The sequence below is a fragment of the Amphiura filiformis genome, unplaced genomic scaffold, assembly GCF_039555335.1.
Source record: "Amphiura filiformis unplaced genomic scaffold, Afil_fr2py scaffold_34, whole genome shotgun sequence".
NCBI lineage: Eukaryota > Metazoa > Echinodermata > Ophiuroidea > Amphilepidida > Amphiuridae > Amphiura > Amphiura filiformis.
Genome location: NW_027305498.1, coordinates 706709 through 778797, shown reverse-complemented (window position 1 = coordinate 778797; position 72089 = coordinate 706709). Strand labels below are relative to the sequence as shown.

The window sequence follows — 72089 nt, the reverse complement described above, 5'->3', positions numbered from 1 at the left end:
ATTGATTAAGTTGATCAACACATGTCCCAGAATTCAAGCAAGGGTTACTTGCACACTCATCTGTGTCTAAAATTTAAAAAAGAAAAATCAATGGAACATAAGTACCATTCATTTAACTGGATGACAAATAACAGACATACAAAGCTAATAGTATAAATAATTTTATGATATAAATCAGTTGGACTGCATTTAAAGTCTATATAACCAACGTGTTTGACATAGTGTACTGATGTAACACCCGGTAAAGAAAAGTTAACCAGGTTATACCCTAGTGTTTACTAACCTTGTTGACAGATGTTGCCCTCCCAACCAGGTGCACACATACATTCATATTGATTAGGTTGATCAACACAGGTCCCGGAATTCAAGCAAGGGTTACTTGCACACTCATCTGTGTCTGAAATTAAGAAAGACAAATCAATGGAACATAATTACGATTCAACTAACTGGATGACACATAACAGAATTGGAAAACCAATATTATAGATAATGATATAAACCAGTTGGACTGCAATTAAAGTCTATATATAACCAAAGTGTTTGACATAATGTACAGATAAAACAACCGGTAAAGAAAATTTAACCATCTTATACTGTAGTGTGTACTGACCTTGTTGACAGTTGTTGCCCTCCCAACCAGGAGCACACATACATTGATATAGATTAAGTTGATCATTACAGGTCCCGGAATTCAAGCAAGGGTTACTTGCACACTCATCTGTGTCTGAAATTTAAAAAAAAGTCAATGGAACATATACCATTCACCTAACTGGATGACACATAACAGATTGGCAAAACTAATATTATGATAAGGATAATGAACTGAGTGCAATGCATTCGTCAAGATAATCGCACGCGCAGTGGAGTTATTGCATTTAGCTCGAGAGCCGATAGGCTCGATAGCTAAATGCAATAACTCCATGGCAAGTGCGATTATCTTGACGAATGCATTTGCACGAGTACATTATCCGTCATATACTTTGAGTGTATTAAAACAATAGGCAATATTAATTGATGCATTCATTATAATAATTATTAGTTTGAATATTAGGTCAAATATCTTAAATTTTAAAAACACCGTCAGGTCATTGACCAGGTAGCATTTACTAGTAACTGGTCAAGAAAATCAATCACTGTATAAGTTAGCTATCAATGGTATCGATTGCGCCATACGTCATACTTTAGTAACTTATTCACGCATGGTTTGTAACCAATTGACTTTATGTTGTGATCATTTAATATCGTGGTTCTGAACACAGAGAGCACTGAAGCAGCTGACCTGGACACAATCGATTTTGACGTCCCACTACATGTAGTACTACGGTGAATGGAGATGAGAGAATAAACTTATATCAATATCAACTGGACTTTATAGTTCTACAATTTGAACTTTAAAATCTACTAATATTGTTAAAACACACGACAGTGGAATTTTTCAATTTGTTCAGTATTATACAGCATGATCATGATGTTATACGCTAGTGTGTGTTTCCCGGGCGTGTTTATGTTATCTTAGATATAGGCCTACATGTAATTCATTTGTAAAATGATGAATATTTTCTAATGGTGTCATCTTGTATAATTATGATCCACCTGTTTTTAGCCCTTTTTAATTAATAGAAGCTCGATTATTCTCATTTGATGTTTGATTTATTTGAGTTCATTAATCATAATTTATGGCAATGATAGTTGCAAAATAGAACAGGTTGTAACCTATGATTTACAAAGTGCGCATGAAAAAATACCATACCCTATAACTATTTTAACACCACAGAATGTATATTTGTACTTTTTTGGTGGTATATATATCGAACATAGTTATATAAGTTATATAGTAATGTGAAAATAGTATTTCTAGTATTTGAGCGTGCACGTATTATCTAAAATCTATTGTTTAGCGTGCGGGTTTTAGATAATGTATTGTTTAGCGTGCAGGTTTATATAAACCTGCACGCGAAGTAGTTCGCGAAAAATAATGCACGGGAGAAGAATACATAACGATGAATAGAAACGGGCACTAGAAGTATATATATAGATAATTTATGATACAAATCAGTTGGACTGCATTTTAATACAATAACCAAAGTGATTTACATAATGTACAGATAAAACACCCGGCAAAGAAATTTTAACCAATTTATACCCTGGTGTGTACTGACCTTGCTGACAGTTGTTGCCCTCCCAACCAGGAGCACACATGCATTCATATTGATTAAGTTGATCAACACAGGTCCCAGAATTCAAGCAAGGGTTACTTGCACACTCATCTATGTCTGAAATTTAAAAACAACCAAAAAACAATGGAACATAAAATACCATTCACCTAACTGAATGACACCTAACAGATATAAAAAGGCTAAAATATTATAGATAATTTCATGAAACAAATCAGTTGGACTGCATCTAAAGTCTAAACAAAGTGATTTACATAATGTACAGATAAAACACCCGGTAAAGACAATTTAACTGGGTTATACCGTAGTGTGTACTGACCTTGTTGACACTTGTCGCCCTCCCAACCAGGAGCACATGTGCATTCGTATTGATTTGGTTGATCAACACAGGTCCCGGAATTCAAGCAAGGGTTACTTGCACACTCATCTGTGTCTGAGATTTTAAAAAGTTAATATACACATAACAGAATTGGAAAACCAATATTACAGATAATTTTATGATACAAATTAGTTGGACTGCATTTTAAGTCTATAACCAAAGTGTTCGACACAATGTACATAAGTAACACCCGGTAAAGAAAAGTTAACCAGTTTACATTGTATACCCTAGTGTGTACTGACCTTGTTGACAGTTGTCGCCCTCCCAACCAGGAGCACATGTGCATTCGTATTGATTTGGTTGATCAACACAGGTCCCGGAATTCAAGCAAGGGTTACTTGCACACTCATCTGTGTCTGAAATTTATAAAAGTTAATATACACATAACAGAATTGGAAAACCAATGTTATAGATAATTTTATGATACAAATTAGTTGGACTGCATTTTAAGTCTATAACCAAAGTGTTCGACACATTGTACATAAGTAACACCCGGTAAAGAAAAGGTTACATTGTATACCCCAGTGTGTACTAACCTTGTTGACAGTTGTCGCCCTCCCATCCAGGAGCACACTGGCATTCATATTGATTAAGTTGATCAACACATGTCCCGGAATTCCAGCAAGGGTTACTTGCACACTCATCTGTGTCTGAAATTTAAACAAAATCAATGGAATATAAAACACCATTCACTTTACTGGATGACGCATAACATTTAGAAAATGCTAATAGTATAGATTATTTTATGATACAAATCATTTCGCCTGGATTTATAGACTATAACCAAAGTGTTTAACATGTAACACCCGGTAAAGAACCAGGTTATACCCTGTACCTTCTTGACAGTTGCTGCCATCCCAACCAGGAGCACACATGCATTCATATTGATTAAGTTGATCAACACATGTCCCGGAATTCCAGCAAGGGTTACTTGCACACTCATCTGTGTCTGAAATTTAAACAAAAATCAATGGAATATAAAACACCATTCACTTTACTGGATGACGCATAACATTTAGAAAATGCTAATAGTATAGATTATTTTATGATACAAATCATTTCGCCTGGATTTATAGACTATAACCAAAGTGTTTAACATGTAACACCCGGTAAAGAACCAGGTTATACCCTGTACCTTCTTGACAGTTGCTGCCATCCCAACCAGGAGCACACATGCATTCATATTGATTAAGTTGATCAACACAGGTACCTGAATTCAAGCAAGGGTTACTTGCACACTCATCTGTGTCTGAAATTAAAAAACCAATCAATGGAAAATAAAATAACATTCACCTAACTGGATGACATACAACCATGGAGGTATATAAATAAATGGAGAATGATCGCCAGAATTCTAATCTCTTAAGTGGAGATTATCCGATTACCTCTATTCAATGAGTCACCAAACTTGAATGACTAGCCACTTCAGCCAAGCTATTGATCTCCACGATGGTTATGAGACTCTACCATGGTTCATTGATCGTCACTCCCAAAATTTCCTCATAGGAATTGACCCTACATTGACCCGTACCGGAAGGCTTGTAAAAGAGACTGTATAATGACGTCAGCTAGTCAATTAGCTGTTCAAAGTCGCCAGTTTTGATAGCTTATAGTTTCAATGTATGATTGTGCGAAAACCTGATGAAATTTGGATGTTCTGTTCTCAAGTTATGAAACTGTTTTCAACACTAGTTGTGCCGTAACTTGACCAATATACTTAGTTTTCATGTTCATATATTAAGCTTTTAAGGGGGTCTGAGGGAGTTCAAATATAGTGCAAATGAAAGCAAAACGTTTTTACCTTCCGATTGTGAAAAAATTATGTTGGGCCAATTTGGGCCAATTGAGTAAAATTTACCGGAAGTACTTCGGAATTCAGCTAAAATCTTTTCATAATCATTACACTTCTCATTTTATAATAAATAATTATCAGTATTTAGGCCTAAATGATTATTAATATTATTAGGGGCCATCATTTTCTTTGGAGGGGGGTTCCAAATAGGCCTATACAGGGGGTCATAACTTTTGGAAAGAAAAATAGGGGTCATAGCCTAATTTAATTTTTCAAGAATCATGACCAAAATGTAGGGGGTCACAATATAACAGGTATAGGCCTACAGATAGGGTGTTTATTTTATTCAAAACGACCGATTTCAATGCAATTTTTTGGCGAAAATGACATTTTAATATTAAATTTTCTGAAACATGAGCACTTTCAATAAACATTATAAGTAACTGCATTTAGCACCCCATTGAAATAAATGACCAGTGAAACAGACTTAACAATGTAATCAGCTTAGCATAATCAATATCCCCTGAAATTGCCTATTAAACAATAATTGGTCATAACCAACGTAGTACAAAAGATGCTTGGCTAGATCATTCTCCATTTATTTATATACCTCCATGATACAACATATAGAAAAAGCCAGAATTATAGCAGTTGGACTGCAATTAAAGTCTATAACCGAAGTGTTTGACATAATTACAGATAAAACAACCGGTAAAGAGAATTTAACCAGGTAATACCGTAGTGTGTACTGACCTTGTTGACAGTTGTCGCCCTCCCAACCAGGAGCACACATACATTCATATTGATTAAGTTGATCAACACAGGTACCGGAATTCAAGCAAGGGTTACTTGCACACTCATCTGTGTCTGAGATTTAAAAAAAAAGTCAATGGAATATAAAATCCCATTCATATAACTGGATGACACATAACAGATAGAAAAAAGCTAATTATTATAAATAATTTTATGATACAAATCAGTTGAACTGCATTTTAAGTCTATATAACAAAAGTGATTTACATAATGTTCAGATAAATAACCCGGTAAAGAAAATTTAACTATGTTATACCGTAGTATGTACTGACCTAGTTGACAGTTGTTGCCCTCCCAACCAGGAGCACACATACATTCATATTGATTAAGGTGATCAACACAGGTCCCACTATTCAAGCATGGGTTACTTGCACACTCATCTGTGTCTGAAATTTACGGAACATAAAATAACATTCAGCTTACTGGATGACAGATAGAAAAGCTAATGTTATAAGAGTATATAATTTTGTGATAAAAATCAGTGACAAAATTACTTTGGCTCAGCTTAAGGCCATCTGATGCGCTGATTGTTGTGAACAATTACCACCTTAATACGCGATGGTGTAAGGTGGTAGCCAAAATCCTATGTGTGAAATAACATTTGTACGCTTTTTCAAGACAAAAAGTAATTTATGCCCAATTGTGCGTTGATAGCTAGAATTTACTAATTTTGAGAGGCTGCACATACGATAATAGCTATAGATTAGTACCCCATCCTCGTCAAATACAGGGTGTACCAAAATACGTCAGTAGTACAAGGGTTAATTGATCCTGCAAAACAATATTCGTTGCAATAATATGTCTAATTGGCTCCTTAGGAGTATGCGGGAACACACAATGTGAAAGATTGAATGCTTGGTTCCAACACTTCCAGCAACTAAGGAAGAATATGACGCTGCCAAGAATACATTTCCGAGGGGAAAGGCCCTGGTGATGATGGGACTCCACCTGAAGTCCAACAATGGCGCAACCTTTATGGTATAGGTTCAACCTCTGTAATGAGGCATCACTTCTCAACCTCGTACCAACCCCCAAAAGTGGAGATTTAGGAAAATTTTTTAACAGAATGTTACTTAATAGGATTCGACCTTACCTTGAACCGGTCATGAGATTCAATCAGAATGGTTTTTAACCTGGGAGATCTAGGGTGTCAGAGATACTTACTTTTATTAATAGAAGAAATCATTAACAACATTCTGAATGATGCAGTTATATTCATCAAGTTCAAGAAGAAGGCATCCACCATAGGAAAATGCTTGCCATAATAGGAGCATATGGGATGCCTTAGAGGCTAGTGGCTGCCATAGGATACATGTACCAACCGTTTCTCATGTCACATCACCTGATGGCGTCACAAAGGATTTTGTGATCCAAGTAGGAATTTTGCAGGGAGACACTCTGGCACCATTCTTCCTTATTACAGTTATTGACTATGTTCGGAGGAATGCTAGGGAAGGCAATGAAAAGCGGCTTGGCTTCATTCTTGAGTCCAGGAATAGTACGGAAGTGGTCCTCGCACAATCACATACCTGGATTTTGCAGGATTCTAGCCGATAACCTCAAAGGCGGTGAAGTTAACTGGAAATAGTGCATGACTTCAAATATCTAGGTACATGGGCTGCCAGTAGTAAGAAGGGGTTTACCATCAGAAAGGCACACTTCAAAATGAGTCTGTCAAGAGACTTAAGATCAAGTTATTTACAACCAACGTTGAATCTGTACTAACATACGGGGCAGAAGCGTGGACAATAACACCCTTAAATGAGAAGAGCAATGGATGGTTGATACACCCGTCTCTTGCGGAAAGCACTAGATATCTTATGGCAAACACACACCAACAATAAAGAACTGTATGGGGAACTATTGCCTATCGCTGAGAAACTCATGATTAGAAGGTTCAAGTTTGCAAGTCACTATGCAAGGCGTGAAGGGGAAGCAGCTTCAATTGGGTGGCAGCCCAAACATGGAAAGCGAGCAAGAGGGTCCGCCTAAGAAGGATGACATCAAATTATTTGCAGAGGATACGAGACTAACTGGACCAGCCATCAAGTTGTATTTTGAATAGAGCAGTTTGGAGAGCCAATGCGGTATCCGACTACAAGAGTCGACCAAAGCAAGTAAATACATAGGAATAAACTTATAACACCAACACGGTTGTTAATAAAGTGAAAGTGGATATTGTTCAGAAAAGCAAACGTTTTAACGTTTGTGACGGTTAATTAAACAAAACCTAACACTTACTTATGTCGCAATTAGTTCCCTGCCACCCTGGGTTACATTCACAGATATACTGGTCGACATCATTGATGCACGTGCCATTCACACACGGCCCTGAAGTGCATTCATCTATATCTACTTCACAGTGTACACCTGTCCACCCACTTGGACATTGACATGCATAGCTGTTTACTCGATCGATACAAGAGCTTCCATTTCGACAAGGGAAGCTGACACATTCATCAATGTCTACAAGAAAGAGAGAATGAGGGGAATGTTAGTTACTTAAAAGGTGGCACGCAGGGTCAATCAAAGTTGGAAATTTTAGACATTGTTTTGTATTGTATCTTCAAAAATAATGATGATAAGTATATAGTATTATACATTTTCAGAAAGGAAATTATGCAAGAAACCCAAATAGCACGGCCGATTCCTGCAAAAATGAGCAATTTCTGAGGAAAGCGCCAAATTTGATTTTCCATGACGATTTTTTCAGTCCACCATAACAACTTACTCCAAATATCCAAATTGACGAAATTTGCATATTTGTGTTCTAAAGACACAAAACTAGATTCAGATTTCTCAAATTTTTGAATTTTTTTCTTCGTTTTAAAAATTTACCTTAAAATATCCAAAATTTTGGTCAAAATTGAATAAAAGTCAAATTTTGATCTTTGTTGACCAATATTTTTAAAATGAAGAAAAAAAATTGAGAAAACCGAATCGAGTCGGTGATCACAAATGAAATACATAACTGATAGTTTCAAAATCTCCTGGACAAAGAACTTACTGCTATTTTGTCCAGTTGTAACCCGTACAAGAAGTTATATTGACTTTTCAATTTTTTTATTTAACCCCCTTCGTACATACTGTGTACAATTGTACACGTGAACTTATATTGCGCTCTGTAGGCCAGGGGAAGCCTATTACTGCAAACAAACACCATGTGCACAATTGTGTATTCATATGCTATCCTCCAGTGCAGAGCGCCATCGCCTAGATGAATATCACTTTTCACAATCTAAGAGGGCATCACCCACAACAGCACGTTGCCAAAAGACAGGTACTTTTCCTTTTTAATATTATATAAAATAACATTGTGGACAAGCTAAATTCTAGTTAGGGGGTTAGTGTAAGACCTGTAGAACACATGGAACACTATTTTTGATCAAATGCTTCAAACATATGTGGTGTCGAATTTTTTTTTTAAATGGTGTGTACAATTGTACACAGTGTGTCTCACCTTGTAAATATATTGTGTTCAGTTGTACACAGTGTGACTAATCTTATCAATATATTGGAGTTATTTAGTATAATTTGTACATCATTATAAGTAATATCATCAAAAGTAAAAACTCTTTTGTTAATATTTCCATTCAGTTTATAATTTGCTGTGGATACATTTTTGGCAATACCACTCTGTAGGCCTATTATTACAGAGATAGTTAGGAGTAACTGGTCGGTGATGGGCCCGAAAGTGGATCGTGTAGGGTGGAGTAACAAAATTAGTCTCAGAAATCAAGTTTATTAAGTGTGATGTCTTTCTCGGTCTCTCAAAAAGACAAGAACTGTTTATTAGCATTTTATACCAAATTAATGACAGTTAAGAGCCTACAGATACGTACGTATGAAGACAACAGAAAAAAGAAACAAAGGGTTAAAGTTTGTTGCTTCACACATGTTACCAAGTTTTAGTGCCATTATTTAGTCATAATGTGTACAATTGTATCCAAAAATCATTGTAAACGTCGTCACTTAGTCACAATGTGTACACTTGTACATAGGCCCTAATTTGCTTATTTGATGAGGTAGTTTTTTTTTTAATTTTTCACAAATTACTATCCAAATTCGTGTCCGAAGGGGTTAATGATGGGGACCACTAGCAATGTACAGTAGCCAGCGCCCGGGGTCAGCGACAGTGTGTAAAGTATGCAGAGACCTGGTTAATTTCGCATAGCGAGGGGAAGGAAATAAGGAAGGAAGAAAGAAAGAAGAAGAAGCGAAATTATTTTTTTTTTCGCACGTGGGATACCGGCCCTTGGATATGCTATTTAATGAGGTTTTTTGATGTTTGGTAAGTTAGGGTTAATCACTGAGGTTGTTATACTACTGCTACTAGATACTACTACCATTACTACTAGTGCTATATCGTACTACACAAATGTCATGTTACCACAATAAGCACGGTCCAAAAGTACATCAAGTATATCCTTTTCCCAGTTATGGCGCATGGTAAGTGGACGTGGGTCATCAACAAACCAAAACTCTCCAACGCCATACTCGTCATCCTTTCCTGTACATGTTTTGGTATATTTCGGTGCCACGACACCTTGACAAAAACATAGTTCTGCATGCGGTAGAGACCATCTTATGGCACCGCCTCTTGAAAGATCTGGTCTTTCTTTAAGGATACATAGTTGGCTCTGCACCACTGCCAGAACTGTGAATGAATCAGAAATTCGAAAGCATACTTATGATTTAAACTACATTTAATATACGTGCCAGTGACGGTGAAACTATTTTGGTCCATTGTGTCTCCAAACAATTTTAACAAGTTATTGGTTTTTGTCAAAACGTTCTAAAAACGTTTAAATGTCGGGTTATATAAAAAACCATGAAAACGGTTTTAAAACATGTAAAACGTTTTAAGAGTGTAGTGCGTAAAGTTAACTTTCATGATTATGGAGTTGTATTTTTGCTTTTCAGAAAAAAATAAAATGTGTCATGACGTAAATTTTATATGAAGCTGAATCTTAGCTAGCATAAAAACCTCACTTGCCTTCTTTCCTAGTTCAGGTTCAAACGCTATGTCCGATTTACTTACGTTGGCTACTTTTAGCCATGTTCGCACATATCAAGTTTGTACCGCGTAAAATTAAATCGTAGGCATATCGTCAAAACTCTCAGTATAAAAACAAAGGTTGTTGTTCTTCTTTTTTTCCCTTTAAATTAATATTAGTTATAAATAATATGACATTTCTATCAAATGTATCAATCAAAATACCACTTCAAATGCCCCATTGTTAAAAATTACCCATCTTAAGGACACCGATCAGATTGTTAATGATTCAACTCAATTCAGTTACTTTTGCTCCACACAAAAAAAACCCGAAAGTTGCCCAAGCTCTTAGGACTACTTTACTCAATTGAACATATCTTCGCTTGTAGACCATTGATTTGATTGAAATTAGGCTTTATATAGTATGCGGCCTATAAACGATTAATTTAATTGATAAATATCAAAGACCCTAGATACAAGAGTGAATACAAAATCTACTATTTCGCACTGTACACACGAACATTAATAGTTATTTTTTCTCCAACAGTCAATAAAATCAAACTAGATTAAATCGATTCAATAATATTGAAATAAATATTATTTTGTATCCAGTCCTGTATCTAGGGTCCCCAATATTGATCAATCAAATTGATGATCCGCACTAGCTTAAAGCCATAATGTGTGATTTGCACAAAGAATAGATTCCTATTCAAATGCTAGTTTTCACTGATCACATTATCTCTTTTTAATTTCGAGCCAAACAAATGAGGTAAAACAAAGACAATTGTGATTTCATTCCAGCGCCTACAATGCTCGCCGATCGTATTACATGTCATACTCATACTGCACGGGGCATCGCGCTCGACGTGTGTACACATAAGCTGACATCCGCGAGACATGTTAGCAAGCACTCGATTGGTGAACTCTGAATATAACCAGGTATCCCCGGTTTTAATATAAAAACTTAAATTTGACTGTTATTAAAGCACTTCAGGCTTAGTATTTTAAGTGGTATTTTAGTACAACATTGGGCATTAACATTATACCAAAAGTAGAAATCCTAATAAAATTGAGGGCGTTGTTGTGAAGCATTATGGCTTTAATACATTACCGTAACGACAAAGTAAAAACGCTTTGATGAATTAAGTCGCCTCGACTTTAATTATTAATTGACACCAAATTTCTACAATTCATGCTTTTAATAATATAGGATGCCGATAATGGTAAAGCAATTTAATCTTACTAATTTATCCATGCTCAAAAGACAATGCTCACTAGCTAATTATTATACACTTTAAAGGCTTAATGGATGCATAACGAAAAAAAGAAGGATAAAAAGCAAAAAAAAAAAAAAAAAAAAAACAGCGGAAAAAAAGACGAATGTAACACTTTGAAGCAAATTAAAATGTATTTTATGAAAAAAATACACTACAGTAAGCCAAAAAATTAAGGTGCCAGTTGTGTTCACCCCCTGTGTATCCTAAATAAAGACAAGTATGTCAAAAACCTAATGAAGAAATCAAAAATTGCACTTTTGTGTTCAAATCAATGAAAGCACGACGCTAGTTTTAACGTGCTAATCAATGGAAGCGCGGCGCTAGTTCTCTTGATCGCGAACGCTTTGTATACACATCAATAGGGCTTGCAATGGAGCAAACGGCAACTTTTAAATTGGCATCTTCCTTGCGTATTTGGATCGTCGTGTTTTTATTTCTAGAACAACTTCAACAAATGAGGTCTTAAATTCGAGGTAAAAGTTGCCGCTATTGGTTGCTGGTTCCAATTATGATATATTTTTCTTTGTTTAGGATATACAGGGGGTGAACATAACTGGTACCTTAATTTGTTGGCTTACTGGAAATGTTTTCTATTGTTATTGGTAACAAATCTAATAAATCGACAAAAATCGTGTTTTTCTTTATCTATTTTCAGAGAGTGTGCCTTTGATGTGGATCAGACTTACTCAAGTTCCTTTATTGCCAGTTATTATGGATAAAATCATATTTTACTTTATTTATTTTGAAGTATGTTGCTATATTCTGGAAAAACATCTGGAATCTGGAATTAGATTTGTTGTCCATAATTACAGAAATCAAATCAAACTAATTGTATTCGGCCATATTCTTACACAATTCTTTAAATATGATATCAAATTTTTTGGAAATCAGTCATTTTCGTCTAAACCGCTAATTATCACTATAAGTCGATGCCCAAAATTGCTGTTGACAAGAATGTTCCAGTGTCAGGTAATAATATATCTCATTTTTGGTACTTATACGTCTCTTCGAACTGCCATTTATTTTTAAGTGGGAACTTTGATTTTTGACATGGTGCACGTTGGCTCAATTGCTACCCTCTCACCTTTGAGTAAGTCTGGTGTAATCTTTGACATCGTCCATCTGTATTACTTCCCTGGTTTAAGGCATATCTTCCAAAAGCATTACTTTTGGAAATTGTGACTATTTCGACATTTTGTTTGTTGCAATTGGGATGGTATTAGAACGATTGCTCTATTTACAGATTGGTTGAATTTTTCAAATGAACAATCTATATGTCAAGTCATAATCCCGGGTTATAATATGCAAATAAATGTTCTGTAATTGTAGGGGGGTTATTATTTTGTACCCTTTATAACATATTGGTCTACTGATGTCCGAGACTGCTTAAATTTAACAAAATGTAGCAACTTACCTGGGATGATGATTAATATCAAGGAAACATAATAATCCATTCTAATATTTTAACATCATGGTCAGAATTGTTTTAATTTCAATGTAAAGAATTGTCAATATACAACTGCATAAGCGGAACATGCCCGGTAGTCATTCCATTTGAGACTTGTACACTGTAGAAATAATTGACAAAGTAACGACGCGTAACTGTTGCTACGTGTGTCAATTTGCCTCTCACTTTCCTCATGCGCATCACGTGATGACCATTGGGGGCTCCAGCGTCATCGTCTCTATTCGCCAGCGAAGTGGTTACATAACTCCTTCGTAACTGGATACCTTTTGGAATTGATAGTACATGGCTATGCTGTAGACTGTGCTGCGATGCAGGACTCAAAAGTGTGATGCAGTTGGCATGGCGATAATCGGATTAAACGTAACACTGGCGAATATCTTCATGTCAGAAATCGATATGAGAGTAGGGTGTATCCACTAGTTCTTCAACAGCCACGCATGGCGAGTTTGTTCTAGATAGGCCGATCGATTCAGGGTAAGCACACCACCCGCCGGTTACCATAAAAATACACACTTCTTCCCCATTACAAATGCAGCGTTGCCATTTATCAGCTGAAATGACTAATGTTTCACGATCTGCGCATGCTCATTACCCTCTTTAACGTTGTCAATTCGCGGCAATTTTCGTCAGTTTTTGTTTTCAAGACGCAGGTCGGGTTTTCAATACGCACAATAATGCTTATCATATTATTTCAACACATATATATTCAACGGCAAGTCTTACAAAAGTTTTGTACAAATAGCAAAAATATTATATTAAAGCGATTGGCTTTTAGCCACAAGTATAAGCTCATCTTACAATAGAAGCTACTCTCAGCAGCCGGCGGGCAGTTTTTAAGGCACGTGCTTATAAAATAATTGTTTACCTGGCGTGGACGATGTGTCCTATCAATTGACAGGAGGATTCTCTGACTTAGGTATTCCATGCATGAGAATTAATATTTATTTATTTATTTATTTATTTATTTATTTATTTATTTATTTATTTATTTATTTATTTATTTTTTACATTATTTTTATTTATTTATTTATTTATTTATTTATTTATTTATTTATTTATTTATTTATTTATTTATTTATTTATTAATTTATTTATTTATTAATTTATTTATTTATTTATTTTATTATTTATTTATTTATTTACTTAAGACAGCAATATTTAAAAAAATATTAATTATGAAATTAGGTTGAGCGTTACAATTGGTTTATCAATATATAACGTGTTCGGAATTGTGAGCCTGTTTGGGAAACGTACCTGAATGGTTATTTGCGGTGAGTACCCCCATTCGCATCATCAGGCTTATCCGAATTGTATATACTATATACATCTTTTTTAAGGATGTGTAGCTCCTCGGTCTGTAAGCTTTAAAAGCATTGAATGAAGGATATTTAATGGAGAGTAATGAGAATGGCGAAATTGAGCTTAAGTGCGTGTTTAATAATTAATAGCCACGCTTCATCTAAATCTAATTAATGCACCTTTACCCGTATAGTTTCAAATATATATATTGAAATGAAAAAGTACATTCACACAACAATAATTTTAATAAACGTAGTGGAATTTAATATATTTCTTTAGTATTTCGTTAAATACTGAGTTTTTCTAAATGAAATCTATGCTCTCTGAGTTATAGCTTCTAATGTCTAAGCTCTAGCTTCTGGGGGAGCTTGAAATTCACTTTGCTCCCCAATGACCCCGAAAAAAATCCCGGTGCCGCCACTGGATTTGAGTCGTTCTGGTTAACTGTAATTGGCTATATTACAGCCTGTCTCAAAAAAAGTTGTGCAAGTGAAAAGCGCCCTCTTTGACAATTAGAAAATACTGTTGCGACATTATGCTTATATCAACGTCAACAGCGCGGTCTTAGCTCTCAAATACCGTTTGTTCTGTTGAATTTGCTTATTTCAATCTCGAGATATGTTTATTTAACAACGAAAGGGTAAAATCACAAGTGTGCCACTTTTACTAGGGAAGTGAGCTGTACATGTAAAATCAATGATAAAGCTGATGTTGATGGGCTCGTGCATTAGACGCATTATTCGCATCAACATCAGCGCGCATGCATTATTTTGTCTAATTTCTCTCCCAACAAGTAATATAAACTTACAAGGTCCGTCCGTATGCACAAAAGAGTTAGACGGGGTCTAAAGTTAGACCTGATCTAAAGGGAATTTAGTACCATGAGAAAGGACATTTTCCTTTGCATTTGCTTAAGTTATTTTGTATTATTTTTGAACGTTGTATTATTTTTGAATGTTGCATTAAAATCTTTAGAATTTACTAGCTACATGTACTCTAGGAAGGAAATAAGAGTAAAGGACCATTCCTGGTGGAACTTAATTCCAGTTAGACCAGGTATATAACTCTTTTGTGCATACGGACCTTATTGTACAATATTTTTTGTCTTTTAACATGTCTAGAGTGACTAAGAGAACAGTATTTACCATGATAAAATCATTGACGTGTACATATATTTAATTTGACAGCAGAATGTGAAATATTTATTATCTTTTATGTGGAAAGAGAGAATCATTATTCCTGCATCATGATAAAATAGTAACATCAGTAAAAAAAATTCTATTGTGTAATTGATGCATTCTTTTGATTTCACGAAGGAACACTTGATAAACTTGATGCTATCGCTGATTTGCATGCAAAGCCCTCTTCCCTAGTAAAAGTGGCACAATTGTGATTTTACCCTTTCGTCGTTAATTAAGCATATCTCGAAATTAAAACAAGTAAATTGAACAGAACAAACGGCATTTGAGAGCTAAGACTACATCCTTGACGTTGATGTCACAACGGTATTTTCTAATTGCCAAAGAGGGCACTTTTCACTTGCACAACTTTTTTGAGACAGGCTGTATATTGAGATGTGACTAGTAGTGCACTATCTGCAATATGCAGTTTGATTAGAATGCAGTTTTATGATTGGAAGAATCTACAGGTGCCGCTGATTATTTTGGTAACAAAATCTCAAAACAACCAACAAGTGAGTTAAGGCTTTCTGGTTCTGTATCCTCGATATTAAAACTTGTTTTTTCTCGAAATGGCATTTCTTGAGGCTTACTGGCTCTCAATCATGCAAATGTTAATTTTGCCAATTCGTCGGCTGTATTCCATAGTGGCGTATAGTGATTTTTGGTCATTTGTTTGAAAATTGGTACATATGTTTTTAATGATGTTTTCTTTCATTTTTCTAAGTCTCATCAGTCAAAACTAGCTAATTAATTAGTAATTAATTAATTAAATGTGGCGTATAGTTACAAAGTTAAATTTTTTGTTTTCCATAGTGGCGTATCGACCATACGCCACTTTTTATACACATTTTATATTATTATGAAATATCGGCAAAAATGAAAAACATTGTATGTCATTGTGGCGTACACGTCATAGTGACGTATCAAACCTATACGTCACTATGGAATACAAACGACGAAAAGTAACGCCATAAGGATTACACGGTGACCGAGGTGGCGTAAGGTTAACGTTAGGTTAGGGTATTGCGTTTTGCTTGTTTTCCATAGTGACGTATAGCTTTGTGCTTTTTGTTTTCAGTTTGTCAGCAATAGTATGTATTTATTTCTTTTGAAAAATATATAACAATAACATGTATTTAGTTTACTACAGAAATTTCACATCATTTACAAAATATAATGAATGTCTGATTTACACAACTCGATTTTAAATTGGCATTTCTTCAAACCCGATTTCTCGAAAAGTTTTTATTCGCGGCGCCCCACTATACGCCACTATGGAATACAGACGACGAATTGCTAATTATTTCATAAAAACATCATTTTGTGTCTTTGTAGTTCTCTACACTATACAAAGTAATGTAACATAAATAAAAACAATTTTAAATATAATATCATCAAACTACTATTTAGTTTATGTTCAAATATTATGATATCTACATGTACAAGTTCTCATTTTCATAACACGACATCCATAGAGGGCGAGAGACTGTTTTGATTCTTGCTATACCGGACGTGCAAACGATTTCCACCGTAAAATGTACATTTTTACACGGCCAGTCGTTCCACAGCATACTTTTTATGGACCCCTCTTTCCAAGTTGTCCGATATAAAATACACACAGATAACAAACATTGCTTAGCTGATCGTATCAAATAATATTGGCAGAAGCAACGTCGGTTTTTTTTTGTCTGTTTGGTTTTGTTGGTCTGCTATGTGCATAGTGATTTTCATCACTTCCAGTGTACTTTTGTACTGTTTTCCTGATACTTTTGTGGACTCTGGAATTCATGGAATTGGCCATTTGTGGTCATCGAACTTTGCCTGTTTTTGTTCCTACATTGATTGATTGGTTTATCGTGTCCGTTTATATGCACAGTGATTTTCATTGTTATAGTGCACTTTAGTATATCCATTGATCCTTGTTGTTTTAGCAGGTTTAGCACTTATGTGGGCCTTGGAAGTGGTGATGTTTGGCTGTCGAACTTTGCCTACTTCTTATGCCTGCTGCTTTTGTCCCCCTTGCATACTGTTTAGTCTGTATTTTACTTGTTTCCTAACATCAAGTTGGTGTACCTTGCTCTTTTTCTTTGCTGTTGTTTATGTTCAAGGTATCCTCTTGTATCATTTATTGATCCTTGATGTATTTTGTGTCCTCGTCCGTTGGATTCATCATTACCCACTTGATCTATGCACAATTTCCACCTCGATACACCAGCACACGTTTACGTCCAAGAGCTTCTAAGCAAGCAGTGAATTGTCTCTACACTCTTTGATTACATTACACGACACGGGTGCATAGCATACTATGAATGGCCAAGTGGTCCAAAAAACGCGTAAGATAAACGTGTAAGGTTACACGTGTAAGATTGCATCTTACACGTGTAAGATTGCATTTTATACGCGTAAGATTGCATTTTGTACGTGTAAGAATGAAGCGGGATTTTTAAATTGACGAATCACAGAGTAAGAAATCACAAACAACCAATCATCTCACGCGTAACAAACTTCAACCAATAATATGTAAAGTCGTTTTATGATTTGTAACACCCACGACTTCTTATACGTGTAAGATTTGGATTTTAGTGATGGACGATACGTGACATTATTGGCGGCGTACCGAGGATAAGGAGAGCTCGTCACCAAAATCGTAAACGAGGCATTTGCTTAATTTGTATGAGTGCTACAATGTCCTGTATTTTATGACGAATCTCTGCCAGGAATTTTTCCGACTGTTGGTCCGTCATGGTCACCGTCCCGATTTATCTCACTTTTTGGTTACTTTTTTTCAGTTATCTGCAGTCAATTAATACTCATATCAATTTAATTTCAAGATGATGGTAAAATAATCACGTTTGCGAAAACTACCGCAGTGCAGATCGATATCAAGGCTGCGATATTTCATCAGTCGTCGTACCAGTCAAATCGGAATACCGTCCATCCCTAATAGGCAACTCTTACGCGTGTAAGAATTGCTATGGCGAGATATCATTGGTCGAAGATGAATACGCGTAAGATGATAGGTTGTTTGGGTTTAAATATGGGTTCTTTATATATGATTCGTCAATTTACGCATCCCGCTAGATTCTAAGACGTATAAGATGCGATCTTATACGCATAAGATGCAATCTTACACGTGTAAGATGCAATCTTACGAGTGTAAGGTTACACGTATAATCGTACATGTTAATTGGTCCACTTTTCCATTCATACATAGCATCGTAAGAGCTGTGTGAGCTTCTATCTGGAAAATAGGCCGCTGTGATTGATTTTTGTCACAACTTCAAGTGTTCCCTTCATCCAATTAGAATTTCTTCATATCGAACGAAAGCTAACACTTCCCCCTAAAAACAGTTTTTCAAATTAGGTCAACAAATAACGCAATTCAATTTCGTGGTCTGCCGATTTCAGCGATTTGGCGCTGTTTACACTGTAAGTGGATTCTGATTGGCTGAATCACGTCATCATTACATCTGCACCTCATTCGCCGAACATCATCATGATGACAATTGTGCATTTCCGTAGGTCCTTGCCGAATACTAAAGTTTTTTATTACTTCCGTGGTCCGGGCACGCGCTGGTGAATTGCATCGCGTATAAGTGACAAGGTCGCCTATTACGCGCCGCGCCGACGACCAATGGGTCAACCGGCTTGTTGTCAAGTGCATTGATCAACCAATCAGCGTGATTTGTACATGTCTTCTGTGTGTACGCTCGTCTACGCTTGGCGCACAACTCGGACAACGGAAGTAATAAAAAATGAACTTCATGGTTTTTCTTTGCATAATGCGTGACCAGCGCGAGCTGATAGGATGTCCATTTACGGGAGCGTATGTTGTGAGTTTATTGTCGCGCGCAGTAAAAAAAATGCATATATTGTTGCTTCTTGTAAGTCGAACAAAGTATTGTCGCTTTTGCCGCATCATTGTTAGCTAAGAAATAATAAACGCTTTCGAATACATTAGTAATAGGGAAATGACGTCCAACGCACTTATAATATTGCGAAAATTTAATAAATGTGTCGTCTACGCCATACTCGTTTGTCGAGCAAGCATCTAACGTAAATACTATAACACCGTATAAACTTACAATTCTGTTAATTCTCCAGAAACGTGTAACGAGGAAAACTGGTGTGCAGCAAATTGCTGCAACACAAACACATATAGCGCCATCTGTTGGTCAGTATATACTATTAGATTATATTGCCGACATAACAACTTACTTACTGGTGGTGCTGCATGTCAAATGTTGATCCTATTATAAATAATGGTTAGTCTTTTTTTTTAACTCAACAAGAGAAAAGTCAAATGAATGTTAAAAACAATTCATATAAATATTGACATCATAATATATATAATCAACTTGAATGTTTATTCACTTGGCAAGATACATTTTAAGCAGTAATTTTTAAACAGTTTTAGATCTTAAAGTATTCATAGTTTTTGACATTTGTGCCAAACAGTCTTTGCCTAAAATATGGCCAGTTTGTCCAAATTATGGCCATTTCGTGTGATTTATTCATAGGGGGGAGGGGGAGCAGGGGTATAAATTGGGGGAGGAGGTATGCATCACTTGCCACCGTTGCCTACTTGTCTCAAAAGTGATTTCCGCCTGAGGTATTTTGTCATCCAATCTTGACGATTGGTGTCAGTGTGAGAAGCATAGTGAATATCGCACAGTGTCATCGCCCCGATATTTTCATGGCATAAATCGCCATGGTAGGTTGAATCCACCGCCACGCATGACCATTTTGTTCCGACCTGTTTAATAGTTTTGAGGCACATAATGAGCCGAAGGACATCCGACTAAGGCTACTGACAATAGCCCGGTGACTGACCTCGCTGTGTGCAGTGAGCATGGTACACCATAGGTCACTGCTTTTAGACTACCTCCACGATTGCCCTATACACTGCGCTATAGTCCCGCACATATAAAATCAGAATTATTGTCAGTTTTTGAGTTCAAGACGCAAGCTCCTTTTTCAAGACGCAAGCTAACGACTATCATATCTGTTCAACACGTATATTCAAGTGCAAGGAACCACATCTGGCTTCTTTAGACGAAATCATTTACGGGAGATATTCATAATTTTCTACCCCGGTATCCAAAGATTTTAGTCTGAATATCAAAATCGTGCATAGCACATTCACGTGTATCGATCCCGGGTATTTATTTTAGTATCTCTGCTGTACCAAGTAATTATTAGCCAGGCGATGTCGGTGTGTAGCGGTCACAGTAGGGTTGAATGGGTCAATACCTTTTTAGCTAAACGGTTGTAAAATAAGATTGGTAGTAGGGATCTGAAACGTGATGATCTGAAAACCATAAGCTGGTCCTGGCGGGACCAACGGGTAAGTTTACAAACAGTTAAAAAAACAGGGATGATATTTACAGAACACCTTTAACATTCATCAAAATTCTGATATTGTAATAATTAGAACGATCATAGTCGTGTAAATAAATTGTGCAAGTTGCAAACGTGATTCAAGCAATGTGAAGAATAAGATCTAGCATTGTTTATAGCAAAGGTAGGAGAACAGTAACGTCAATAGTCTTTGCTTACGCAAGTGAAGCTGTCGAATTTGGAACTAAAGTTAACATACATACGCGAGCATTCGATGCAACTAAAGCATAAGATTTACAGCAGAACAAGTTATTTCACATGCTTTTAGTATGGAATAGGCATTAGCTATTATGTTCGAAACCACGTTTATGTTAAATCGACATATATACATTAACAATTAAATAAATTAAAATTATTACTTTATTCCCTCAATTCGTCTCACCACGTATTCAACAGCACCCAAATTAATATTACTACTTTTAAAAGCCACAAAGAAATGACACCAACAAACACTCCATATAAATGTGACATTAAAGGTGGGTGATCTAATTATTTGTCATTTATGATGGTGCTTTCTATAAAAGAGGCCTATGACTAAAACAATCTAAATCCAAGTTAAGTAACATTTCTACAAATATTGGAATATTGGAAACAAAAACGTGGTCATTAGAATAGTGAGATAGGCATATCACGAGAGGGGAATGAGCCTTAAAAATAATAGGAACATTATCTGTTGCCTTACAATTTATTCACTATATAGGCATGCGAGGTTTAATGCTCTATTTACAAAATAATTACACTAATTGTGTAAGATACCCAACCTTCGATAAGTGTATTACTCTTGTAACTGATCAATTAGAAAATACACCTGCAAACTAAAGTTTACCACTAGCCCTTTCTGCAAATGATAAGGGTTAAATTTATATACACTCTTAAAATAAACGTGTTATTTTTGCATAACTATAACTGTGCAATATGTACACAAATGTTTAAGTTCATATAAATTCATGTAGCAGATTAAAGCCGTTTTAGTCTGTCTCGTCTCAAGTTGAGAGTAACGCCATTTTGGATTTCGCAGTGGCAGATTCGAATCATTGCCTATGCACGTACACGGTTGGGTCGCCAACGCACGGACAAATCGCGCTCCTCTGCGTGTATATACGTCCCGTGGGATGAGATTATCGCATGATGCAATTATGTCTACAGTAGAATTTACCACGACCTTTGCAGGACTTAAACCCCATTTAAAGCTATTAAACCAAGATAACACTCATTAAAAACAGCCCAACTATGTTAAATCAGATCTTCTATGGTTAAATCCACACTACACATGTTTCTGTTTTATCTGTGCGATATTGCAATGAGCTGGTATTATAGTTTCAGTTGGGTGAACGATTATAAAGCAAACTCTGTGGGCCTTTGTTTCCCAAATGAGACAATAGTCTGCATATTGTTGACCAGCATTCTTGAAAATGAGAACATGATGGTTGTAGACTTAACACAGTTTGGAAATAATTTCGTTTTTTGTGTTATCTGTCATTAGCATATCAGGGATGTATGAACATTTGCAGATGCCCAACCTTCTCAGTTTTAAACATACATTCAATATTCTTGATTGACAGAGTTTAAAAAAATATCCGTCAAGTGCTTTAGCTTAAATGCCCTTCGCAAGAGAGCGGTACACAAGTAAGTGATAGTCAGTAAAATATAGGAAATTGAACAGTAACTGCAGTATGGCGAAAAATCTAACATGACGTTACCCTTAACTTGAAACAAAACAGACTATAGTATGACTGACTAGTTTTTAGCATTAATCAGTCTTGGATTGATAATTATAGGAGCCCTACATTTCTCTCAAGTTTGGTAGTGACGTAAGTGCATATTTCTCTGGTCTCAGTATTTGGAATCACACGCGCCAACCTAATTCCACAGATCGTATGTAGAAAAGCGGAAAAGCGTCACTATCAAATACGAGGTGAAACGAAGTGTCTGGACTTTATTCTGATTTAATAGCCTTGATGCGTATTGGAAAAAAACGCGTACAAATAAAAAAATTATAATCACGTTTTAAACCCCTGAGCACTACCTGCCGATCTAACATTGCCTCTGATTCGTCAATTACACGGTATCTTCATTTTAATCACCAATCACAATGGAGCGTTGCAAATAATTCACCCCATTTTTTTTTGCGTGGCGAAATTAGTCTAACAATGTTGCTGATTGGTCCAATTGATAATGAAAACTTCTTTTTGACCAATAGGCAAGTAGTTCTCAGGGGTTAATTATGCTTTGAATTGTAAAGGCACTAGTTTTTACAAACAAATATAATATCTAAAGTACAGCCGCAGTCATTCCAGGTGCCGGAACTCCAAATTTGAACGCAATTTTCAGCAAGACTACTTGGTTCGCCAGAGTGCCAGTTTATGTAGTTCACTTGAGTGTCATCACTCCACTTGAATGTACCAACAGTGGCCTGGTCATTCAATCCGATCCACATCTTCAAAAATAAAGTGCAAAACTGGACTCAGTTACCAATACATACTTTACTAGGGGAACAATTAAGCCAATGATGCTCTGGAACAGATTAAACCATACCCAAGATCCATTGAAAGTTAATTAAGTATGTTACTTGTGTTAGGTCAAGTCGAGGGTGCCGAGTTCGAATCATTTTAAAGTGACATTTCCGGGTACGGAGATGATATTCCAATAGTTCCTCCTAGTTGAAAACTGCTCTAAAGCATTTCTCTGGCTATAAGGAGTTAGACAAAAATATGGTTTGACCTATCTGTGACACACAATTCTTATAAGCGAAAGGGTAATATATGTGTCATTTAAAAAAACTCTACTCTCATATCTCAGCTTCTGCAAGTAGCATTTCATTTTTATTTTGCATGATTATAATCTAAGTTCTTATCTAGCTGGTGACAAGTTTTTTGTACAAGCTGTATCAAAATGATTAGTACCCATCAGTTTTCATTGATAATGGATAAGTCTGACACATCAGAATGCAACATGAGATCCAAATAATTTGTAAATTAATTGTATATAATAAGTCATAAACTATACATTCTGGCCATTTCAAGAGTATCAAATGTTGCATTTGGAAGAAGCAGGTTTTTCAATAAACATCAAAATTGATGGGTACCAATCATTTTGATACAGCTGGTATTGATATCTTTTCCGTTGATTGTAAGAAAAGTAAAATTCAGGACCGCGGAAATGGAGAAAATCTGTACATATATCTACAAAGAACGCTTAAAAAGACCAAATTGAAGTTAGCATAAAAGTCGATTTACTTCCTTCAGATGGCTTAAATTGAAGCTGACACCCGAGCTGACATTAGGAAAATGTTAAAAATTATGTAAAATTACCAAAGAAAAGGTTATCCAGATAAGAATTGTTATCATAATTGAATGTATTTCTTTAAAATGCCCAAAAGACGTTTTGACGTAAATTGTCTGTAAAAAGAGCTAACTGGAAGCGTAACAAACCTGGTATATAATATTGGACTTAGAAATTGAACACCAAGGAAACTAATTTGAAAATAGCAAGTGACAAAAAGTGGTGTTTCAATGTTGTATTTAAAATAATGTTGTCATGGCTTTTTGTTTTAACCAAGGCTAATTTAACACTTCGTTTGTATTTCCCTATTTTAAAATGTCACTTACATCAGCCGGTCCACGAAGCCCATTGACAAAATTGTCTTCTTCAGAGGAATGGATGCTCACAAGATGGCCTCCATATTGGCTACTGCAATACATTTCAGCATCAGACCATGATTTAGAAATGGCAACATAATTGTAGCAATTTCCATTCCATTCATGAGAACAAACACCTATAATGTGAAAAATGTATTCGCGGAATCAGCGTTTTATGCAAGTTACCTTTTTATATAAGGGGCGCACCATTAGATTTCCAGGGGGGCATGGGAGTTTTTTGAAGAAAAAAAACTTCGCCCACTAGTGAGACGAAAAAAAATTTCGCCCACTAGTCAGACGAAAAAAAAATTGCCTCACTGATGAGTAAAAAAAAAATTTCCTCCACCCAACTTTGTATAAAAGTATACATTAAAATTGAAAAATATATACTTTGCCTTCGGAGGCGAAAAAAAAAATCCGCCGCCTTCAGCAGCGAAAAAAAAAAATTCTGCCTGACCCAAACTCCCATGCCCCCCCCCCCTGAGAATCTAATGGTGCGTCCCTAAAATGCTAGAGTGAACAATAGCCCATGAGGAATGACCCAGAGGATGAGTATTTTACCATAAAGAGAGATGAGATCTCTGGCATGTGAACACAGGCATAAAACTTAATAACACTAATAATGAAAACATTCATGACAGATGACTGTCATTATAAAGACGTATATCACTGACGTTAAATAAATTATACAAAATGGATTATGATATAAGGGTGGGCTCACATTATTAATACACACCATGATAATATTTAAAAGCAGTTCAACATGATCTTGGCTCAACATAATGTCACGGAAACTTAATTTGGAAACACTGGATTCTAATGCAGCAGCGGTATCAGGAGAATTGGTTTAAGAATTTAAGGAGCAGGATAATGACGAGCATCTCAAAAATATACATAAACGTTAATTGAGTAATATACACGACGAATCAAGAAAGATAATCATTAACCAAGTTATCCTCCAGTTGTACTCACGTTGGTTACAGTTGTTCCCTTCCCAACCAGGAGCACACATACACTCATATTGATTATGTTGATCAACACATGTCCCAGCATTTAAGCAAGGGTTGCTTGCACACTCATCCGTGTCTGAAATATAAATCAATAGATAATATACTGATACTATGTACTTTTAGGATAAAAATTTATATTACAGGATACTACACTAGATAATACCATTTTGTTCCTAAAATCTATCATATTCCGATTTTACTGTACTTACTTTGATCACAATAAACACCTTCATAACCAGCACTGCATTTACAGACAAACCTACTAATACCATCATCACATGTCCCGTCATTCTGACAAGGTCCCGAAGCACACTCATTGATATCTGTCATGAAAAACACATTCTTAATAATTATCGGTCATTGCAATTGGAGCATTTCAAAAATTGTTTTGTTTTACCCTTTGAACTATTTTGACATTCTAAAGATTTAGCGTCATATCTTAAAAATAAGTACAAGCATCAGCCGTAATATAATGTCGATAAAAAGTGAAATTATTTGGGGCCGGAAAATAATGGCCGTAGTTTTCAGTAAAAATGATAAAAGGTAGCAGTAATAACTCGCTCATTGGATAACTAACGTGTTAAAAACTTTAAAAACTTTTTGGATTACACCAAAATTACATCTTTTGAACTCTGTATTTTGGCCCATAATGATAGTGAATTTTCGTATAGTTTTTAGTTGTGGCTGTAAAAATCGAACTGTTTCTTACAGATATGTAACATATTTTGACATTTTAATATCATTTTGACCCATATTTAAAATTACTACAGGAAAGAATATGCTTTTGCAAGTAAGTGACCCACTTTTAGAAAGGGAGTGATTTTGTGGAAAAGTTGATGTAAATTTTACGTGAACGGTTTTACGGTTTCATTAATTGAAATGTGTCTACGCTTTATTGGATTGGGTGTACTATTAGTAGGCATGTCCACTAAAAATTGAAGTACTTTTAAATTGATTCAAATTGAATTGATGAAAGAAACATTTTGGCGTTTAAATAATTTTAATCGGACGTTTCATTCCAGAGATATGGCCTTTCGAGTGTCACGGTTTTATATAGGGCTGCTAGAACATGTTAAAAAGTTTAAGTCCAAAATGGAATACTAACAGAAAGTACAATTTGAAGGTGCTTTTTCTTATGTATTTATTAGCTAGCGTTATCTGGAACATTATATTTGCTTATAACCATATGAAAATAAGTACCGTACTATATGAATAAGACTTTACCACAATAAGCACGGTCCAAAAGTTCATCAAGTATGTCCTTCTCCCAGTTATGTTGCATGGTAAGTGGCCACGGGTCATCAACAAACCACAGATCTTCATATTTCCATTGTGGGCAAGGTGACTTGAGTACAGGTGCTACAACGCGTTGACAAAGGCATAATTCTGAATATGGCAAAGACCATCTTAAGGAACCGCCTCTTGAAGGATCTGGTCTTTCTTTCAGAACACAAAGGTGGGTCTTCACCTCAGCCAGATAAGCTGCAAATGAAAGAAATTATACAACGAAATACTTAATTATACTTATTTTGTTATTGTGAAATGTGGTCGGTCAATTTTTTTGTCACTGTATAGGTCTATATCTTACATTACTAATCCGAATCAAATTTACAGAAAATTCGATTTCTTTTTTTGTCAGTTTTATGTACCAAAACATACTTGCAGATTAATTCGTTTAGCAAAAATAGAGTCTAATTTGAATTACGTTTTGGTTAACCAGAACTCGCAAACCCAAAATCGGAATCAACTTAAATTTTGGGGGTAATCTTTTTGCGTGGACATTTACTGAAAGTAGCATAAAAGAGGATGCTAGGATCACAAAATACTTTTGTCCGGCAAGGCCCGCAGAGCTGGCATAGTATTTGTTCGCGGCTAACTCAACCCAAACCTCCACGTGGTGTCTGATGGGTAACGCAAACTTGGGCAATGGGAACAGGCTTGGATGCAAGGAAATCAAGTTAGCGGAGGATCATGTAAAGTTTTGACCACGTTCTAGCATTTCCTCGGCTGACTCAGCCTGTGTGGCTCTGAAGAGATACCGTTTATTTTTTAAGAATACTGCAAGACTGAGAAATTACATTGACATCACCGTACGAGTTTAACGAAGAAACATATGCAGCGTGGCAGCTGAAAGGAAATAACTAAGATGCAGTGAACCATACAACGTTTTCTGACTGAATGACGATATACAGGTGCAATTTGACAAAGGAGTGAGTACTGGCGCAAATAACCATAGGAGTTGAAAGCGCCATACAAATCTACAAAAAACAAAAAAAAAATATTACTTTAAATAAAAAATTGCATCAACTTACCTGCGGTGATAAGTAATAGTAAGGAAACGTGGTAGTTCATTTCAACGGTCACAATTTTCGGTGCTAACAATTATTTCACTAAATATCTGGATTAATCAAAAAGCAACTTTATATTCCAGCACTGAGTTATTCCATGTCAGCCTCTTTTAGAATGATGAACAAGAAAGAAATGCATAAACCGAAATGATAATTTGAAGCAAATTATATGAAATGCTAATAAAACGATACCTTTGATGAATATGTTTAACGAGCCTTTGATGAGTTAGCTATGAAATATTAAATGTTAAATAGTTAAATGTGTGTGAATATTTATTCATTATTGGACTGCTCTGTGTCATTGCCCTCTTAATTGCCTTTCTTTGCGCGGCATTCAATTGAGGCAGTCTCTGTATATATGTGATGCGATCAAGCAAAATCAGTCGGAACTCGGAAATATTAAATTTTCAGTTTTTTTATGAAAGCAAACAACATTTACAAAGCTGCATTTTGCAGAAAACCCGATTGAAATTGAACAACCAGTTCCAATGATATGAGCAATTACATTCCCAAAACAACAGGAAGCAAAAGGAAATGTTTTCTTTGTTTCGCTATATCTCAAAATCAATATGTGGGAGTTCCGACTGATTTTGCTTGAGCCTCACATATATCGGTATCGTTTGATGGTTTTATTGGTTTTCATCTTATACTTTATGTATTGGCACTTACCTTAAAAATACAGCTAACATCATACATAATTATTCTAAATTTAAAGAGAGAGAAATTTGTTCCGTTATATTCTGAGGAAAGCAATATCCACATACACATGTTATACCAAATTTTTTAATTTAAAATACTAATGCACATATCAAATGCAACCCCGGCCCGTGGGGACCCGGGGATGGCCGGGTCGTGGGCCGTGGCTTTTTGGTTTAAAAGTTCAAGTCCCGGGTAAACACCTGGCCAGTCCCGGACCCACCCGGACAAAATTCTCAGTCACTCCCCGGCCCTCCCGGGGCGAATATCCGATGCAAACCGATGCAAACCCCGGGTATACCTCGGCCCAAGTTCCCGGCCCTGAGCATCCGATATAGGCATGTTGATCTTAATATGGTTTTAATATTGCGGCAATCTTGTCATGCGGGTTCATAATTCGCGGCAGGCACACCACTTTTCGCCATATATACATTCTCCCAGCCACATTTCCCTAGCATAATATGAAATTAAAAAAAAAAAAAAAAAAAAAATTATTTTTGCAGAGGCGCCGCCGGGGTTCGAACCCACGCTGCATTGAGCAGTACTATACAGTATTGACATAACACCAGCGCCTTAGACCGCTCGGCCATAAAGGCTTGATGGTGTCATGATGAAAATTGAAAAATATAATCGCAACTTCATTACTTCAAAATACCACGTGACAAGCAAAGACAGAAAACGTACCATATTTTGGAATTTTATTTGTTTAAAAACATTAATGTGTATTAATAGCGCTCAATTGACGCTAACTGCGTGTTCTATATACAATAAATGAGCCTACGCACAATAGTTTTTTCATACATTATATCGATTTTGACTCGCACGTGCTCGCCGTATACTAAAAGTATGTCGATGTGGCGTGGCCTACCATTTTTCTTGTAGCTTCTTGTATATACGTCGATGTTTTCATCATTTATACAATAAATCCACATTCGACCCCTAATTTTATTTCAGGAAATAAAACATTAGGTTACCATAAAAACGAAACAGTAATCATTGGTTGGGTCTAATGTCATTCTCAAGGTTTTTTCTATCGTCATTCTCGCTCAATTAAAAAAATATTTTGGCATATATAAAATTGAAATAAAATTCTCTGCCTCATAAACGACATCAAATGTGCCACAATCGGGTATCACGAATCGTTATATATGATGTGTTAATATTCATATTTTCTTTTATACAGAGGATGCTTCAGTTTTGACAGGAAAAATATTTTCTTGAAAACCCTCTCACTCGGTTATTTCAAAACGGTAACCACGCTTCCCTAGAATGTGCAATAAATTAGCATTAAAATTTTCCTTATTCTAACAGCAAGCGTTTCTAAAATGCAGTATGGCGAAATGTGGTGTACGCGGCAGGTATGTCTTCAATGGACTGCCGAGCTCTGGACATGCTGAGTGAATTTGATACCCGGATTTGATATCCCAGGCCAGAAGGGTGCAGGGAGTGTGACGCGACATGGGGGGTCTTCCAGGTTTAAGGCAGGGATGTGCCACAGTTTTGGGGTACATTTCAGTGATTTAGACATACCACCGAAGGAATCTTGCGTTGCATATATCAAGGTCGGACCCCAGTCACCCGACTTTCCCACTTAGTATTTCGCGTATTTTTCATGCTTGACAGTGCAGTGACATGGGGAACGGGACAAGAGGGGGTACCTGTGTGCCATCACTATTATGTAATATGCATGTTTGTTTTAAATATTACGAGGCATGAATGCACACTTAAAAATAGGTAGTCAAAATTTTGACTAATTTAGGGGGTCAATTTGAAATAGCCCTGGATGAAGTCAAATTTGACCACCATAGGGGTCATTTTCAGTTGTTGACATCATAATTAAACTGACCCCTAAAAGGGCCATATTTAAATGACCCTAAATATAGTAATTTTTTGACCCACGTTCCGGGGTCATTTTCAAACCGGGACCCCTGAATGTAGTCATTTCAACTACCTTAGGGGTAATTTTCTAATCATGACCCCCGGATATAGTCATTTTTTGACACTAATAGGTTTATTTCTCAACTGACTCTGTTACGGGTCAAATCATTTTTCTATTCAAATCTAAATTCTTTTCAAATCTAAATGTAGTCATTTTTAACTACAATTTGGGTCAAATCATTTGACTTCATGTACCGGGTCAAAAATGACTTCAATGGGTTCGGTACATAGTTGACCCTGCATATGGGGTCAAAAATGACTACTTTATGGTCATTTTGACTACCTATTTTTAAGTGTGTGGCGGGTCGGAAAATGCCGGGTATAAACCAGGAATATCGTATTGATATAGGGCCTACATGTACAGATGTAGGTCTATATGATTAAAACATCAAAGATATGAAAGAAACAGATCACTACATTTATATTATTTTGTCCAGGATACGGGAGTGGCGAATGTTCGATCTTTGCATAAACATTTTAAGCACATAATATTATAGGCCTATATACGATTTTTTGATGTCAAACCAAAACGCAACTTCAATTGTAATGAGGCAGAGGCTATTCTGTATAAAGGCCCATACCCCATCCAAATATGCCTACCTTGTATCTTGTTTAAAATCTAATGACAATCTATCAAGCTTTTTGGCGCACAAGTTATTAATATTTTGTTTCACGAGGTTGCCATTATGGATATTATTTAAAACATCCTTTCAACGATTTGGGATTTTAAAAAATCTCGGCGGGTGGTTAAAACTAACGTAAAAAATAAAAACCAATATATACATACGGAATAAATAAGCGTATAGCAGGCTCTCGTTTGCACATGCATATGAAGCCAGTGTGGTCTGATTAAACATGCTAACTTTAGAGCCCCGTATAGCAGATACATGGCCTACTGCAAAATTTGGAAACAACAGCCAATATTTTGTTTTTGGAATGGATTATGAACAGTATTAAAATTAATGTGGCGACTCAGTGGATTATTAATATACATCCTCGGCTCAAGTACGGCCAAGTGATAGGATTCCCCGGCCCATAAATGCGGGCATCCTTACTAGTAAACCACGGCCATGTTCACGGCCCATTTTACTGGTTGGAAACCCCTGGGTTAAGACATAATCCCGGCTCTTGCCGGGTAAAGTCCGGCCCAATTTCCCGGGGTTCTGGCCGACGTCAATTCTTATACCAGTCCCGGCTAACACCCGGCTCCCCGGGACACATTTTGAATCAAATCCCGGGTCACATGATGTCAAGTCCTGGACCATCCCCGGGTCCCCAGGGGCCGGGGTTGCATTTAATATGTGCATAAGCCGTTGATTAGCGCGTGTAAATGACTTCAAGGTAAATTGAAACCGCTAACAATGTTTTTATTAGCAAAATTTTACAATCATAAAAACAATTGGAATCACATTTCAATGTTAATTGGAATCACAAACAAACAAAAAGTGATTAGAAAAGCAGCATAATACTTATACAATGTCATGCAGATATACAGAGTAGAATTATATTCAGCACAAGAAATACACTCAGTACACATGTCTAAACATAATAATTAAAACACATCGATATCAATCAAAATCAAATCTGATTTTTTATAATGATAATTGAGTTTACCTTTGGCCTTGGCAATATAAAATTCTGTTTGTCTTTGCAGCTTTAAAAAAGCTCTAAGGCCACCATAATCAGGATATATTTTCTGAAACTTACAACGATAGATATAAAATTTTGCACAAAGGACAATGTAAGTCAGAAAGATGTCATTTTGATAGCCAAATATTTTACAAAAATTAGTTAGGAATAATGATTCATCAACCTTTCTTTGAAACATGATTTCAATTTCATCCCAAATTGGCCTTATCTTAGCACATTCATAAAAAAACATGAGTAATTGTTTCAGGGTGAGAATTACAAAAATCACAATTAGGCGATTCCTTTCTTTTAATCTTATGGAGAAATTATTAAACGCGATTGTTTTATGAAATAATTTGAAATAAAATTATTATTTTAATTTGGTTTCAATAGAACATTGAAAGTTGCGAACATGTATTTCTTCCCAGTCAGATTATTAACAATATGATCAAAAACATCCAACTTTGGAATGTGTGGGCTATTTATCCAAGAATAAGGAATATTATTCATCAAAGAGTTACATTTTCTTCTGTCTTTGAAAGAAATATCAAATTCAGTTATTAGATCCTCAAATAACATAACATAGGAACGGGATAATTCAAAAGATCAGCAACAGTGAACATACACTTATTGTACCACTCTTCATAATAAAAATAATGCTTAGATTTAGTTCTTATTTGCTTGTTGAACCATAAACATTCATAATATCCGCAAGCTTTCTCTCTTTAAGAGTTCCATGTACGTAAAGAACCAGCCAATTGAATATTATTTAAATATTATCAATTTGTTTTAATTTTACTTTGTAATGCAAGTCAAACATTTTTTTGAATATTTAACGAAAATGTAATCCCAAGAGACTTAAATTCACTTGTTTTCCAAATCAGGCCTTATTCCTGAAATATAAAATCACTACCCCTCTTTGATCCAACCCAAATGGCTTCTCATTTGCTAAAGTTAATTCTACATCCAGAGCAATTAGAAAATGAATCCATAGTATCAAATAAAGAAGAAAAAGATTCCACAGTACCATCAAGAAAACATGTTGTGTCATCGGCTAACATTGAAATCTTAATATTATGATTATTCACAGGAATACCTTTAATGTCATGGTTTGTTTTATTGCCAGGAAGGCCATCTCCATTCAAAAGAAAAAGGTACGGTGATATCGGGCATCCTTGAAAAATTCCTCTATGAATCTCAATAACAGAAGAAAGGTGCCCGTTATTCATTACATAACTCTTTCTTTTTCTGCACACTTAAAAATAGGTAGTCAAAATTTTGACTAATTTAGGGGGTCAATTTGAAATAACCCGGATGAAGTCAAATTTAACCACCATAGGGGTCATTTACAGTTGTTGACATCATATTAAATTGACCCCTAAAAGGGTCATATTTAAATGACCCCCAATATAGTAATTTTTTGACCCACGTTCCGGGGTCATTTAAAAACCGGGACCCCCAAATGTAGTCATTTCAACTACTTTAGGGGTAATTTTCTAATTATGACCCCCGGATATAGTCATTTTTTGACACTAATAGGGTTATTTTCAAATGACTCTGTTAGGGGTCAAATCAAAAATGACTTCAATGGGTTTGGTGCATAGTTGACCCTGCCATGGGGTCAAAAATTACTACTTTAGGGTCATGTTTGACTACCTATTGTTAAGTGTGTGTAGAATAACTAAACCCAATTAATAAATGTTTCACCAAAATTGAACCGTTTTAAGACCTAAAACAATTTCATTGGTCGCAGTATATTGGATAATATCCATAATAAGACGTATATTGTTACCAATATTTCTCCCTTTAAAAAAATTGATCAGAATGAATGAGATCATTCATACATAGTTATAAACGGTTTGCAATAGTTTTTATTATCTTATAATCTACTGTCAACAAGGAAATAGGACGATAGTTTTTAATATACAACGGATCCTTATCTTTATTAGGTAATAAAGTAATTAAACCATTTCTTTGTGACAATGTCAAAAGACCATACTGTAAGGAAAAATTATATGAATCAAGAAGTAAATCACTAATGTCTTTTCAAACAAAAATATAGAATTCAATCGGTAGCCCATCAAATCCTGGTGACCTATTCAATTTTATAGAAGTAATAGTACTATAAATTTCACTCTTTGTTATAGGCTTCTCAAGATTGAGTTTTTCTTCATTGAGCAACTGTGGTATATCAAGTGGGTCAAGAAAATGATCAAAATTTTCCATGGATTGGTATCTGAAGATTGATCGTAAAGAGCTTTATAAAACTTTGAAATTTCACTCATGATAGATTTTGTATCTGAGACAACAGACCCATCACTTGTCAAAACTCGATGAATATTTTTCTTCTCACAAGTGCGTTTTTCTAAATTGGATACATATTTTTCAAAGTTGTATGGATTCCCTATGGCTATCCAAACATCGTCTTTCGCGTAGCGACACATTTTTTTACGCTGACCCCCCTAAATTTCAACTTGCTGCCACGGGAAAACGAAATGGAGTATGAAGCTCAAATTTCCAGGATTTTACTTTCTCACCAATATCTAGCACCACACAGAAAAAGAAAAAAAATGAAGAGGTACTGCGGTGCACATCCCTGAAGTTGACATGGATTGGCTCATTTACAATTTCATCTGTTCGTACATTTGCAAAATTGTTGTTCCCCGGCCGCCCTCCCGCCCACCCGCTCGATTCCAAAAACCTGGCTACGATACTGGCCACCAGTATACTTAATTGTATGCATTAATTATTTTTGCATTGGTGACAGCCTATGTAAACTGATAAACAACCCACACACCGCATTTGTGCGCAAGAGGCGGGGTCATTAGGATCCACTCTCTTAGGCTAATCCACGGCTGAACGGATTTTTTAAATGTCAAATCAGGCTTAAAAATTCAAACATTTATAAAAAACTTATTAGTCAGAAAATCCGCTTTTATTACTAAATTACGATAAAAAAAAAAATACCCGTACCCGAATCAATGTACGTGATCAGTCTCACAGTAAAAGACTTGGGCCTAAATAAATGTTTGATTGGCGTAACCCGACCGACCCTAAACATTGAGTTTGAATATTCTGGCTATTACAATTTGGTTTCCTACGCGGTGTAGCGTGTAATAATAGGCATATCACCTCAAAAATAATTGCAGCAGAAACACGTTATTTAATGTTCCTGCATTATTGAGCTTTATTAAAGAATCAAAAATCAAAAAACATAATGACAAAATTTGCACATTTCGAGATTTTTAAGGTTTATTTGGACGCTTGCTTGAAAAAGCAGCGTTAATTTAAATATCACATGTTAAATGCCTATCTTTCCTGACTTCGTTAAAGAAAACAAAATTGAAAATGACTAAGTTCAGCTAATTAATATGCAAAATTGATGCCAATAGAAAACCGTACATGATATAAAGGTGCGGGTTTTTTTGCACACATATGTATACAAAGTTCTTTCAATTGACAACAAAAAATACACAAAAAGTAATTAATTATGCAAATTAGGTAGTTACAGCTAAATATGTATTCATGATATTATTATGCAAATTAGGCATGAGTAATTTTTTTTCAATATTTAATCAACGTCTGTTCATTCATTATAAATTTTTTAAGTATGATCCTGTTATGAGGTTGAATAAATGAACTGCAGTTAATTATTTAAAAACAATACAAAAAAATAAAAAGTTTGACATTTTGACGGTGTCTGGAATATAAATTTCATTTTTACTGTAAACATGGTATGTGTCACCATTACTCAAAGCCAAGTCCGAAAAGTAAAAATAAAAATTCAGTTGCAATGAGACTTTAAATTAACATTTTGTTATCTGGATTAACATGGGAGGACAATCGGTAAAGGGAACAGCAATTCTACTGTACCGCGTATACAAAAATAGTATGGCCTTGGACACACACAATGGCTTAGAGCTATTGTGGTTTGGAAAATTACTCCCTAAAAATATCTTTGATTAATGTTTTGCTTCAACTAGTTTTAGGGAAGTGTTTCATTCGTTGTCGACGGAAATAATTTACATGCTAAGAAAGATTAGTATTTCAGCTAAATGGTGGTAGGTCCCTTTATTTCAATAGGCCTATATTGACTGATTTATGAGCGATCTTCAAAAATCCATAAAAACAGGCAGCAGCTCTTCAACAAAACAATTTTTAATTTTTGAGGACCCGATGTTAGCCTCGGAAAAGCTTCACACACCATATATTAAAAATTTAAACAATTTGGATAAATGAAGCATATGAGGAAATTCATTTATCGACATGGATGTTTTCTAAAATTGGCCAAATTTGAAGCGCGCGCTTTTCAATTCACTGTTATGCTTGCATGCACAGTGTAGCAGAATTATTGTGCAGCCACTGTGACATACCTAGTAATAATACATTACTTTTTGCAAACAAACTTAATTTCTGAATCGCAAGTTTTGTCATTCCACGTGTCGGAATCATAATGGAAATGGGCACAATCTTCACCACCTACAGCTGGTCCATCGTTTGGTTGGTTCGTGCGCCAGTTAGTGTAGGTCACTTGAGTGCCATCACTCCACTCAAATATACCTTCAGTACTTTGATCACTCAATCCGATCCACGTCTGCAAATAATAATGCCCAAGAAAAGATTCTGTTACCACTAAACAGTCGACTGTAGACGACAAATTTCAATTTTCTTTAAAAATTCAAAATTCCAGAATTGTAAATTTTAATGACCATATTGTAATCTGCATGAAAAATGCATTAAAATTAGTACAAACAAGCCCATCATTGGTTCAGTGGATTTGGGATAGCTCTTGATATTTTGAGAAAATATCTAAAAACTTGGAGTTATGTTGAAGCCTATGGCTAGCACGCAGAGCAGTCAAAGCACAAAATGTTATAATCGTGAAAATGTAATGATGGTCTCCAAATTGTGTTGGTGATCACCATGCTGTTGATGGCAAATTTAATAGTAGACAGTACCCGGAAAAAGTATAAGTCTACGACGATAATCGTAGACCAGCAAGACTTTAGGAGATTTTCTGTACACAAATCGACCATGCAGCTATAGGCAAGTCCAATAAAGGAAATTACCCACCACTAATTGCAACATACTCCATTTCACGTGACTACATCTCCCAAAGGCTCACAAAGAATGCTCCCAGATTACTCCACTTGCAAGATCATTTCAAAAAGGGATAGTTTTCCAGATGGTCTGTTGCCTTGGTAATATAAAAAGTTCCAAAATCCATTGAGCCATGTTGACCTTGACCTATTTTGTGACATTACCTGTGACAAACAATGGAACTTTTCTCATTTTGATTCATTTAAGCCAAAGGAACAATTTGAGACAAGTTAAAATTATTTTTTTAAAACTAAAATTGAAGCATTTTCCAACTGACTTTGACCTTTTTGCCTATAACTCTTTTCAGAACCGAAAGGTTCCGAGTTCGATTCCCAGCTCTGCCTACTTTTTTTTTCAAGGATGGGAAAATTGCAATTTCTGAACTGCTAACATATTTGGCGCGGGATCTGAGCTTGTCTTTTTCTGATGGCTGTGTCTCTTACAGGCACACTCCCTCTGGAATTGCAAACCAGGCTCCCGTCCTTTACACATCACTTTAAAACACAAACCCAATTTAGCTTAGGACATATGGTTGGCCAAAATAGCTATTTTAGTAGTTTACATTTGCTGAACATCATAAAAACTAATGACCGTTTTGAGCGTTTCGACATTATTTTTTGTGGGACATGAGAGCACATCAGACATATCGAATTGCATTCTGAATACGAAGAATGTCTTTCTGAAATCAAATAATTTTCATTTTTTGAAATTCACGATATAATGCAAATTTTATGACAAATTATTAAAATTTGATATTTTCACATTTTGATATATAACAGTCCTCGAAGTAAATTTTATAAATCTAATGATATATTCTTAAAGTGTATGTAGCTGGGAGGAAAAGCCGACGATCAATTGAAAATTTTGACCTTTCATATTGAAGATATGGATTTTTTTGGTGTTTTGGGAAAAATCCATATGTTCAAATCGAAAGGTCAAAAATTTCAATTGATCGTCGGCTTTTCATCCCACCTATTTTACTTCGAGTACTGTTAAATGTCAAAAATATCAATTTTTAATCATTTGTCATAAAATGTGTATTACATTGCGAATTTCAAAAAATAAAAATTATTTGATATCAGAAAGACATTCTTCGTATTCAGAATGCAATTCGATATGTCTGATGTGCTCTAATGTCCCACAATAAATACTGTCCAAACGTTCATACCCCATCCCTTAAACGGTTCAAAAATGCGTTAATCAAAATTAAATATGGCATCCCAATATTCGGATGTTAGAGGGTCACCAGATAGTTGTCGTTGCTTAATATAATAGTGTCAATATATATTTTTTTTGTTATTTGAAAAGCACTTTGTACTAGATAGTACCCTATATAAAACCTTATTTTATGTATATGTATAATAATGTATGTCAGGTGTTTGTTCGTTTGAACCAAATATATAAAGCGACATCCCGTTTGTATTTCTCTTCAAATTGAAAAATGTCACTTACCTCAGCCGATCCAATAAACCCTTTAACAAAGTTGTTTTCATCAGAGGAATGAATGCTCACAAGATGGGCTCCATACTGACTACTGCAGTACATTTCAGCATCAGACCAAGATTTAGGAATGTTAACATAATTGTAGCAGTTGCCATTCCATTCATGAGAACAAACACCTACAATGTGAAATAAGTAAATATGTTTGTACGACGCGCCGATCGGATTTGTAGTTTTAACTTCAAGCATGATTTTATAAAAAGCAAGGTGGGTCGGTGATACGGGCTTTGACTCATGATCGTGAGGTTACGGGTTCGAAACCTAGTAGTATGCATTTAACCCCTATTTTGCCTGTTTTCCATCCAAGAGTTTATATCTGTACCGGCTTAGGATGCTTATACGGTCGTTATGCGGGAGTTCTGGACAGATGAATCCCCAAACCATGATACTGCCCGGCATGTGAACACAGACATAGAGCTTTATAACAGAATAATGATTTCATTGTGATGATGCATAATATCAAGTTCATTAACGTTAGAATTAATTATACAAATGGATTTTGAATTTAATAATATCCGGACAAAATATGCAAAATCATCATGGATGTACACTTGTAGATGTTTTATATGATATGAGCAGAATCATATGACAAACACCTTGAAAACATCTCCCTTGTGGGGGGACGGAATTATATTGGTACTGCCCCCCCCTCACACACAAACACACCCAACACCTAATTTATTAGGGGCCGCCCCTGGTACTGAAGTACTAAAACAAGTGATCAGTGGTGACTGCAACACTTACGTACATCGCAGTTAATTCCCTGCCATCCCGGTTCTCAGTTACAGGTATATTTGCTAACATCATTGTCACAATTCGCAGTTAAGGCCTGCCCACCCACTTGGACATTGGCATGTATAGTTGTTGACTTTGTCGATACATGAACCTCCATTATGACAAGAGGCGCTGTTGCATTCATCAATTTTTTTCCACCATGGTGGGATAACTCTGAATTGACACTTAATTTGGGTGTACTTTGTCTTGGGTCCAATCTCTATCATGGAAAGTTTGCTATATCTTTATAAATATTATGATTTTTTGTTCTAGATTTGGTTTTAGCGTTTCATATTTGAAAGAACTAATGTTTAATTGCAACATTTCGAAACAACAAACCAAAACTGGGTGCTATGGTGTACAAGATTGGGCTACGAGTATGCATTTTACCAAGTTAGCAATAGGTAATTGCTTCATTTTGCATAGGCATGACTTTCTTTATTATACTCAAAATCGGATTTTATTATACATGTTATAAGGAAGTTGATTACGTGCATTAGGCTCCTTCAAAGCCGGTTTCTGTCGTGTATGTTTGCGAGTGAGCCACAAGCAGACTGGGTTGCCAGGGACTACGTGACAAAATACCTGTTTCTGACTATAACTATTAGCAAGGTCTAAATTTGGCACCCTACCAGATAATACTGATAATGGTTAATTGGAAATCTGAAAATAAACACTTATTTTGTAAACAGATGATACTCTGTGATTATTTATGGATGGAAACTTAGGAAATTGCTGTTAATGGAATAATTGATATATTAAACATGCATTTTGTTTTGTTAACGATAAAAATCCATTCACAAATAAGGTTTTTACGAACCATTTGACATTAAATATTTTGAACAATTGCTCTATGAAAAATGATATAAATGCACCCCTGTTGATCCAGGCTACTGATAAGCTGTCAACAAGTGACCACTAATTTAACAATTATAATGAGCAATTATCTGACCAGACAGGAACCAAGCTGGGTATAATTATAAGGTGCCCAGGCACCTGCACTGTTAACTAGGGTTAGTTTATACCATCACTAATTGATGTTGGGAGTGACACTAGTGGGGGTGGGGGTGTAAATACCAGTAATTGGGGTAGATAGTTGCTTTGGTTTTATACATTTTGGTAGAGCAACTGGGCAGTTAGTAGTAACAATTATAATCAACACATAAAATAAATTGGTCTCATTGGCCGTGAGACATTTTCGAGAGAATAAAATAATTACATGTTCAATTCGCCGGTAGATTCGCCATGAGCTGTTGTGGCGTGTGGTGGTGACCTATACGACATGTAATCGTTAGTGCACGCTGGTTCGAATCCGAACGGTTCTGATTTTTTCTCTCCTTTATTATAATGCCAGTTTGTCTGAGCTCCGTTTCTTTAATTATTATATATTTTCTCAGGCATGTATCCTCTGGATCCTCGCATTTAATATTTAATGTCTCATATTGACTGATGTTCTGCCAGGACACAGCAGATAGGCCGCCCTCTCTAATTATACCACATAAAATAAAGATTGAATTGAGCCAGGGAACCCCTGGGATTGAGTAATCAGTCTTTTTGATTATAATTGTTAAAGGTCATCTGAGCCTGAGGTGGAATAAATATATATTGTTGGATTGTCAGAATGTTCAAAGCCATGTCATAAAACGTAATCACAAAGTCGTCTGAATATAAATTGTTGGATTGATGCGAAACTCGAAGGATGTGATTTCCATTGATCACTTTGTTTATACAAGTATAAATTAAGTATAAATTAAATGTAGACCTATTTAACACACATTTTTCAATTTAGCTTATAGTATGTCATTGGTGGTATTCGTGGTAACAACATTTCCAACCCGGTTAGTTGTGCATGTGCTACACACACAAAATTACTAGCATTCCAAGTACTTGTCAATGTAAAATTATGAAACATGAATTTCATACATGGTGTTGTCTTCTTAAAGACATTTCTTGTTAGTATTTTAGAAGGGCTCCTTAGGAATATGCTTATAATACCCAACAGGGGTGTAATTAAAGTGCAATCGAGCGGAGAATGTACATAAATATGAAAGAAGTTGTACAACCCCAATTAGTGACGGTAAAAATACATAGCACTTACTTATGTCGCAGTTAGTACCCTGCCACCCCGGATTACAGTTACAGCTATAGTGGTTGAAATCATTGTCACACGTGCCATTCACGCAAGGTCCTGAAGTGCATTCATCTATATCTACTTCACATTGTAGACCTGCCCACCCACTTGGACAATGGCATGTATAGCTGTTGATTTGGTCGGTACAGGATCCTCCATTTTGACAAGGGAAGCTGTTACATTCATCAATATCTGCAAGATGATAAGAAAAGAAGTGTTGCCGTGTTTTAAAGCATACTACCCTCAGTCCAGAAGTACCAAAGTTGTGTCACTGAAATAATTTCTTGTTAAGCTCCTACTCTGATGAGTAAGGTCATGGAAGAAGCGAGTTTACCTGAGCTGTGAGTACCAGTAATACATTATATCTAAAACTATTAGGTGCATACCATAATCTTCTTGATTGAATACTAATATCGATATAACGTTGAAGTTCATTAAGTTAGGCACCGCAGCACCCTAAGTCACTGTTTTCGTAATATTTCTCCGGATCGATTTTGATCGAACTTGGGCACAAGAACCACTGACCCAAGTCAGTAATTTTGCTGCTCCTCGTACAGTAGTCAGTGACAGTTCATAAATAGTGAATTTCTAATGCACAACGCACTAAAAATCACCAAGGTTGTTTTAACTACTACTACAATATAGTGCTACGGTAATAAATTAATATCGGTTTACAGCAATATGTGCGATTCAAAAGTTCATCAAGTATATCCTTCGTCCATTTATGTCGCATGGTAAGAGGCCACGGGTCATCAACAAACCACAAATCTCTCAATTTTCTTTGCGGACAAGCTGTCGTGAGTACAGGAGCAACCACACGTTGACACAGGCATAATTCTGCATATGGCAAAGACCATCTTAAGGAACCACCTCTTAAAAGATCTGGTCTTTCTTTCAGAACACACAGGTGAGTCTTCACCACAGCCAGATACGCAGCTATAAATGAAAGACAACGAAATACAGAATTATACTATAATATAACTATACGCATCTGGTGTAACACACTAGAATGTTGAACCGAGGCGTCCTCATCAGAAAATGTTACACTATCCCGGTACAATATTCCAGAGCCATTCCATTTCAGACTCTTAAACAAGAAAAGAGTTCATATCATTTCAAGCAAGGAAGTTGCCTTATTAGATATTGTTCCGCTTTTAACTATTGATTATTTACAGCAATGTGTTAATATTTTATGATTTGAAAGTACAATGCCAATAACGGTATAGCAATTTCACCCTGCCAATTTCTCCATGCGTAGATAATAAATATAATTAAAGGCTAAACATTTTAAAATTTAAAGACTTAATGCGTGTCGGAGGTAAGCATGACCAAGCTAGGTTTGCATTCAAATATTGAGACAAATATGTGACCGTACGCGGCGAATGAGCCGTAAATTCCTCCCCCGGTCAATTTTGTTTTATTTCGTGTTTAGAAAATATACATCATAAGCTTTAAAATGGTATATCATTTGACTTCAAATGATATCCAGAAGCGGGGTTAGGGTTTGTTTAACTTTGCTCCTTCAACAAAATGGTAGCTTCTTTCGTTTCTACATGTGTCTCATTTTCCACATTGCTGGCAATAAATATCAAACAGTCATAATTAGCGGTCATTTCAAATCATCCCCAAGTCAACGAGGTTTAAGACATTGTTAATTGTTGGTTATACATACCTATACAAAATACTTTGCCTGGTAACCCAACAGGATTTAGCCAAAACAAACAAAGACCAGCGCTATTAAAAAACTATATAGCCATCTAAGGTAGAAGCTTATTATCCACTTCAACAATAGGATTATTGATTGGTGTTTGACTATCAAAATGAGATAGAAGTCGCGCCAGCTTAAGTTACCGATGAATACGAACTTCATACACATTTTACACTGTAACTCAGAATACAATTTAGGGAATTTAGGGCTCCTTCGTGCTGTACGGTCACATATAATAAGACACAAACATACCCACAAGAAGATTGGTATGGGTTTTTATAACAAAGATACCAAGACATAATAAGAAGTAGTGTCATTTCCCCCTTCCCATGTGCATGATTTGTCTATGGAGAGGAGGATTGCCCAAAACATTCAAAAACAGAAGAAAAAGTAAAGCAATTACAGCCCTGTACATTTGCCTTTTTACAGGGTGAAAAAAAAAAGTGCAATAGAGAAAATAATCCATTTTTATTAAAGAACCGAGTTCAAACTTTTAGGTTTGAAAACATTTTATATATGATATATTCATCAGCAGCCTTGTGTGAAGAAATAAAGGAATTAGCATTTACCGTTTTGTTTTTATGACACATTTTATAGCGATACCCAATTTTAATGTTTGTCCAAGAAACATCTAAAATTTGAATGTCAGCGCACTCTGTGTAACGTAGATTTGGAACAACTGCCATTTTCTTAACCTCATTGGCATTGAAATTAAATGAGCACCCAAAGTGTTATCGCCCTTGGTCTTTTTTAAGGAAAAGAAACATTATTTGTTGTTATTTTCCTTTTACCTTTATCAAAAACATACAAATTTGTAGGCGGGTTTTTTCAAATGTCAAAATAAAATGCGCGCAAATTTAAGTGGAGTAAATTACAAAATATCCAGTAAGTTGGACATATTGGGATTAAAAAACTGGAGTTGGAGTCGAGTGAGGTATGAAGGACTTAAAGTAATGTTAGAAAGTTTGTTTGAACAGAAAAAAAATTAAAATAACGCAAAATCAACCTTTTTTAAGTTGATGTCAGTTTCACAGCTAATGCCTTTACCGTGCATTGTTTGCCCTCATTCAAAATACATGGTATCTCGTGGACAAATAACGAAATTGGGCATCGCAGCAAAATGACTTATAAAAATTAAACGGTAGTCGCGATTAACTTCATATTTTCACAGAAGGTGACTTTTGAGAGTGGCATTTATAAAAATTTTCAATAATGGTAAAGTTTGACTTGGTTCTTGCATAAATATCGATTCTTTGATCTATTGCACTTTTTTTGACTCACCCTGTATTACGAAAAATGTCGTGTTTTGTGCCCAATTAGGGTAACCTTGCTTTATTTCGGGCGCTTCACGAGAACTAGCCCACAAAGTAGCAAAAAACACCTCATTTGGGGCTAAAATGGTATGACGTTGATTTTTTTTTACCGTCGTCGTCGACCTTTGAAAATCTCCCTTCTTGACGAACAAATTTGTACTCATTATTGATAAATCTATAAATAAAACTTTTACTTTAAATATGTAAAAAAAATACTTCACTAATCCCATCATCAATACTACATCCTTAGATATGTTTTAAATGAAAAATCACATACAACTTACCTGTGGTGATGATTAAAATAAAAGAAGCATGATAATTCATTCTAACTTAATTGAATTTTGTCCATCGTCACAAGTTTTCAAAAGGTGATATGATATAAATCTTCAGTAAACGTAACTTGAGAAATAGTTGGATTGATCAAACTCCAACTGCATATTAAGCAGAATAGTCCAGTAGTTATTCCTTTTCAGATTCTTTTGAATGAAGAAGTGCCTAAATAATAATTTCGAGCAAATAAAAAGAAACGGTAATAAAACGATGCTTCCTGAATATAGCCTTTGATGATTGAGGTTAACGAGCCTTTAATGGGTTAGATATGCAATATTAAATATTTAATAATTAAATATGATTAAATATTCTTTCCATTTTATAAAATCATCTCTTGGCCTCAACCGTTGGACTGTTCCCGAATGAGTCGGATGTCGCTAACATTGATTTTGAGATATTACCAGAGAAAGTGTTTAAATTCCTTTGTTTTCTATTGTTTTCAGCGATTGATAAAGTGATATAACTTCCCATAGAAAAGTCGTATCAACTTCGGGTTTCCAGTTTCTAAAAGCTCTAAATGTCTTATTTAGAAACATATGTAAAACTCATTTTCGACCAGGGTCGACATGTGACTCATTCCCCTTGATTTTTAATAGCAACACTGGTTTTTTTCATTTTTTGGTCGTTCCGGTACAGTGACGTCATATGCATGAGCAAATTAAAGCAAAATGGCAGCATCCGTTCGCCAAAAAAGTGCCTCATAAAATTGCTCATTTCTATTAGGACATTATATATCATTAGATGTCAGTTATATTGGCAATTATGATTAAGAAACTATTGCAAGGTTTCATATGAAGCTTGGTTGTATTTTCAATACGATTATCCTTTAAATAAGTTTAATGATGATCAATTAAGAAAAGCGTTCATATCATTTCAAGCAAATCAAATTAAATTATAATGAAACGATGATTATTGAAGTAAAGTTAAAAAAAAGTCTAACGAGCCTTTGATGAATTAGCTATAAAATATTAAATACTAATTATTATTACCATGTTAAGAATTATTATTTTTATTATTATTATTTAATTAGTTGTTTTTTCGTGTGTGTGTTTTTTGTGGGTGGGGGTGTGTGTGCGTGTTTTCTTTTGCTTCAACCATTGAGCTGTTTTATTTCATTGACCTCTTCCTTTCCTAGTTTGGTATTTAAGTGATTAAGCGTCGTTTGATGCATGGAGCTTAATTTTGCTCAACCAGTAAATTCAACTTGCCCATTGCCCAAAATTGCCTACCCAGTTTTGCCCACAAAACAGTTGGCATCATTATAAAAGTAAATAAAAACACTTTGTTGGGAAAATGGGTCAATATGATTCAGAGTTGACCATATATGTGACCGTGCACACGAATGAGCCGTAAATGTCCTAAATTGTATTCTGTGTTACAGTGTAAAACGAGCATGAAGGTCGTATTCATAGGTACCTCAATTTAGTGCTACATGTATTATTTCTGATGGCGCTAGTCGAACACCTTTTAAACCATAATCCTATTGTTGAAGAGGATAATAAGCTTCTACCTATAGAATTCTTAAATATCTCTAGTCTTTGTTTGGTATGGATAAATCCTGTTCAAGTGTATGGGTGACAATGTATTGTATTTTGTCTAGGTATGTATAAGCAACAATTAACAATGAGAGGAAATTCCTGAACCTCGTTGATTTGTGGATGATTTGAAATGACCTACTATTATGACTGTTTGATATAAATTACTAGCAATGTGGGAAAAGAGACACATGTAGAACCGAAAAAGGTATACCATTTTGTTGAAGTAGCAAAGTTCAACAAGCCACAACCCCGCTTCTGGATATCGTTTGAAGTCCAATGATATACCATTTTAAAGCTTATGATATATATTTTCTAAACACAAAATAAAACAAAATTGATCGGGCGGACTTTATGGCGCATTCGTGGTGTACGGTCACATTATTGCCAAATGCCATGCTATTTAGTAAATTCATGTAACGGCTTTGACGTAGAGATATGCACTTACAGTACCACTTAAAGAACCCGAAACTTGAAACCTGGAATAGCACGTGAATTTGAGATAAAAAGTTCAAAATTGGGCTGAAGATAATGAAAAGTGCGGACATTTTGATTTTATATAAAAAAAGAAAGGGAAAATGTGGCATCTCTGATACCGGAAATATTGGGAAATACTTTTCCGGACACTATTTTTGGACATTCAAAAATTCGACTTTAATTGGACCCATTTACGCGTGTTTACCCCGAAGTGTTTACATTTGACCTGATGATGTGTTCATGTTCTTTTCAAATCTATATTAGATAGAGATTACACTCCCAATGTATAGTAAAGCACATTTTTAACACCAGAATAGTCCTTAAACGTGGACCTTGGACACCGAATTTTACAATTTTCTGATTCTTAAATACGAGCACGTATACTTTTTTTTTATCCCGCATGATGGGGACATTTTCGGAGTCGTTATTTTTAAAGTGTTGGGATTGAAATAAGTCAGTTGCTAGCTTTTACGGAAACTTGTCGAACGCAGCTATATTAAGGGATTGTATAGCAACATTTGCACAGTATTTTTGGTTGGACATGAGAGCACATCAGATACACCAACTTGCATTCTAAATACGAGGAATGTCCAGTTATTCTATTTCCAGTCTAACCAATATTCGAGGACGTCAAATCGATAATATATTTCTATTTTTAAAGCTAAATTTGATCTAACAGGCTTAATGTCCGAAAATTTGACAAAATATGGTCTCAAATTACTATAGATCATGAGATCGATGCAGAAAAATTAGCAACATGATGCAGTCATGTCTATAGTAGAATTCACCCCAACCTTTGCAGGACTTAAACCCTATTAAAAGCTATTAAACCAAGATAACACTCATTGAAAACAGCTCAACTGATTAAATCAGATCTTCTCTGGTTAAATCCACACTACACATGTTTCTGTTTTACCTGTGCGGTATTGCAATGAGCTGGTATTATACTTTCAGTTGGGTAACCGATTATAAAGCAAACGAAAGGTAACAATACTGTGTGGGCTTTTGTTTACGAAATGAGACAATAGTCTGCTCATTGTTAACCAGCATTCTTGAAAATGAGAACCATAATAGTTGTAGACTTAAGGGGGTTCGAAACGATGTTTCTGGAAAACAGAAACTGAATTTAGAACCATTTGAATAGATTGAATAAGTTAAGCTAAATACACTGAGCAAAATAGTTTTTGTTTGAAGGAAATCGGACATACGGTTGTCAAGATATGCATGTTTTTAGTTTCTTTGTATTCTATTGTTTTTGCCAATATATTGATGAAGTTAATGAGGAAAATTGGCAAAATGTGCTCATGAATATTCATATTTGCCAATATTATACCAATATCTTATGAATAAACCTTCATACTACTTTTATTTTATATGGTTTTGACATGAAACTTTGCCAATGTGTTTCTATGGCCTAAAACATTACCATGTGATTTTCCCGCCCATCTAATTTGCATATTTGCATAATTAATTAGCATTATACTTAAGGCTAATTAATTATGCAAATATGCAAATTAGATTTGCGGGAAAATCACATGTTAAAGGTTTAGGTCATAGAGACACATTGGCAAAGTTTCAGGTCAAAATTTAAAGGTAAAAGTAGTATGAAGGTTTATTCATAAAATATTGGGAAAATATTGGCAAAATTAATATTAATGAGCACATTTTGCCAATTTTCTTCATTAACTTCATCAATATATTGGCAAAAACAATAGAATACAAAGAATCTTTCAACAGCAATATCTCAAAACCGTTTGTCCGATTTGGCTCAAATTTTAGAATTAAGATTATTTTGCATATCTCTCTGCAACAAGTCTATTTTAATCTCAATCAGAGCAACTTGATTTTGCCTTTCGTACCACCTTAACACGGTTTGTTATCTGTCGTTTACATATCCTTCCTAAAACACAAAAGTGCGAATATTTCCAAACACCTAAATTAGCTAAAAATTTAGGACAAAACTATATTTTCTAGAATTTCATAGAATACTTTAAATATTGGCCGGTTATTTTTCACACAGTGACGTTAACTAGGCAATCGTCTATACTTCTAACATACACTATTTGTAGAGGTAACACGTCAATGGTGAGAGCACTGTGTATTGTGTATAGGAAAACGGACAGTAACTGCAGTATGAACTTCGCGTACATATATAACTGTCTTTTATAATGTTCACTGGAATTTATGGTCACATAATGACAGTACTTGCGTCTTTCAAACCACAATAATAGCCCGCGATTGAGGGGTCACAAAATTGACTCCGATCCCTGGTATATTCATGATCCCCACCCTCCCGAAGAAAATGACACGCCCTGATGTAGTGTTATTAGATTTTCACGGGAATTAAAATATGGCGAGTGTTTCCTTTTAGAACTGTTGTAAAACGCCATTTTCCAGATAATAGCACTCTCTTTATTGAGCTCGAACATGCTTAGCTCATTATGTTCTCAATTATATTGGTATTTATAATGCAAGAGTTCGTAATGAGAGTTTGTAATGTAATGAAATCAAAATATCTATATTACAAAGATGCCTATTCAATTGAAATGAAACATTGGTATCGTGCACACACCCCAACAACTCTCGGAGTAACACTCATTTGGGTACATTCGAAAATTGAGTGTCCGCGTATGTTTTTGAAAAGCGTTTAATCGACGCGAAAAAAGTGACCATATCTGTATTTAACATTTTTAACTTGCAATGAACTTTATTCACTGAATATTATATATACAAATAACTCATACACGATAAATACCTCGCAATATGAACACGTCCAAATTATGGTGGTTACGAACTTAGACAAAGTCCTACGTGACTTTGGCTTTTTAAAGTATACAAACACTCACGTTTTGAAAAACGTGGGTGTTTGTATACTATTGTATTCAATATCATAAGAAAGGATTTATGTGAAATTTCAATACCAACAATACAAGTTTTTAACAATGCAAATATCATGAATAGTTGGTATTAGTCTGATCAATTGAAAGATCAAGGGCGAATATTTTGTGATCATCCGAGTAAAAGGTGAGGTTTCGGGTCATTCGCTGTCGTGAATAAAAAGTTCAATTGTGAAAATGAAGAGTTTGTTTCAAAAGACATTAAGTCCAATAGCTGCCTTGTGTCACATTTTTCTGGTATATTTTTTTTTTCATTTTTAAAGTTTCACGATTGGAATGGATATGTTTGTAACTCTAGCTTATTCTCTATTTTCAATATCATTTTGCCCCCTAAAATTCTCCAATGCCATGTTTAAAAACGGCTGCCATTGGATTTAATGCCTTTAGGAACAAAAAACTCTTTTATATGTTTTGTTCTATTCTTCGCACGTGGGCGAAATTTGCAATTTTATTTTTTTTTAAAGATAACCAAAAAATTGTTATTACTATTCTACTGCTCTAATGTTATTAGATTTGCAAGGTTATTGCTACTCTTAGGAATATCTTCAAATACAAAATTCCACAAAGCAGCCTTTGGAATTCAATGCCTTTTGGCACCAAGCTTTTCAAATATGAACAATTAAATTGACTTTTTACAATATTTGTCACTCGTACAGACACCTGTAGTGTAGTTTGCAATTGCAACTGTAATTTTCAGGAGTGATAATGACGAATGTCTTTAAATCAACTTTGGTGTTGATTTTAACCGCGCTCATTGCCAGCGTAAGTCTAGCCAATGCAAAACCCAGAAAAGGTAAGGTATTCAGCTTGTGCATTAATTATACCGTTCGATTGTAATTGTCATGTTAAAGTGCAGTGAATGACATGAGTCCATAGTGTGTTATCATGTTAGCATTATTCAGGCTACCTTTGAAATAATTTGTTTGGTATTTTATTAGGTGCAAATTATTACAATAACATAATAATGTTGTATTTTATTACTATATATGATTACTTTTTGTTTTGAAGTATACAGGACTAGTAGAAAGCAAAGTTCTAGTTGAGTATTAGACTACTCCGTAGTCCACTTGCCCATTGCGCATACTGTTTTGTATTAATAATTAATGTGTGTACAATTGATAGATTTTCACATCTGATCTTTTTACTAGTATTTTGATGTAATAAACATGATAATAATTTCAAGTTCAACTGACTGAGCGCGTTCATGATGATTAATAACCTTTTCTTTTCAAAAATCGACTATGGCATAGTCTAGTTGAGTATGAGAAAAAGTATGGTGAGTACTCCAATAATTTAAAAGTGAGGGGTATATGGCTGTCAAAAGAACATTTAAAAGTCGAAGTTACCTGATATCATTTTCAAAGTCAGGATGGGCCGGATTGAGAGACAATCTTATACAATTGCTTTTTTAATTGACATTCCAACATGTTTTCACAATTATTACTGTTCTTTCACAGGCCAGGGAAACTCTAATAACAATAACAATCCAATGAGCGCAGAAGATACAGAATGTGAAGGTACTTGCAAATTGAATCTAGTTTAGCTAAACAGTGCATTGTGGGTAAATTTTTAGCCTTTGTTCTTGACAGTCTTCATATTTATAATGCATAATCACCATGTGTTTCAGACTGGGTCATTACTAGAAAACAATTAACAACAATTATCGCGAGAATTTGCGGCATTTTATTTTTACCAAAATTGGCATGAGGAAAGGTAAACACATAAATCCTGAGTGCGCATACATCAAAATATTGGTGATATATTTGTTCCCCTTTTATCGAAGTGAGTCGATAAGGACACGAATTGATTGAAAGACAATCATGTCTGATGAAGTTGACTAGTCATGTTCAGGACCAAGATTGATTAATTGTAAATTGGCAACGCAAGGAATATTTTGAGAAGCATTAAATTAATTTATCTATGTATAAAATCCACTTTGCAGGATATAGGTTTAAAGAGAAGCTCACTGATTATGGCAGGAAAGGGATACGACTCATGCGCATGAGACAGGAAGGGGATGTGTACTACATTAAGGAGTTCGTAGTAGACGTCAAAATCAAGCTGGCAACCCACGATGAATACAAGTATGGCAACAATTCCATGGTATTTCCTACTGATACTATCCAAAACAGAATCAACGCTTTGGCGAAGGAAAACAGGGGGTAACTTTTATATTTTTTATAATATTAAAACAGAATACTTATATGTATTGCAAGGAAGTCCAAAGTCAATTTAAGGCAATAACGTTATGACATGCAACATTTTGTGATGGGTATAATTATTTGTGGGGAAGCACATTTCGGCACAGAAATATGTCATTGCAAATTACTTATAATTGGAAATACAATTTATAGCACTGAGAAATAAATCATGTGGATAGTTTCCATTTTGAGCATGCACAAACAAAATTCGGTACAAAATTTGACCTCACCTTGAAATATAATATATTAATTATATATAGCTATATTTTGGTTTTAACGATAAAGCTAAACCATTCGTTTGTTAGTGCCACATGTACATGGCAATAATTGTTAGTTACACCAGTCAAGCGTGTGACACCAGATTTGTCAGCCATTTAGGCATAATCATGATAATTGCAAATATTACTAGTAAATGTAATTTATCATTGCAATATCTGAAAATTACACACACACAAAAAAATCACAATTTAATTTTTAAAGAAAAAGTTTGGTTTTTCAAAATTGTTTTTAGTTTTGCAATGAAGTATAATGTAGTTATGTGTGAAATATCATTCCAATATCCAATTTACATTTTTTTTGGGCAACAAGGCTAAACTTTTGATATGAGAATATTAATAAATGACACTTCTTTAACCATAGCTATTGATATGTGTGCTCAAGCAAATCAAATTAAATTGTAATGAAACGTTTTTCACTGAAGTTGCCTTTAATAATTGAGTTTAACGAGCCTTTGATGAATTAGCTATGAAATATGAAATATATTTTTTTAATTATTTTTGCATCTTGTTTCTATTTTATAAAACCATATTTTTGCTTCAACCGTTGGGCTGTTCTATTTCGTTGCCCTCTCCCTTTTAGGTGATTGAACATCGTATGATGTTAAGGTTTATTGGTTGCTCATTGTATGCTTTATGTATTGACATTCTAGACATTTCTTATTAAGGCTTCTGTAGTCATAAGCTCATGGGGTGGGCAGGAATATATTGAGGGATCTGTTTTTATACAAAATTAAGAGGGTCGTAATTTTTTACACTAAAAATAGAGCGGTTATAAAATCACTAATATATAATGCCCAATTATCTTTTTGTTCTTAACACTTACGATCAAATTTTCAAGCCTTCGCACCCTTTCTTTACTCTTACAATCAAAGTTTGTGCACACTCCGCGCCCTAGTTCCAACAATGATTTATCTTTCTTGATTCTGTGTTGGGGAAAGGGGGCCATAAAAATGTTTAACCTGATATGAGAAGAATTAAAAAAAATAACACTTCTTTAAGGGTAGACTAGGTATTGTCGGTCGAAGCAGCAAAAATTAAAATCGATTTTCATTATCTAAATCAATATATTATTGAAAAATAACACTTTCATGTTTTGCAAAAGTTCATTCTACAAATCATATACTTTGAAAACCAGCTTGATTTATTGTTGTGAATGCGTTATATACATGTTTTCAAAAGTGTTGTTGTTTCAGACCTCTTTACAACATACCTTAAGAACAAAGAATATGCGATATTTGAATTTTCCTACACATTCGCTATGAAATTTTGACAAAGCTCACTACCATTAGCAAGATAATGTGAACTCCCAATCGCAACAGTTTAACACTATATCGGAGAGCATACCATTGTTATCTTCTCAGCTGAACATCGCCGTATCAATCTTTATACAAAGAAAGTCCCTGTTTGTTGCACATAACAATAAACTTGCAGAGTGACATTATTGTGATATATGTGATTAAATTTTCCGTTTCTCATAGAATTAGAGATTCCAAGCAGATTCCATAACTACTCAGACCTCCACCTCCCCCCACCCGTGTCGCCCGGTGCGACGAGGGTGTTGACAAATAAGTCGCCGGTAGAAAGGGACGAGGTTGTCAAGCGTTAAGCCTGCAAGGCCACTAAGACTAGGTTGAATTTGTCTTGAAGAAATCCGGCTAGAGTTAAGACTCGGGCTTAGAGAGCGCAGGCTAGGCTTAGTAGCCTCAAGGCCACCTTAAGACTAAGGCTTACTAAGACTCCTGTCGGGAAACTCGCCCATAGAGTCCAACTTGATCAGGTGACATCACACTTGATGCCGTCACCGAAGTCACCGAAGTTTCCTGCGGAATCCTGCCCTCAGTGCCGCTGGTTTTGATCAGGTTGTCCCACGCAGGATCTAGTTCCAATCCTGTGTCTTGGGACACAGGACTGGAGCAGATTGACAGACATAAATAGATATTATTTGTATTTCTAAACAAAATTGTTAAGCCACCTCTTTTTTTTTTGTCATCCATTATTTGTTGTGTCTGCAGATAGAAACAGCTGAACAGTTTGCCCTGGATATCTGCCAAAACCATCTAGATGAATATGAACAAGTCATCAATTGTGTGGTGTACATAGAAGAAGTACCATGGCGAAGAATGGACAATCTTGGTTCTGAACATAACCATGCATTTCTTAGCAGCCCAGAAGCTATTAGGTTCGCAGAAGTTGAACACGACAGAGATGGTAAGGAATAGTAATTGTATTGAGTGCCACAACTATGCTACAAGTTTACATCTGTGAAAATCATTGGTATTTTATTTTATGAGGGTATGCTTTTTTGATGAATTGTCTCATATAAGGAGGATGACCTGCTTGACAGCCTTATTCTCACAAGGTACTTCTAGTACAAAAATAGGCACGTATAAACGACAGATAGTGTTAATCTTAGGCGCAACACATGCGCAACATGCAAAAAATAGCTGGCATTAAGTCGCTGTGAACAGTGAATCAAGGGCAAGGGGTGTCTCGATGGCTGGAATGGCTGAGTTATGGATGGTCAGTGATCTTAATATTATAAGAGTAGGCTACGACGACTTTCTACAGACACAAAGTTTTGAGTTAAATCGTTCATGAAGATATTTCGACATTTCGACGAGTCGAGAAAAAAATGAATCTTTATAACCATTTTTTTACGTTATAGAAACCCCAAAGATTTATGCAGGTCTGAAAGACATGCGAATTATAAAGACGACACAGTTTCAATTCTTGGGATTTTTTATGGACGACTACACCTCACTCCCAGAATCCGATAAATGGCTGCTGTCAACTGAAGTTTGGCTGAAATGGCTTTACAGCGAGAACACTGATTTTGATAAAACTTGGTAAGGACAGTGTATATCCTGGCCTTTTCTTAATAACTTTGTTTGGCGTATTTTGATACCTCATTCGGCACGAATGATTTACCCCCCAATTTACATCAATTTGAACGACATTAGGTAGGGTTTCAAAATAGACCAATTCCCTTAGAGCGTGAAAGATTAACGCTAATTAGCTACGGTGTGCATAGCTGTGTGTTATGAGGGAAAAAGTCTATTCATGCTCGCCATTTCATTCAGATTGTTATATAAAATGGGGAAATAAAATCGCCTCGTCTTGAATGAGGAACCAAATACGCAGAACAAAATTCTCCGTCTGTCGACTACTTTATTTGGTAATTTAAATTTAGTGTTAATTAAAGTTGCCTTTGTTTTATGTATTGAAGTAGTTTGTGTGCGCAGCATACATATAGTTCGACAATTCGCGATAAATCAACAAGGATAAGAACAAAGCACCGAGCAAACAAGCGGTCATTTCAAATATTGAGTTTAATCTTGGTTTTGGTCATGTGGTTTGCTATTATCCTGCCTAATAAACCGCAGAATATCAGGTTTGAAGATATCTTGATCAAAGTATACAAAGGAAAAATAACCAGCCAATATTTAAACTATTCTCCAAACTTCTAGCAAATATATTTCTCTAACATGACCTAAAATTACAGCTAGGTTAGATGTTCAGAAGGGGTCGCACTTTCGTAGAATATGAGTGAGGGCAAAGCATAGCTAGCTCATAGCTAGCCAACTCCCAGTGTTAATTGAATGGAGATTTGACCGAAAATATTGAGCTATATTGGTAACGGACCGCTCCGTTCTGAAGGATGCCACAAAAAAACGGTACAAGCTACATTTACACTATTCTATGAAATTCTAGAAAATACAGTTTTGTAACATGTCCTAAATTTTTAGCTAATTTAGGTGTTTGGAGAGGGTCGCACTTTTGTGTTTTAGGAAGGATATGTAAACGACAAATAACACCAAAAATATGAAGAAATTATTTCCAAACTGTGTTAAGTCAACAATCATTATGTTGCCCATTTTCAAGAATGCTGGTTAACAAAAAGCAGGCCATTGTCTCATTTCGTGAACAAAAAGCAGGCCATTGTCTCATTTCGTGAACAAAGGTGCACATACCATTGTTTCCTTCCGTTTCCTTTATAATCGGTTACCCAACTGAAGCTATAATACCAGCTTTATTGCGATATCGCACGTGTAAAACAGACACATGTGCACAACCAGAGAAGATCCGATTTAATCAGTTGAGCTGTTTCAATGAGTGTTATCTTGGTTTAATAGCTTTTAATGGGGTTTAAGTCCTGCAAAGGTCGAGATGAATTCTACTGTAGACATGACTGCATCATGATAGACATTTGAAGCCTACTTGAGTGTCTATTCATATACATATCGCATACACGGGGGTTGATTGAAGATTGAAGTTATTATATTACAATATACAATATAAAGTCTGCACAAAAAGTAACTCAGCTGTTATAAATACGCCTATAGATTCAGAACTAATAATTGTTTTCACAATATTTCAACATAAAAGAAGGGTGATTTTTTACGCGCATTTTGATATCCCATTTGTCATTTCGTTCAATATTGACAATACAGCAGTGTTTTGAAAGAAAAATACCCCAATTTAAAAGTTGCAGTTATTTGTATTGATTTGAAGTAAGCGCGAAGATAATGGCGGGCTTTACGTGTTTACAGTGCTGGCATTATAACCATTGATCGCTGTAAACTGCAACTTTTAAATTCGGGTATTTTTCTGTAAAAGCACTACTGTGTTGTTAATATTGAACGACATTTGACGAATGGGGTATCAAAATGCGCGTAAATAAATCATGCTTCTCTCTATGCTGAAATAGTGTGAAAACAATTATTAGTTCTGAATCTACAGGCGTATTTATAACAGCTGAGTTACTTTTTGTGCAGACTTTAGTTGACTTTTATACAAGATATTTGGACAAGTCTGGACAATGTTGCTTTGATTTTGGATGTCTGTGTATTCCTAGTCAAAATACCTCTAAGATAATCCCCTGAATGGCTACCTGGACAAAACTACGTATCTCTGAACGTTTACTGTGTCTATTGGTACTAAGTCGAGTACATTTGGTAGCTCAATTTGTTTACACAATAAGAAAAAACTACGCCGGCCCATTATTATGTAGGCAACCAAAGGGCAACGAGTAGACATAGATGTTGTTAAGTTTCTTATTGCTGTTGTACAGGGAGTCAGTGAAAATATAACTCTAACGGTGTTTAGTGGACCACCGGAAACTGGCGAAGTCGTTAACTCAATACATCAAGCTGGTTATAAAATCGTAGAGGAAATATTAAATAACATACCGGAGGTAAGACCAAATAATTAAATCATTGGATTAATTTTCTTCTTCTACGTCGTCCCTATTTTCATGTCATTAAATTCCCTTTCTCTACCAAGTCATAAATTAATTTGATAAAGAAAAAATAGAAAACGATGCTGAACATAAATAACATGTTTATTCCATTTGCTATCAATTACAGATTCAGGAAGCATCCATTGAAATTCCCCTTTACCCGTATTTCCTGACTAACCTTGCGAAAATTGGGATGGAAAACAACTTTGAGGTTTGTTGAACAACTACATATATAATATCTTACCAATCACTTTTAAAGGTTACAGTTTCCCGATCAAGAGATTGTGAGCTTGAAAAGAAGTATCATGTTGCCTTTAATCGTAGTTGGGCAGGAAAAACCTCCTTTGTGTCATTGGCCCATGAACATTCTTAAAAAATATTTCCTATATAACCTTTTGGCAGATTTGATTTAAACATGTTCAAGGGCCACAAGTCAGACTTCAATAATATATATGATTTACTTTTGTTTATTTTTGTATCCACTTTATAGGTATTTGCTCCATCAGACTCGCCCCATGGATATGCTCGTGCTGCTTTACAACGGAATTGATAGCCACTAATCGCCACAATTACCGCAACTGGATTTGTTATTTATGCATTGCCCTCATAAACTGTATTAATAATCAGTGTCTATTTGACATTAGAGTACAGTCTCTCAACCAAAATGAACATCAATTCATTAAAAACATTAGATTAATTGATTCGTTCACTCGTTGAGTCAAATTACAAATGAATTGATACAGTTGATAACTAATATAAAATCCAATTAAGATACCACTAAATATAACTTTAAAGACATTACACAACAATGAAAATAAAATATAAACAGCTAGTGCTATGTGCTTCTCTAATTATTTAAGGGATCTAAAATGAGCGTTTATTGTGTTTCGACAGTATTTTTGTGGGACATGAGAGCACCTCAGACCTATCGAATTGCATTCTGAATACGAAGCATGTCTTTCTGATATCAAATAATTTTCATTTTTGAAAATTACAATATAATACAAATTTTATGACAAATTATAAAAATTTGATATTTTTCAAATTTTTGATATATAACAGTCCTCGAAGTAAATTATATAAATCTAATGATATATTCTTAAAGTGTATGTAGCAGGAAGGAAAAGCCGACGGTCAATTGAAAATTTTGACCTTTCATATTGAAGATATGGATTTTTTCCCAAAATGACCTAATTTTTTTTTGTGTGTTTTGGGGAAAAAATCCATATCTTCAATACGAAAGGTCAAAATTTTCAATTGATCGTCGGATTTTCATCCCACCTACATACACTTTAAGTATAAATCATCAGATTTATAAAGTTTACTTCAAGTACTGTTAAATATCAAAAATATCCATTTTTAATGATTTGCCATAAAATGTGTATTAAATTGCGAATTTCAAAAAATCAAAATTATTTGATATCAGAATGACATTCTTCGTATTCAGAATGCAATTCGATATGTCTGATGTGCTCTAATGTCCCAAAATAAATACTGTCCAAACGTTCATACCCCAGCCCTTAAGCCCTTACAAATAATAGCCCCACTACCTAGCGAATGCAGTGCATATGATAAATATTTCTAGGCAAAAAAACTCATAGTAAAAATGACAAAAAAAGCCCTCCAATATCATGCCAAATTTTTGAAAATTATGTCATCCGTTAATGCTTTGATTTTTACGTCAAGAGAAGCGTATTCCAAATTAAAAAACAAAACACACACACAAAAAAAATACTTAACTACGAAATTTCGTGAAACATCCGCGATAAGTCTATCCGAAAAAAAAAAAATGTTCGGTAATTTCATTGTGTGGCAAAATTTAAGTATGTTTTGAATTGCAAAGGCACTAGTTTTTACAAACAAATATCATTTCTGCAGTACAGGGGTTGTCATTCCAGCTGACTGAATTCCAAAATGGACGCAATCTTCAATACCACCAGCATTGTCTGGCTGGCCAGACAGCCAGTGTACGTAGTTTACTTAGGTGTCATCACTCCAATTGTATGTACCTTCAGTGGCCTGGTCACTCAATCCTATCCACGTCTTCAAAAATAAAGTGCAAAATTAAATACAGTTACCATCACACATTAGGGGATTCAGCAACCCAAAAAGGCTCTAAAACAGGTTAAACCGTATTCAAGAGTGTCAAGTGTGCGGAGTGCGAATGGAATCAGCTATAGGTAACATTTTCAATTTGAGGGAAAGTGGTCAAAGTGTCATTTTAAAGTCACACTACCAGGTACAGGGATAAAATAGTTTCTTGTTGAAAACAGATCCGAAGTATTCCTCTGCTCATAAGGATTTAGAAAAAAAATGTAATATAACATCGCAAAATTGTTTATGATTGTTTTGTTTTTTAATTTGAACTTGACCACTGCTCACTCTCCCCATTATCAATATCATCTATAGCTGATTCGAACTCAGCGCCTTTGAAATGGCCTAAGACACCGCTCAGATCTTCTTTGTGTATTTTGGGTATGGTTCTCTAAAATACGGGACCCTACAAAAGGGTCGCAGCAAAACATTTTCGAGAACATCTTAAATATAATTGATTCGGATTATATTTAAAGTATTCATGGACTGGCTTGCTGAAAATAAATGGGACTAATGTAGAGAAGGGATTGAAGCCTTTACCTATATCATATTTATATCAGAAATAACTTGTTTAAATTATTTTGCGGTAACCGAAAAGGGTACATTTACCATCTGGGTTATCATGCAATTCTAATATTTTTCAATAATTATTTCATCGGAATTTTTTGTTAAGTTGGTTGGTTACATATCATTATTGTCCCACCCTGTATGATACACGAAGGAATAGTTATTTATCTATATCTTCACCATGGCTGAAGTTAGCATTCTTACAAACATGATTACTTGCGAAAAAGTCTACAGAAATACAATTTAAAGATAATTATTGTTTATCGCTATTTGTGATGGACAAACATTCTATCGCTTAATATTTTCCTAATTATTGCTATGTGATCCGTTTTAATCCCTTAAAATGCAGACTGTGACTTACATCAACAGATCCACTAAGCCCGCTGACAAAGTTGTTTTCCTCTGAGGAATGAATGCTCACAAGATGAGCTCCATACTGACTGTTGCAATATATTTCAGCATCAGACCATGCTTTAGAGATTGCAACATAATTGTAACACTTTCCTTGCCATTCATGAGAACAAACACCTACAATGAGATCAAAAATAGTTGTGATAATGAAATGTATTGTACAGATGCGACAAATCTGATTTGATTTGCAGTACATCAACAAATGTGTTTAAAAACACAACGTGAATGGTAAAAACACATATAAAACAGTAAATAAACAAGCAACATTTATAGACATAATAGCTCATTTAAGTGCGAATAGTTTATAGGTTCAAGCCCATATATACATTTAGTGGTTCAAAAGGAATTCAAACATTTTGAAAATGTTAACCAGCTTTACCCCTTCGACACTCAAGGCTTTATTTGGTATGATAAAATATGTTACTTTTTTATGCGTATTTCTCCTGAAAAAAAAAGAGTAATTGTGTTCTTCCCCCGTTTGAAGCGAAATTTATTTTCAAGGCAGCGGGCTGATGACGTAAGTAAATGAAGCGGACACTATATCATGCTCTCATTTACTTGTGTGATACAGTCACAATCACTTTGACAAGTTTGACATTAGCAACAATGAATTGTACTATTATTTACCATAACAATGCTGCATAACAATATGCAGACTATTGTTCTCATTTGGGAAACAAAGCCTCACACGGTATTTTACTATAGTGTGCTTTGTAATATTTCATCCAACTGTACATGTATATACATATTTATACAGTGAACCTCTTAGTAAAAGCCTCAAATATATCCGCACAGCACAACCCTTAAACCAAATTTAATAAAATTAATAAGGATTACCCCATAAATATTCATGAGCAAATCATGTCACTTTATTGGTCAATCACAAACGACACGACCAATAACCGTGCGATAATGTTACCTATCTACATGACAACCTCATCCCTACACCTAATTTCGGATTTATTTATGGTGTAAATTTAGTCTTGTTACGAACTTGCGCTCGAAACAAATATCTGTCACCCTCACTACTTACACTAAAACTTACGCTGTTCACAGTTGATTCCTGTCCAGCCAGGAGAACATGTGCACCTGTATTCGTTGACAAGATCATAACATGTTCCACCATTGAAACATGAAATACTAGCACATTCACATCTGAAATTCACATCTGAAATAAATGATTTATGCCAAAGGCATTCATACAGATGGAGCTACACACAACACCGGCAATTTCATCTGAGGATCATGGGATTGTTGAGCACAAAATCAGGTTTGACCTATCAAAGATTGGTCCCAAGTCCTGAGAACTCAAAGCACCCGAAATCTACACAGCCAACTATTGCATAATATGACGTTTTCCAAATCACATTCACAGATTGAATTAATAGGCGTGTATAACAGATACAAATTTCATATTTCATAATTTTCATATTGGTATTTTGATATAAGAGGCAAAATGTGTTGTTTATGATGGGAATTTACTTTCATTTTGAACTTGTGCTCGAAAAAAAATATACATGATTCACCTTAAACTTACTCTGTTCACAGTTGATTCCTGCCCAACCAGGGGTACATAAGCACATGTAGTTGTTGACAAGATCATAACATGTTCCGCCATTGAAACATAAAATACTAGCACATTCATTCACGTCTGAAAGAAATGATGAATTAAAAAAACATCATTAAGGAATTATGTCAAAAGCTTTCAGACAGGTGGAGCTACCAACAACACCACCAATATGCCTTGACGGAAGTGGGATGATTGAGCGCTCACAAAACAAGGTTTAGCCAGTACAGGGAGGTGGCACTTCCCTGGTATAAACCCACCAAAAACTGGTTCCAAGTCCAGAGGCACCAGAGCACACTAATCTAGATAGAAATACATTGCATAAGGTGACTGTCTCCTTAACAGATTGATGTACCAGGAGTGCTTATCTTGAAACGAATAAAATGACAGACCCGGCGGGAGTGGGGGGGGGGCACATCAAAAACTTGGTGGGTATGTTCCCGCGGAATTTTGAGGTGGTGGGTCTTTGGGAGCTGACGGCGTACCGGTAAAGGGGGGGGGGGTCTTTTGGAGCTACAAGTAAAGTAAAATGGGGACCGTTGGGGCTGCGAAAAGCCAAAATCAAGGATCTTTCTTGGCTTTCTGGTTAATAAATTGTCTGAAAAACCAGCAATAAGAGGAATGAGCAACTTTTAGAGCTAAAATGATCAAAATCAATGGTCTTACAGTGCTCTATTTTGATCAAATATAGGGGGTCTTTCGGAGCTGCGAAATCCAAAAAGGGTGGTCTTTCCGGTGGAACATACCCGTATGGTCATTTGTGTTAAGTGCCTCCCCCAGAGCTGGGACTCTATCAACGAACTATTCCGACCTACTACTACCACTACTATTACTAGTGCTACCGTATAATACATGAAAAAATGTTTTACCGCAATAGGCGCGGTCCAAAATTTCATCAAGTGTACTCTTCTTCCAGTTATGTCGCATGGTAAGTAGACGTGGGTCATCAATAAACCACATATCTCTATCCTCATACTCTTTCTCCCGTCCATGACAGGTTTTCACATTTTTCGGTGCTACGAAACCTTGACAGAAACATATTTCTACATATGATAGAGACCATCTTAGGTACCGCCTCTTGAAGGATCTGGTCTTTCTTTCAGAACACAAAGTTGGCTATGCACCACTGCCAGAGCTATAAACGAAAAAAGATATTTGAAAACAAAGTTAAGATATATACTGCATTATGTGTTTTGTGAAATGTGTTTGTTTGGTACATTGTGTCGATATTTTGAAGCACAGTATAGCATATTTACGTATTTCACAAAATCTGAATCAATTTACTTGCATTATGAAGTGAGCGATCAATCTGAATGGTTTGTAATATCCTTTCTCTAATTTGAAATATGTGTTTTTGTTCCACTTATCCACTTGTTTAGTGTCCCGAGCTTGACATTCGTACTTTCTCAGTACTTGATTTATTTATTTCAACACATTACGCATTTAGCATATAGGCCTATATGTTGATTTCGTGTTACGAAAATGAAGAGGATCAAAACATTGTTAGACCATAAAAAGGAGATGGACTAAAAAAGCCACTCTTTTTAAAGGATCATACAAATTTCGATGTCCGAGGTTCCACCCCCCCATCCAAGGTATTCACGAACACTCACTCACATTGCAATTGAGGGGTCATAAATCAATAATAACGATTGAAATTTGATGTACGACCTTTGACCTAGTTCATATATTACAAGATAATGGCGAGAACATGACATGCATAGGCTGATATACCAGAGAAAAGAACTCCGGGTACATACAGGGTGTCCCAGAAAAAAATACCGGGCAAACTAATTTGGCCATAACTTGAGAATTAAGCAACCGAATCGTAAAATTTAAAAAGCAGCGTGTAGCCCATTTTATTTTGCATCTTATATGTCAATTTTATTTGAATCGGTTGACCAGTTGCGAAGAAATGAGCGATTACATAACACATGCACAAATTCACTTCATTCCAAGTTTGCAAGAAAGTTCACTCCACACAATGTACTAGTGGTTAACATGCTTTATATTTTGTTTGGTGAAATCCTTCTTGTTCTTCTTAAACAATCTGTTTCTTACAAACAAACTTTACAATATTAAAATGAAACCTTGCATGATACTCAGTACTTGTAAATATCTTTCTTCGTTTAGAAAATGTTAATATATTGGACAACATAAAGAATGAATTCGAGCTGGTTAAAAGTATCGGTTTTCTTTTTTCTTTTTGGAATATTTCCAAGAAATGGTAATACAAACTTCTTAAATCTTGTAGCTAGAGATTGAAGAAAATGTCCAGACGAGTAACCCTGTTAAATGATGATTTGGACATTATGTTGTTCCGCCTTGCACTCATTCTGGAATTGCGTTGGAGGGCTTGTCTGATAGCGGCTATGTTGTGCAAAGTACGTACAGTTCTTGGTCTCCTGCCTAACCTGCCCTTATTCAGGTTGACGCTCGTACATTTCTCCTGATACTTTTTGAAATTGTTCCTGATTGTTTTTTCACAAGGAGGCCATCTGTGATATCGCCGTCTGAAATCTTGCTGGGCCTGCACAGCAATGTGTGTTTCTGCATATCTTAAGACAACGCAGGCCCTTTGACGGGCAGTAAACTGTTCGCCAACCATGTTTAACAAGAAACATTCAAGCAATGGGCATAGACTGCACTACTGTCCAGTTATTATCATGTTAATTAAAACACATTGTTAAACCATCATTTATAAAATAATGTCCTCTCCAACCAACCTGTCGGAATATCAAAAACCATTGTTGAAGACGGAATGAGTTGTTGGGCTTGTTGTTAGTTTTTGAGATGTAATGTCTTCATTTATCAGCTTTACCCTTGTTCATCGACTGAATTCAGGTCGTCCGCCTTCAAAGGTGAAAGCATGAATAACAAAACATTATCGATTATAAAATAGATACGAGGACTAGATTTAATGAGATACACAGAACTTAGGAAGAGGTTAGCGAATATGAAAAAGGGCCTGTTGATCAAACTTGGAATGAACTGCATTGACGCATGCATTATGTAATCGCTCATTTCTTCGCAATTGGTCTACTGATTCAAGTAAAATTAACATGTAAGATGCAAAATAAGATGAGCTACACGCTGCTCTTTAAATTTTTGATTTGGTTGCTTAATTTTCAACTTACGGCCAAATTAGTTTGCCCGGTAATTTTTCTGGGACACCCTGTATACCTAAATGTGCGGGGACTTGAACCCTAGACCTTTTTGCGGCGAACGCTCTAACCATTGAGTTACACAGACTGCCCTGATAAATATGGCTCAAGCCTAATAATATATATCACTGAACATGTTCATCAGGACTGTTATGAAACATAAAATTGGAATATTTCTTACTTCTAGTCCAATAAACAGTACTCACTGTGGACGTTTCGATGTCTACCAGACATCTTTTTCTACACTATTGATGTTGTGACGAACTTCTGTGTACCACCGATGCTGATGGCTGCTTAGCAACGTGATTGCCAGTTCTCTTTCCAAGAAGATCGTCAAACACGTGACTGAGAATGTATTGCCCCTCGTCCCTGTTCATGATGGTCTCCTGGTTTCTGATTTGTATCGCCTCCTTAATCCACCGCTTGTATCTATCTGCCTCTTTACCTACTACCTTAGCCTCTTCCCAGTCTATAATATGGTCGTTCTCCTGCACATGGTCTGTGATGGCCGATTTATTGACAATGGTTTGGGATGCCTTTCTAACCGCGCGAGTCCGCACATTAGCCCCTGCCTTTTCCGCTTCTGTCCGGTGTTCTTCCATTCGCTTACCGAACTTTCTTCCATTTTCACCTACATATGTTGAGTCACAGTTCTTACAAGGAATCGCGTAGATGACATCCGTGGTGTTCTCAGGGTCACGCTTATCCTTAGGGTGAACTAACATATTCCTTAGGGAACAATGGGGTTTCATAGAAGTGGCGATGTTGTAACTTTTGAAAGTTCTAGCTATGCGTTCGGAGACACCCTCTACATAGGGAATTACGACAAGACCCTTCGACTTGCTGTTATCATCTTTCTTGTTGCTTTTTTTCTCTCTGTCAATAGTCCATGGCGGATATCCACATGTGTGAAGCGCTTTTTTGATGTTTTCTTCTTCTTCTTCCTTATCTTTGTCTTCTGTGATGATCTTGTCTTTTCTGTCCATCAGTGTTCTTATCACTCCCAGTTTCTGATGCAGAGGATGGTGCGATGCGAAATTCAGATACTGGTCAGTGTGACTGGCCTTGCGATACATTAATAACTTTACAGTGCCGTCCTCGCGCTTAACAATCAACGTATCAAGAAAAGGGATTTTCCCATCTTTTTCTTCCTCAAAGGTAAACTTGATTGAGTTGTATCGTCGATTTCGTTGAGGTGGTTAGTGGGCGGTAAAACGGCATCTTTGTTGACTACTTCCAATATGCCATCATCATATCGTTTCCAGAGCTTGGGTTTGCAATTCATGGGCGCTGTAGCAATGGCTGCCTCTTCCAGATGTTCCATGAATATGTTCGCGGCTAGTGGAGAAACGGGACTAGGCCTACCCATAGCAGCTCCAAATAACTGTCTGTAGATTTTCCCTCTGAATGCAAAATATGTTGTAGAAAGGATAAAATCCAATAACCCAACCACATCATCTACATCCAGTTTATAACCATACATCTTGTTGTACACCTTCATAAAAACCATTCTCCAGTCTCTCTTTCACAATTCCCAGAACCTTATGAATTGGCGTGCAAGTAAACAACGACACGACATTATGTGAATTTAGGATGTCGTCTTCATCGATCACAATATTCTCTAACTCTTCCGCTAGCCGCTTGGAATTCACGACATGGTGAGCCGAGGTACCAACCATAGGAGACAAAATACCCGCTAACCATCTTGATGTTTCGTACCCAATAGTAGCGGTATAATCCACAATAGGTCTTAGCGGTGCATTGGCTTTATGGATTTTAGGAGTACAATAAAGTCTTGGGATGTTCTCCGCAGTTGGATACAACTTTTTGTAATTCTCCTTGGGTATCTTCTCCTCCTTTACAAGTCTAGACAGAATACTAGCCAACTTCCTTTTATACTTAGGGGTGGGGTCAGTAGAGAGCTCTTCGTATGTTTTTTCATCTCCTAACATGGTGTTAACTTTCTGTTCATATTCCGTTTTGTCAAGCACAACCGTGGCTTTCCCTTTGTCAGCGGGGAGGATAATGACCGAGTCAACTTTCTTAAGATCTTTAATAGCTTTCCTCTCATCCTTGCTTATATTGGACTTAGGGGGTTTTGACGAACCGAGTGTACTGGCCACTTTAGCACGCAATTGCACGGCTTCCGAATTCGGCAGATTTCTACACGCGAGTTCCGTGGCAAGTACAAATTCTTCCGTACACACATTTGTTGGCGACACAGCAAAATTCAACCCTTTAGCTAAGACACTATTTTCTGACTTACTCAGTTTATACTGCGATAAGTTCACCACCCACTTCTTCAATTGCGTCCCGGAGAAATCCAGTTCTGGTGTCGTAAACCGGCATTTTTGGTCGATGTTTACACTTTTCTCCTTCAGAATCTGTAACTTCCGCATTTGCCGACATTTTGATTTCTCAAATGTACTCTCGCGGACTCTCGCGATGTGCGACGAGCTTTGGATGGTCAGCTCAGATTCCGCGGGGATTTCGTTATTTATCTCCTGTTCTAGCGACGATTGTTTGTCCTTCAAATTCACCAATTTGTTGTAGGTAACCCTTATTCTTTCGCGTAATAATTCGCGTTGCGCCTTATTCACAATATTCTTGGCTTTTCTGGTGTTAATAGGGCATTTGAACTTTAAGCTAGGCGGCGTGAGGCTAAGGTCTCGGCAACGTAGGCTAAATACAACATGATTCCGATGATTGGCAATCTTGTGTTCACAATTCTCCAAGTCACGTAGTTTTTTGACAGTACTTTGTCCGTGTATTTCCCGAACATTACTGAACATGTTCATCAGGACTGTTATGAAACATAAAATTGGAATATTTCTTACTTCTAGTCCAATAAACAGTACTCACTGTGGACGTTTCGATGTCTACCAGACATCTTGTAAGAACTGTGACTCAAGTGAAACGGGAAGAACGTTCGGTAAGCGAATGGAAGAACACCGGGCAGAAGCGGAAAAGGCAGGGGCTAATGTGCGGACTCGCGCGGTTAGAAAGGCATCCCAAACCATTGTCAATAAATCGGCCATCACAGACCATGTGCAGGAGAACGACCATATTATAGACTGGGAAGAGGCTAAGGTTGTAGGTAAAGAGGCAGATAGATACAAGCGCTGGAATAAGGAGGCGATACAAATCAGAAAACAGGAGACCATCATGAACAGGGACGAGGGGCAATACATTCTCAGTCACGTGTTTGACGATCTTCTTGGAAAGAGAACTGGCAATCACGTTGCTAAGCAACCATCAGCATCAGTGGTACACAGAAGTTCGTCACAACATCAATAGTGTAGAAAAAGATGTCTGGTAGACATCGAAACGTCCACAGTGAGTACTGTTTATTGGACTAGAAGTAAGAAATATTCCAATTCTAATATATATATATATCATACAAAGAGAAGAGGCTTAGGCATGGTAAACTGGGAAATAGAAACATTCAAACATAACAAAGTAGCGCATGACATCAAATTAATGATGCTTAATTGTAACTCTGCCCATTGTAATCTCATGTTAATTTGTGCATGAAGATTAGTGTACGATGCGTGGTTCTACTTTCGCCTATTTATTGATATTAATAATAACGATTAAGCATCATTGATTAATTAAGTTTCCGTTAATTGGGGTTATTCAAAACCTGTCCAAACCTGCAGTAACATAAACAAAATGCATAAACTTACCTGTGATGATAATCAATATGAATGAATCAGCATAATCCATCCTAAAGTTTGATATATTCATTGTCACAAATTGTTCAATTTGAAGTATTTTCAGTAAAGAGTTATCAAATTACAATATATCAAACGGAATGTGCCCGTTAGTCATACAGTAGCTTAGACCAATGCAGAAAAGAAATGATTGCAAAAATAACGCCAGATCATCCACTGTTGCTACGCGTTCTTTCTCTCTGATTATCGTATGGTAACCAAGGGGTTCTCCTTTCAACAACATCCTCGGCTAAATATTCATGATAATGAAATGTAAATCTTTGTATGGGGACTAGCAAACTGCATGTCATCCTATATATATATACAACGTCCATGATAGATCTTTATGCGATTAAATTCCCGTCGACTGTTTGTCCATACTATACGTATTGTATTAGGGGGTGGAATTATTTTACAAAATAACAGGTATTATTTTTCTGCAGTGCTTAAAATATGTACAGACCCTAGATAATAAATTATCAAAAAGAAAAAAATCAAATCGATAAAGCTAACCCCCCTGTACATACCCCCTGAAGATCTGAAATTAAGGTTGCCGAATTCGGAAGACTTGCACTGTACAAAAGTATAGGAATTTGTGACACACATTTCAAATACAATTTATTACCACAAATGTGACAATTTAAGAGTCTATAATTGTTTGGCATACATAAAAACATATATTGTATGATTTTTTGCATTTAATATTCAGTCAACAGAGGGGGTCAGGGGGGGGGGCACATACCCCAGCATGTATTCATTCACAGATCTCAATTCATTGAAAGTCAAAGTTTCTCTGTTTTATATTGTAACTGACCTACTTGGTAAGTAGAGTACAGCATTAAAATCACCAATGCTTACTTCAGCCTTTGATGTAACATTGTTCAGATAAACCTTCAAGTTGTTGACATAGGTGAGGGATGGTACAATAATTATGTGTACCCCCGGGTGGTGAATTCTCAAAAAGGTATGCCAAAAATCGCTTCCCCCAACCCTTGGACGTGCCACAAAATCTTTGCCCCCCCCTTTCAACGTGCCAAAAACCTTTGCCCCCCCCTATATATAATTCACCACCCTGGGTACACATAATTATTGCACCTTTTTCAGTCTACATAATTATGTCACTACTTTTTGGTATTGACAGAGCAGTATCCGGGCGTACCGTACTTCAAGATAAAGTCTTGACACCTTTTCCTCTTCTTCTATTTCACTATCTAGGTTCTACCTCATCTGCAGTTGTGAAAGGCCCACCTAGATCTTTCAGTTTCTGAAGATCCTTATTTATGACTGGAATCTGAAATAGGAAGCGCTTTAAATACCAGGGAAGGTCTAACTGTCAAAAAAATCGCAAATGTTAGGGTGGATAGAAGAAGAAATAAGGATCTTCAGAAACTGAAAGATCTATAAGTGGGCATTTCACAATGATGCAGATGAGGTAGACCCCCTGGGGGCACTTCAATATGAAATTGATCATAGTGAAGTCTCCTTCACTATCTATGAATGGATATAGGTGCTAGAGCTGGCACTTCCGCACCAAGTGGCATTAGTTGAGAGCAAAATATCAAAAATATGGGGTCATTGGGTGAGAGTGTTTTTTGGCATTCGGTGAGAGCAAAATTTACAAAATATGGGGTCATTGGGTGAGAGACGGACCATTTTGATCTAAATTAGGGAGGCTTCGGGTGAGAATATGACCTTTTATTAAATGGGGTCGTTGGGTGAGAGCCAAAAGAAGCCTCAAATGGAAATATAAGGATCTTTGGGTGACAGATCGAAAGGAAATATGGGGTCTTTGGGTGTCAGAGCAATGTTCAAATGGAAATATAAGGGTCTTTGGGTGACAGATCGAAAGGAAATATGAGGTCTTTCGGTGACAGAGCATGTGCTCGTAAAAAATATGGAGTCTTTGGGTTACAGCGATGCTGAAAAAGGGGTCTTAACAGCCCTATACACGTCACTTTCAAAGTTGGAGTGCCCCCCCCGGGTAGCTCTGTCAATACCAAAAGTAGTGATTTTAGACTGACAAAGGATCACATGAACCTGCCATTAATCACCTATGCCAAAAACTTGAAGATTTATCTGAACAATGTTACATCAAAGGCTGAAGCAAGATTTTAATGCTGCTGTTGATGTTCTACTTACCAAGTAGGTAGTTGCAAATACAGTATAAAACAGAGAAACTTTGACTTTAGTGAGTACTTTAGCTCAATGAACTGAGATATCTGTGTGGATGTATAGCCTACATACTGGGGTATTTGACCCCCCCTCTGTTGACTGAATATTAAATGCAAAATATCACACAATGTATGTTTTTATGTCTTCCAAACAATTATAGACTCTTAAATTACCACATTGTGTGGTAATAAATTGTATTTGAACAATGTTATCCCGAAGGTCACAAATTCCCTATACTTTTGTACAGTGCAAGTCTTCCGAATTCGGCAACCTTAATTTCAAATCTTCAGGGGCTATGTACAGGGGGTTAGAATTATTTGATTTCAAAATCAAGTTGATTTATATGTTAAGATAGGTCAGCTACATATTTTAAGAGGTGCAGAAAAAAAAAAGTTGGTGCTAATTCCACCCCCTAATTGTATATCCATTTATTCCTCGCATTTACGGCCCTAGCTACTACTACGGGAAATTTACGGGGAAGAGACAAGTTTAAGTGACCACTAAGTGACCGAATCTCCCGTGGCCAAGTTATCAAGGCGCAGGTCTTTTAAACCAGGGGTACTGGGTTCGATTCCGGGCAGGGATCCCATTTTTTGCTTGTCTCCTTTTTTATTTGCGACGGCGAAACTAGTGAAAAATTATATTTATTTATATTAAATTCACGCGCCACTGTTTTTCCATGCATATTTAATATTTCATAGTTAATTTATCAAGACCTAATTAAAATAGCATTTTTTATTTGCTTCAAATGAATAAGCATGCGAAGATTTTATTTTTTTTATTATTATTATTATTAGTGTTATTATTATTAGTGTTATTATTATTATTATTATTATTATTATTATTATTATTATTATTATTATTATTATTATTATTATTA

General features: G+C 35.8%; 3 protein-coding genes across 3 annotated transcripts; 2 read left to right on the top strand and 1 right to left on the bottom strand.

Moving 5' to 3' along the window:
- The first annotated feature begins 50482 nt into the window (after nt 1-50482).
- Nucleotides 50483-51969, top strand: LOC140143969 (uricase-like). Its single transcript, XM_072165801.1, has 3 exons — nt 50483-50596; nt 51261-51320; nt 51746-51969. Exons 1-3 carry the CDS (start codon nt 50509-50511, stop codon nt 51967-51969), a joined length of 372 nt encoding a protein of 123 aa, XP_072021902.1. The 5' UTR covers nt 50483-50508.
- Nucleotides 51970-52321: 352 nt separating this feature from the next.
- LOC140143968 (uricase-like) lies at nt 52322-58249 on the top strand. The gene is made up of 6 exons (XM_072165799.1): nt 52322-52333; nt 54295-54490; nt 54948-55128; nt 57354-57476; nt 57649-57732; nt 58012-58249. The coding sequence occupies exons 1-4, from the start codon at nt 52322-52324 to the stop codon at nt 57370-57372; spliced, it is 408 nt and encodes a 135-aa protein (XP_072021900.1). The 3' UTR covers nt 57373-57476; nt 57649-57732; nt 58012-58249.
- Nucleotides 58250-66793: 8544 nt separating this feature from the next.
- On the bottom strand, nt 66794-68116 carry LOC140143967 (uncharacterized). The gene has a single exon (XM_072165798.1). The coding sequence runs from the start codon at nt 68114-68116 to the stop codon at nt 66794-66796; it is 1323 nt and encodes a 440-aa protein (XP_072021899.1).
- Nucleotides 68117-72089: the final 3973 nt, after the last annotated feature.

Coding starts and splice junctions, on each gene's coding strand:
- LOC140143967 (XM_072165798.1), bottom strand. CDS start 68,116: ATGTTCAGTAATGTTCGGGAAATACACGGACAAAGTACTGTCAAAAAA.
- LOC140143969 (XM_072165801.1), top strand. CDS start 50,509: ATGACGAATGTCTTTAAATCAACTTTGGTGTTGATTTTAACCGCGCTC. Junction 50,597..51,260: donor CAATGCAAAACCCAGAAAAG/GTAAGGTATTCA, acceptor GTTCTTTCACAG/GCCAGGGAAACTCTAATAAC. Junction 51,321..51,745: donor AGAAGATACAGAATGTGAAG/GTACTTGCAAAT, acceptor TCCACTTTGCAG/GATATAGGTTTAAAGAGAAG.
- LOC140143968 (XM_072165799.1), top strand. Junction 54,491..54,947: donor AGTTGAACACGACAGAGATG/GTAAGGAATAGT, acceptor TTTACGTTATAG/AAACCCCAAAGATTTATGCA.